The following is a 72,089-nucleotide window of genomic DNA, read 5'->3' as shown; positions in this document are numbered from 1 at the left end:
TCATAGCATAAGGTTATTTATTATTAATTAAGTGAAGTGATATTGTGGAAAGAAAGACCGTGACAACCCGGATTCCCGACCCCGGATCTGGGGGTGTTACAGTTGGTACCTTTGATTTTGAAGTGGATGATTCTCCATGCTTAAGAGCCATGAAAGCATAATTTCTAAATTCTTTTTTCTCATCATCTTCATCAGTGTCATCCCTATTATTTCCTTCATCAATATAAGCTTTTCCCCGTTATTTCTTCAAGAGAGCTTCATACTTTGCTTCCAATTCCATATAAGATTTATCCTTCTTCACTTTCTTTGGCTTCCTGCACTTAGTAGCAAAGTGACCCAACGCATCACAGTTGAAGCACCTTATCATTGATCTTTCAATGGATCCAGTCTTGTAGCCACCTTTGCTAGCTGAGTTATACTGAGCTTTTGGTTTCCAATTGTTGCTGTTAGAAGACTGTCCCCTGTTCTTGAGAAACCTTGGTATTTTGACCCTTATATTGGAAAATTTTCTAGCCAGGTATGCCATAGATTGGTCCATCTCTTCTAGCTTATCAAGGGTATAATACTCATCTTCCTCTAGATCCAAAATAACCTGTTTTTGAGGTCCTTTGTTCTTTTGCTCCACAACCTGAATGACTGGAGTTTTTGCATCTTCACTTACCTCATTGTCATTGACAACTAAGGCACTTGATCCATCAACTACATGTCCTTGGTTTTCCCTTAATGACTTTCTTTGTAACATTTCAAGTTCATATGTCTTCAAGATTCCATACAGCACCTTCAGTGTCATTCTGCTTGTTAGGTCACACACACTGTAGAAGGGGTTGAATACAGTGTTTAGCACAATCAAATCGATTATAAGAACTCAAGTAACAAAAAATAGATTTTATTCAACACAATAAATTATGTTACAATATGGAACTGTCCTCTCTCAGTGATGAACAAATTATCACGAGCGCAGCTAGAGTTACAAAGAATAATAACTTCGATAATCATAACACTTATAGTGTAGACTCTATGCCTATGTTTATATACTACACAGTTACAAGATAAATTCTAATTGATATGGAATATAATTCTGCTTCCTAAAATATATCAACCAGTTATCTTTTCTTCCAAGTATTCTATTCTTCATAGAATTCCTTCTTCATACATATTTATTTATTTCTTAGTCTCGATCTTCTTTCCTTTCAATCAGCCGCCTGCCTTATCTGAAAGTCATCTTAAGTCCTGATATTATCTCCTGATAAATATCTTCTAATCACTTAAGTTTTGATAACTTAAGTTCTGATATCTTAAGTTCTGTCTTCAGTATAAGTGATGATTTCTAGTCAAGTATTGATTTGTCATGTTTAAGTAAGATCTGAAAACTAAACACAAATCATATTACACATGACATTATCAAATATATCTAACCATCTCCCCCAACTTGTAAATTAGTATAATATACAAGTTCAACAGATATTTGATGATGTCAAAAACATTAAGTACAAATGCATGAGAATTTCACTAGATAACTACAATTTATAGTCCTTTCAGCTTTACCATCTTTAACTTCTGATAACAGCTTTAGTCTGTATACACTTCAGAATTTAAGCAGTTGTAGATCTTTGACTTGGCTTCAATTTCAATTTCTGATCTCTTTGATATCAGGAGTTGTCCTGAGATAGTTCTTCAACAAACATCTCTCAGCATATTCAAGTTCATTAACCATCCTCCTTTTAGTATTTATCAATTCAGCTGTATCTTCTCCAGTTTGAAAAATAGCTGCTCTGAGATCATTTATCTTAGCTTTTCTTATCTCCTGATCTAGTCTAATCAGATATGCCTTGTCAGACTCTAGATTGAATTCAACAGCTTTATAACCCAGAAAAGTAGTTATAACCTTAGCAGAGTTAGGCTTCATATCGACAATATCACCTTTGTGATCTCTATACTTGGGACAATATGTGTTGTCAGACTTTACATAATAAAGCTTTTTATGTCTTTGAATTTGAGACTTTAAATATCCTGCAACACTATCTGTTAATCTGTCTTTCACTTGAAGTAGAAATAGAACATGTTCCAGTTCTTCAAAATACTTCAGTGGTATAGCATTCTTCCTAATTTGGTATACCCTTCCATCTGTCATAAAATATAACAAGATATGCTCTTTCAAGAAGGTATGGTAAACCATTTGTACAGATTCAAGTCGATTCAATCTTTTAGGAGTTGCTCCAACACATGGTTCACTTAAGGAAGTTGGATCATCGGTAGTGTTATGTAGTCTTCTTTAATCAGAACTACCCAATCCAGATTTATCTCATGCTTCCTTCCATGTAACAACTCTTGCTTCAAAACCACTAGTTGCAGTCTTCAAAGGTTGAGCCTGTTTAGCTTTGGTGAATCCTGGTAGGAGTATCTTTGAATGTTTAACATGAGCAATGTCAGAGGTTTCCTTTTCCTTATCTTCTGATATCAAGCCAACTTGAACTAAGTCAGAGGTTGCTTGCTTCACTGTCATATCAGAACTTACTACATCTTGACTCTGAACAACATGAGCCATGTCAGAGGTTGTTTGAGAAATCTTCTTTGAAATCAGAGTAAGACTAGTATCTTCTTCATCATCAGTTATTTCTTCATCCATGACTGGCATAAAAACCTTTACAGGTTCATCAACTTTTTCTTTGCCCTTGGACCTTGGATCAATTTCCATTTGTAATTTGGCTTTGATTGCCTCATAATTTGTTCTTTCCTTTATCACAATACCCTTAGGTTTTGGAAATTTTCTTTCAACAACAGAAGCTTTAGATTTTGTCTTGACACCTTCTGCTTTGAGTCTAGCTTCTTCTTCCTTTAGACTCTCAAAGTCCATCCCTGGATTTTCTTTAAGAAATAACTCCCTTGAAATTTCTTCATCAAGTTCCAGATGTTCACCAGAACTTATCCTTTTACCAGTATCAGAACTTATTCTTCTCCCAGTATCAGAACTTGTTCCTTGACTTATAATTCTAGCTTTACTTGATGAAAACCCTTTGCCTTGACCTTGACCTCTACCCTTATCAGAGTTCCCTGGTCATCATTTCCATCATCCTTTCCTTTCAGTGTCTGAATAGATTTGCATTTAGACTTAATCACTTTCTCCCCCTTTTTGGCATCAGCAGGTAAAAGAAGAGAGACAATTAATTCCACTTGGGATTGGATCTCATTGAGTTGATTTTGGTGAGAAGCTTGATTCTTCAGAATTTCTTCAATTTGAGTTTGTTGCTTCTCCTGAGTTTTCTCAATGTAGGCAATTCTGTCAAAGGCTGGCTTGAAAAATCTATTCTTTTCAAGTTTCACATTCATATCTTGCTGGATTAGAGCTTCCTGAATTTTGTTCACCTTGTCATGAGTTATTGAGTCTTGACCTTGAAGGTGCCTTGTACTCAATGTAGTAACTCTCAGATGTGCCTTGAAATCATCATTTATCAGTCAGCTTTTGCAAGATGCTCAGCAAGAATCTTTTCAGAAGGAACAAAACTAACTGTGTTCCATTTCTTAGTCCACTCCTTTCCTCTAGGAGTTTCACTCCAAGGTACTGGTGCTTCCCCTATAACAAACTTCTTGACTAAATCAGCTTTATGAACAGTTTGTTGAGGTGCATGTCCTGATGGACCAGCTGCATCAGCATCTAAATTGGCAGCAGCTTCACCAGTAATTTCTTCATTAGCAGCATCAGAACTTGTAGATCCTGCAGTATCAACATCATCTGGTAAAACAGCAGTATGTGAGGCTATAAAGGCTTCAACATCATCCTCTAAATCCTGATCTGCAGCCAGGTTCTGATCAACATCCAAAATTGATGTTGTTGGTGTAGTGAGTTGAATTGGTGGAGCTTCCAAGTACAAAACCTCATGCACAATCAAGTTATAAATATCAATTTCAGCACTTGTACCTGGTTCTTCAGTATGTACTGGATCAACTATAGGTGACATAGGAGGTGTAGGTATTTTAGCTTGAGCAGTTTCATGTTTTGCATAAGGAAGTGATTCAATAACAATAGGTTCTGTTGAGATCAGAGATTCCTGATCCCCTTCCTTAACTGCTTTCACTACATCTGAATCTGACTCAACTATGTCCCTGTGAGCTCTCTGTTTCTTTAACTTCTTCAAAGGTGGAGACACTGTAGGAGCTTTATCATCAGAATTTAACTTTCTAAGCCTTTTGAGGGGCCTAGAACTCCCAGTTATAGTATCTTTCAGAGAAGAAACCTTCTCAGCTTCTACAACAACAGGTTCTGATATTGGAACCTGTTCCTCATTTGTTTCCTCAAATCAACAGAATTTAATCAAAATATTCATCACAAAATAAAATTAAAAGTCAATGAAGTAAAGATTAATAAATTTCAATTAAACATGTACAATCACATAATTTGAGAAACAAAGAACAATTCTTGCAATTAATGAAAATTTCATTGATATATCAGATGATTACATTCGATGAAATTTAGCAATTACATGCAAAAATTACAAGATAGTCCTATTCTATGATTCCTAACATCAACAGCCTTAGTCCTAGTCTAAGAAGACCTAACGGCTAACTCATTCTGCTGCTGACAAAGAGCACTGCAAGACGGATGATCCATTCTTGCTGACGGAGAGCTTCTCTCCTTTCCTCTTCCAACCTATCAAGATGGAGGTGATACTTCATTGATAAGAATAAGAGTTCTGTGTGAACCTCTTGTAGAAGTGAGTTCCAAAGTTCGTCAGGAATGGCAGTGACATGCCACTCCTGTTGCCATTCATCACAACTCAACTCGATGTGAAAGGTTTCATAGTTCAGGAACATGTTGAAACGGACCATTTTTGTTGGTATGAATAAAAAGAGAGTGAGTTTGTGAGAAAATGAAAGATATTTTGGCTGGAATGAATGGTTGGTTTAAATAGCCAATAGAATACCAAGGGACGCGAGAACTGGTTAAACTTTACAAGTAAAAATAATGATCCCTCGACTCCCTAGACTGAAGTGTAATAATAACAGTCAATAACAGATCTAAAGCCAGAGTTAATGGGCACAGGATATGATAATAATTATTGTGTGCATGCAGGTTTTCAAGACATACACGCTAACCACTAACCCACAATGATTATGATTATTTTATCTCACATTAACCAATATTCTGTAAAAATATTATCGTTCAAGTAATGACAAATAAATATTGTCATGTCAGCATCAAAACATGATTATTATCAGGATTTAAAAGTCATCAGAATATGGCTCCTTAACTCGAAAAGTGATGTGTATTCCTGTAATTCTTCACACAAATACTGATATGGTTTCATCAGAACTTAATCATCAGAACTTGTCCTCAGAATTTATGCAACCTGACACATAGACTGTTCATCTAAAATAACATTGATCACCACAGTAATTTTCATCATTCATATGGAGTGTAAGTGTGTGCATTAAGCTAAATATCAGACAAAGAGTAAAGTCTGATTCACTTCAGTGATCTTAGAAATAAGGCATAACTAAGAACTTTGCTCAAAATCTGTCATTATTCTGAAGCCTACTATTGAATGAGTTCATGCATGAGTCCACCACAACTGTTTTGTGCTAATTTTATGCATCTTTTGAAATTCTATTTTACAGTGGCTTCTCAGTGTAAGTGAGTCACGACTGCTTATCAGAATTTATGCTGCTATCAAAGTATTTCTCCAGTAATCATAGAGTGTGAAAAGTCACCAAGAAAATTTTATTTTGCTTTTCTAATGCATATTACTTAATACCAGCAATGCACTTGGGTCTTCCCTTCCACATTTTTACTCTAGATCTCAAAGGAGTACCTGATTTTTATTTCTTTTCTTTTCTTTTTCTTTTGATAAGTGAGGTTTATCAGCACTTAGTACATCCACCAGATTTACTAACATCAGAACTTAACAGATAAGAAGCATTATTCTAGTTTTTGACTTAGTAATAAGATACACAAAGTAAACTTAACTAAGCTCAATATTAGAATTTGCTTGTGTTAAAAGATTTCCACATAAACAATTACTTCAAATATGGGATCTTTAGTATATTAAAGACTACTAGTTCAGCATCTAGCACGGTTATCCTCATTGGATTGAATAGTCACAGAAACATTCATATCACTATCAGAGTTTAGAAATTCACATCAGACAACAATCAGCACTTAAGCAATTTTTCAATTTATGCACAGAATACACAAAGATAGTAATATCTGTAAACACTGATCATAAATTCTGATGTATCAGAACATAAACTAAGCAGATTTAGAGAAAGAACCTGAAACCATTCCAAGTTCATTTACCAATCTAGTAAAAGTAGCTTCACACAGTGGTTTTGTGAAGATATCTGCTAGTTGTTGATCTGTGGGAACAAAATGCAATTCCACTGTACCTTCATCCACATGTTCCCTTATGAAGTGGTACCTTATGCTGATGTGCTTTGTTATTGAGTGTTGAACTGGATTACCTAGACATAGCAATAACACTTTAATTATCACAGTAAATAGGGATTTTAGAAAATTCTAACCCATAATCCAGTAACTGATTCTTCATCCAAAGAATCTATGCACAACAGCTTCCTACAGCAATGTATTTTGCTTCTGTAGTTGATGTGGAAATTGACTTCTGTTTCTTGCTAAACCAAGAAACCAATCTGCCTCCAAGAAATTGGCAGCTTTCACTTATGCTTTTCCTGTCAATTTTGCATCCAACAAAATCTACATCTGAGTAACCTATTAGCTTAAAGTATGATTCTCTAGGATACCACAATCCCAGATCAGTTGTTCCCTTAAGGTACTTGAAAATTCTTTTCACAACTGTTAAGTGAGGTTCTTTTGGATCTGCTTAAAATCTTGCACAAAGACAGGTAGCATACATATATCAGGTCTACTTGTAGTTAGATAGTGTAGAGAGCCAATCATACCTCTGTAATCAGTAATATCTACTGATTTACCAGTATCTTTATCCAATTTTGTTGCAGTGGCCATAGGAGTGGATGCACTTGAATAATCTTGCATTCCAAATTTCTTCAACAAATTTCTGGTGTACTTAGATTGACAAATAAAAGTTCCTTATTCATTCTGCTTGACTTGAAGGCCCAGAAAATAGTTAAGTTCTCCCATCATACTCATTTGATATCTTGACTGCATCAGCTTGGCAAACTTCTTACAAAGTCTGTCATTTGTAGAACCAAAAATGATATCATCAACATATATTTACACCAAAAGTAAGTCCTTTCCATGGTTGAGGTAGAACAATGTTTTGTCAATAGTTCCTCCGTTAAATCCACTTTCCAGAAGAAACTGAGCTAATGTCTCATACCATGCTCTTGGAGCTTGCTTAAGGCCATAAAGTGCTTTATCAAGCCTGTAGACATGATTGGGAAATTTGGGAACTACAAAGCCTGGAGGTTGTTCAACATATACCTCTTCTTCCAATTCTCCATTGAGAAAAGCACTTTTCACATCCATTTGAAACACTTTAAACTTCTTGTGAGCAACATAAGCCAAAAATATCCTTATGGCTTCCAATCTAGCAACTGGTGTAAATGTTTCATCATAATCAATTCCCTCATGTTGAGAGTATCCTTTTGCAACCAGCCTTGCTTTGTTCCTTGTAATTATGCCATCACTGTCAGTTTTGTTTCTGAACACCCATTTTGTACCAACAATAGACCTGTTCCTTGGTCTTGGCACTAGGGTCCATACTTTATTTCTTTCAAATTCATTCAACTCTTCTTGCTTTGCTTGCACCCAATCAGCATCTTGAAGAGCTTCTTCCACTTTCTTTGGTTCAGTCTGAGAAAGAAAAGAATGATAAAGACATTCATTTGAAGTAGTTGTTCTAGTTCTGACACATGCATCAGGATTTCTAATAATTAAGTCAGGTGTATGTGCTTTAGTCCACTTCCTTACAGATGGAAGGTTCTCTCTAGAACTGGATGCTCCCCCATGATCCATGCTGTCTCCATCAACATTTTCTGATGCTCCCCCTGAAATTATGCTCTCTGAGTTGGATCCTTCATTATTTAAGTTTCCAGAAATATCAGAACATGAGTTTCCAGAATTATCAGAACTTGGCCCATCAGAACTTAAAGAGCCTGTTGTAGGTTCTGATGCTTCTTGAGATGTGGTTGGATCTTCAGTATGCTCCCCCTGCACAAGTGCATTTTCCTTAGGCGTAGTCACCACAGTTTCAATAACATCAGAGTTTGCAGTATCAGGATTTAGATTGTCAGGATTTACAGAATCAGAATTAAAAACTTCATTTTCGAATCTCATCTGATCATGATCATTGAAATCTTCAAGTCCAGTAATCTTCTAATCATCAAAAGAGACATTGATAGATTCCATGACAACCCTTGTTCTTAAATTATAGACTCTGAAGGCTTTTTTAGAAAGTGGATATCCAACAAAAATTCCTTCATCAGCTTTTAGATCAAATTTGGATAGTTGTTCGGGATGAGTCTTAAGAACAAAAAACTTGCATCCAAATACATGAAAATACTCTAGATTTGGCTTCCTTTTCTTCACCATCTCATATGGTGTCTTTCCATGCTTGTTAATGAGTGTTGCATTCTGAGTAAAACAAGTAGTCTACACAGCTTCAGCCCAAAAGTAGGTTGGCAACTTTGCTTCATCAGGCATAGTTCGTGTAGCTTCAATAAGAGTTCTATTCTTTCTTTCAACAACTCCATTTTTCTATGGAGTTCCAGGAGTAGAATATTCCTGCTTGATTCCTTGGTCTTTGCAGAACTCTTCCACGATCAAATTCTTGAACTCAGTGCCATTATCACTTCTTATGATCTTTACATAATCTTTGACCAATTTATCCAGTTGCTTGACATGATCAATCAAGATAGATGCAGTTTCACTTTTTGTGTGCAAAAAATACACCCATGTGTATCTGGTGAACTCATCCACTATGACCATAGCATATTTCTTCTTTGCAATAGACATGACATTCACTGGACCAAATAGATCAACATGTAGTAGGTGATAAGGATCAAAAAATTGATGATTTAGTCTTGCTCTTGAATGAAGATTTTCTTTGTTTTGCCTTCTGACATGAATCACAAAGGCCATCAGGAGAAAATACTGATTTTGGCAGTCCTCTCACAAGATCTTTCTTGACTAGTTCATTTATATTGTTAAAATTTAAATGAGAGAGTTTCTTGTGCCAATCCCAGCTTTCTTTAATTGATGCTCTAATTAACAGACAGATTGCAGAACCATCAGTACTTGTTGAAAGCTTGGCTTCATAAATGTTACCATGCCTGTATCCTTTCAAAACAACTTTGCCTGTAGATTTGCTTACAACTTTACAGTGTTCTTCAAAGAAATCCACATGATAACCTCTGTCACATATTTGACTCACACTCAGCAGATTGTGTTTGAATCCTGAGACCAGAGCTACTTTTTCAATGATGACATTCCCAAGATTGATATTTCCATATCCCAGAGTTTTTCCAATGTTTCCATCTCCATAAGAAACACCTGGGCCAGCTTTCTCCACAAAGTCTGACAGCAGGGCTTTATTTCCAGTCATATGTCCTGAACATCCACTGTCCAGAACTAGGATGTTCTTCCTGTTTCCCTGCAATCACAAAGACCGCTAATGATTAGTTTTAAGGACCCAGACTTGCTTGGATCCTTTGGCCTTTTTAAGTTCGTTAACATTTGCAGCGGATTTAGCATCAAAGTTTATGTTAATAGTTTTCTTATCAGAATTTAAAATATCAGACTTTGCATCAGAACTTATACTAGAAGGAATAATGCTAACTTTCTTTACAGAAGGTTTTATTTGATAATAATCATAGTACAAACTATGATATTCCATACAAGTATAAATGGAATGCCATAAACTACCACAATGAAAACAAGGATTTTATGGCTTATATCTAACAGACTGACTCTTAACTCCTGATTTTGAAGGTAAGGAGTTTATGTTCTTATTCTTCCTGCAAAAAGAAGCCAGATGGTTAGAACTTCCACAGTTATGACATGTTTTTCTAGGAGCATTAGGAACAGGCTTATAATTGTTACTTTTGTTCACACCTTCCTTTCCATTCCTATTTTTCCTAGGTGGCTTTACCTTGTTTACATTCTTACATCTTTCATCTTATACTTAAGTTGCTTCTTAGTCATTAAGCCTATGTTAACTTCAGTTGGCTTATCCTGTTTAGGTTTGTCAGAAGTTACTTTCTCCTTAACTTCTGATTTCTCAATATTAGACTTTGCAGTTACAAACTTAACAGGATTTACCTTTAGTTTTTGTTTAACAACTATAGGTTCAGTTTCTACAGTTCCCTTACTGTTCTTATCATCTCCATAACCTAAGCCCTCTTTCCAGTTTCCACTACTAAGAATATCCTTAGTTGCTTTACCAGAGTTAGTCCAAGTCCTGATAATCTCTATTTCCTTTTCTAACTCAGTTTTTAGAGATTCATTCATTTTTAACACTTCATCCCTAACATAAAAGGCATCATCTCTATCTTTCTGAGTTTGATGGAACATGACTAACTCTTTTTCTAAATAATCATTCCTCTTTTTATAATCAAGATTTTCAGAAGTTAATCTTTCACATGTTAAAGTTTGATCTTTATAACTAATGGACATGGTTTTAAGATATCTTCTCAACTCAGTAATATCATCAGTATGAAAGGCATAAGTAGTTTGAGGTACCTTTAAGTCAGCAGTATCAGAACTGCTATCAGTATTTACCATTAAGGCATAGTTTTCCTCATCCTCAGAATCTGAAGCATCTGACCAGCTTTTCTTCTTTGTGACAAGAGCCTTGCCTTTGTCACTTTTCACTTTTCTACAATCTGGAGATATGTGGCCTTTCTCACCACAGTTGTAGCATTTAACATTTGAGTAATCTCCTCTGTCAGACTTTCCTCCTTTGCCTTCAGATTTTCTGAAACCTTTCTTTTCAGAACTTACACCTTTCCTGGAAAACTTCTTTCCTCTTCTGAATTTCCTGTATGCAATCTTTGTGATTCCTTTCACCATAAGAGCACACAGCTTCATCATCTCTTTATCAGGGTCTATCTCAGATATACTTTCAGTTTCTGAGTCATCATCACTATCAGAACTTGATGACTCAGTATTAGACTTTGTGATGAGAGCCTTGCACTTGCCTTTCTTTGAGGCAGCTTCTTTGGGAATTTCCTCCTCAGCCACAAAAGCAATTGTCCTTGACTTTCTTCTATTCCTCTTACTTCTTTGTTCCATCTCAAGTTCATGAGTCTTGAGCATCCCAAAAATTTCATCAAAAGTTGTTTCGTCAAGAGCATAGTTGTCTCTTATTATTGTGGCCTTCAAATCTTATCTTTCAGGAAGTGCTAACAGGAATTTAAGATTTGAATCTTCAATATCATACTTCTTGTCAACTAGTGACAAATCATTCAAGAGTTTGACAAATCTGTCATATAAATCAGTTAATGACTCATCAGGCTTAGAGTCAAAGTGCGCATACTCTTGAGTGAGTATCGTCTTCCTATTCTTCTTGATTGAATCAGTTCCCTGACACCTTGTTTCCAAAGCATCCCATATCCCTTTTGCAGTCTTGCATTGAATTACCCTGTTTAACATGACATTATCAATGGCACTATGCAGCAAGTGTCTTACCTTTGCATCCTTTGCAATCGATGAGATATCTTCAGCAGTGTAATCACTTTTCTCCTTTGGTACAGACTATGTTGGCTGACCTGCAACTTCTACAGAGAGTTTGGTTGGCATATGTGGTCCTTCATAAATCCAGTCGAGATATTCTGGATATGTAGCTTCCAGAAACATAGCCATCTTCACTTTCCATATGGAATACTCAGAAGGTTTCAACATGGGAACTCTTATAGTCTCATATCGACTATGGGTTATGGTTTTTGAAGGTTCTTCAGTTTTGGTGGGCTTGGTTGGAGTTTCTTTTTCAGACATGATTATTTTTGGATCTTAAACTGTTTGTGTGTTAACAGATAGCTCTGATACCACTTGTTAGGTCACACACATTGTAGAAGGGGGTTGAATACAGTGTTTAGCATAATCAAATCGATTATAAGAACTCAAGTAACGGAAAACAGATTTTATTCAACACAATAAATTTTGTTACAATATGGAACTGTCCTCTCTTAGTGATGAACAAATTATCACGAGAGTTGCTAGAGTTACAAAGAATAATAACTTCGATAATCGTAACACTTATAGTGTAAACTCTAAGCCTGTGTTTATATACTACACAGTTACAAGATAAATTCTAATTGATATGGAATATAATTCTGCTTCCTAAAATATATCAACCAGTTATCTTTTCTTTCAAGTATTCTATTCTTCATAGAATTCCTTCTTCATGCATATTTATTTATGTCTTAGTCTCGATTTTCTTTCCTTTCAATCAGCTCCCTGCCTTATCTGAAAGTCATCTTAAGTCCCGATATTATCTCCTGATAAATATCTTCTGATCACTTAAGTTCTGATAACTTAAGTTCTGATATCTTTGTTGGATTTTAATCGCAGCGGGGCATGGTAAAACACTTTTTACACACATAAAATCCAAATAAAAGCATACATATCATGAATAAAAATTTGAGGGATCGAATCTAACCTTTAAAATAATTCAGAGACAACGATCAGAGATCCTTAGCAGTTGCTCCTCAAGTGTGAAGCACTCCACCGGTATCCACCAAGAAAACGATGTTAAGGAGGAGGAAGGAGGTGGAGAGAATTGGGTTTTCCAAACTTTTTGGGTTTTGGGGTTCTTAGGTTCGAATAAAAATAGGGTCTATAATAGTGTATTTATAGGCAAAATTTTCAGCTGAAATTTTTCCATAAATATTATTATTATTATCCCATTTATTATTCTCATTAATAATTAAAACACTTTTTAATTATTAATCCTTTTTCTAAACACTTTAGAAATAATTCTCAATCTTGATTTAATTTCCAAAAATTAAATCCTTAATTAATAATATTAAGAACTTTTCTTAATTAATTTATAATCAATTAAATCTCATTTAATCATTTATTAAATTTTCCAATTAATTATTTATTTCACAAATAAATAATTATTAGCCATTATTAATTAATTCCTCCACCATAAAATCATTCTCTTTTTATGGTGTGACCCTGTAGGTTCAATATTAAGCCGGTAGTAGAAATAAATAATAATAAAACTATTTTATCATTATTTATATAAATTCTCTAATTTATTAAATATGATTAATTAATTAATCACATTTATTCTACATCGTGAGGGATACTTCTCAGCATATCGCGACTATCCGGATAATATGAATTCACTGCTTAGAATACCAAAAACCTATTCAGTGAATAGTTACCGTACAATAAACTCCTTCTACCCTACAATGTCCCGATTAAATACAAGGCATGGATCTCGTGTCAAGCCTATCTAATTTAATCACTTGCTTACCATTTACTATGCGTAGTTCTATGCAAATTAGAAACTCCTTTCTAATTTCATTCATTCTGGCCAGAGATTCCTGAACTAGCATAAGTGGATCAGCCTTGAACATTCGCTTCCTTCACTGGAAGGGGTAGATCCTATATTGATCATACACTATCTTCGTGTACAAATTCCTATACCCAGTAGAGCCCTAATAATTGTCCCTGGAGACTAAGAACTAAACCAAAGCATAGTTCAGTGTACACAAGATGACTATGATGACCTCAAGTCTAAGGATACTTGTACAACTATCACTATGTGAACAACTGCTGACACGTGAGTGAACTCCATCAGTTGTTCAGCTGTGCGAGTCATGTTCAGTGAACTTATTCCATAATAAGCACCTACATACTAGCTATAGTGTCACCACACAAATGTCTATGAGAACAGACATCCTTCATAATGAAGCAAGCATAGTATGTACCGATCTCTGCGGATTATTAATTACCAGTTAGTAATCTTACGACCAGGAACTATTTAAGTTTAGAGTTATCATCTTTTAGGTCTCACTATTATGATCTCATCATAATCCATAAAAAGCTTTACTCTAAACTATGGTATATCTTATTTAAACACTTAAATAGATAGAGCCCGTAATAAAAACAAAACAAGTCTTTTATTAATATCAATGAAATCAAAACAGATTACACAGGAAGTTGTTCCTAAATCCTAATTCATGATTGGACTTAGGACATATTCCTTTCAATCTTAAGTTCTATCTTCAGTATAAGTGCTGATTTCCAGTTAAGTATTGATTTGTCATGTTTAAGTAAGATCTGAAAACTAAACACAAATCATATTACACATGACATTATCAAATATATCTAACACTGCTCATGTCTCTTCCTTCTCTTATGGCTGATATATTCAGTTCACGGTGGTCAGTAAGAGCTAGCAAGAACTTTAGATTAACCTCCTTAGCTTCATAATATTTATCATGAAGTTGCAAGTCATTTATCAGTTTGTTGAATCTCTCAAAAATTTTAGTGATTCCTTCCTGAGGCTTGGCCATAAAACCCTCATATTGAAACACCACCATCCTCATTTGATTAGACCTTACTTCCTACCCTCACACAGAATCTCTATCTTCTCCCAGATCTGTTTCGCTGTGCCACAGTTGACAATATTATTATACATAATATTGTTAAGTGACTATATCAGAATTAGTTGCCAGCCATTATCCAGAAAGACTTTCTCCTTTTCAGTTTCAGTGTATTTTGAGGGGTCTTTAGGGGCCTAATGAGCTGGGATAACCATATGTCCATCAGTAGATTCTTCAACCCTTACTATGGGAGTAAAAGGGTCATTCTTAAGAATTTGGATATATAATGGGTTGGCCATCCTTATAAACAGCACCATCTTCTTTTTTCATAGTGTGTAGTTGGCTTTGTCAAAGGCTGGCATCTTGATGCTACTTAACTTTTGTGCACTCATACTTCCAAGATCTTATATGTTTACTTTAAGATTTTTCTTTGATACCACTTGTTAGCTATTGAGTACAACACATGGGGGAATGTGTTTTCTGGATTTTTAGCCCTTTTAAACAGTTTGGATATTAGGTGAACAAAGCAATTTATAATTTGTAAAGATATTGTGTTCAATTAAAATGAAACCACAAGCACAATATTTCAAAACTCAATTTGTATTAATTAAGTTTGTCTTGCTATAAATTTTGTGTTCTTAAAAATATAAGAACTAAGCTTCTTCCCTAGGAGAATACAAAAAAAATATACATATGTTTGTTACTTCTAAACTAAGGACCAGTGCATGCTATATACACTAGCAACACGAGTTTACAAAACTTGCACTAAAATGTACTAAACTCTTTTCTAAAGCAACCTTTTTCTATATCCATTTCTAGCTTAGCAAATCTGTGCAGAATCTTGCAGGTTTGTGACCATCCTTTGTCTAGTTAATCTTCGCCCTTGATCTTGTATTGACCCAACTACTTTGTAGACTTTTCAATCTAGTTGATAGATCATTTGTTGACTGATAATCTTGAATCTTGAATTATTTGCATTCTGTATTTGAGAGGCATATCGAGATCTCCAGTTTGTTCTATAGAGAAGTGACATCTCGATAAGTATAATGACTTATCGAGATCTCTTGATCTTTGCATGATAAATGACTTGTCGTGATGTCTGAGATCTCTACTTGTAGAATTGACTTGTCGAGGTCTTTAATATCTATATATACATTTTAACTTGTCGATATCTTAGAGATCTCTAATGAGAACTTGACTTCTCGATATCTCCAATTCTTCACATTTCATTTGACTTGTCGATATCTTTGAGTTCTCTACATGCAGAATTGACTTGTCGATATCTTCACATCTTGATTTGACTTGTTGATATCTCCTCTGAGGCTTCTCTATAAGCCATTTTGGACTTCCCAATAAGTCATTCTGGACTTCTCGAATGACTTCTCGATATTTCTTGATATGTGACTTGTCGATATCTTGACTTAGAACATTTTTCATAAAACAGTTTTATTCAACTCCAAGTTTCTTCACTTTTCTCTGAGGCATGATCATGACTTGATCTTCTTCCAGAGTTTATTCCTTAACTTGAATTTGTTTATAGAAAAATACTCCAATCTAATCTTCTAACCTTTTTAAAGACTCAAGTAATATAATACAAAATACAAAATTGATTATCAATGAACTAAATCTCAGGGTTGTCAGTGTGACTTAGTCTTGTTATCATGCAGGCATGTCTTGCACAACAATCTCCCCCAAATTTGTGAGAAGATTGCATATCACAAATTCATGCTTGATAACAAGACTAACCCTAATTTAAAAATAATTACATGAAAATTGACAGATTAACAAATACAACTTTTATACATTTAATGATTACAAATTCAATAGTTACAGCCATCAAGTGAATTTCTCATAGCCTGATTGTTTTCTAATTAGGTCCTTTAGATTTACTAGCACTTGAGTTATTCTATTATTTCAGTCCCTCTTAGAGCTTCTACAAGCTTGAGCTAATCATCCAATGAGTAACAATTTAGGTAACCAACTCTGAATCTTGAGAACTTGCCAACATGTATGTTTAGAAAATGTTTATCCTTTGATATTCTGCTCAATTTCCCTTTCCTTGAGCTCATTTGATCTCTGCTCAAACATCTCTATCTCTTTAGCATATTTTACATCCCTTTCCTCCTTTTCAGCCTTCAATCTTGCATGTCTTTCATCCTTTTCCCTCAACCTTTCAGACATCATAGCCTTCCACATCTTAGTGCTTGTGTCCTTATCCTTCATTAAGCTGATTACCCTCTTCCATTCTGTGGTTTAAAAAGTTTCCATTACTGTCCTGCTAAGAAAAATGAAGGAGCTATCCATGTAGTAGATTCTGACTTTTGTTAATGACACAACACAAACTTTGAAAATTTCTTCAGATAGTTGTTGGAAAAAGTCATCATCTGTGATGCACATCTTTAGAGGCAGAAAATCAGTTTGATTGAAATAGTTCCATATGACCCCAACACCACCTTGCATTTTCTTTGGTTCTCTTCCAACAGTCTTGAAGTGAGTTATGGTTGGAGGCTTGAATGAAGGTAGGTTTGTGATTTTCTTTAGTATGACATGGCTTGATCTGATTGGTATCTTGAGTAGGGTGTTTGCAGTTTGTTTATACAAGTATTTTGGCTTTTGAGGTAGGTTTAATTGAGAGTCTGTTTGGCTAGGCTTGGTGGTTTGAGTTTGTGAGATTTGGATTTGTTGGACATGTTTTTTGGTTCCTTCTTAGCTAGTTTTGTTATCATGCTGACATGTCTTGCACAATACCCCTAAAATCATTTAGGGCTTAATTATATCATTTAGTGAAAGTTATTAGCCCAAAATGAATAATTAGTGGGAAAAATATTATATCCAAATAAATGTAAAAATTATGCCAAAATTCCCCAAAAATTATGAACTTTCCAACAATGCAAAATTATAAAATATTTGAAAGACCTATAATTTTATAAAAAGCAAAATATCATTTTTGTGGGCTTTGGAGTATCGGTTGGGCCCAGTAAGATTATTTTTCATGAAACGAAACCTTTTCTAAATTAACTAGATATCTCGAAAATCAATATGATAAACTTCATATTATGCACGATAATGCCAAACACTTTACCCGTAATATTGGCTATTAAAATTTAACCCCGGTAACATAATATTACATATAAACACATTTATTGCGAAATAAAATAGCCGAAAATACTGTTAGGTAATGAATTACACACAGAGGGGGTGAATGTGTTTTAAGTGTTTTTAAGCTTTTCTTGAACTATTTTGGTTGTGAACAAAGTAAATCAAATCTTCTAATGAAATGTGTTAATGCACAAATTAAACATGCAATAATAAAGAACACGGATCTTTCAAAACTCACTTAATTTTATATTAAAATTAAGAATATTTTGATACAAAATTTCTAGGCTCTTTGTTGATAAAGAGCTTAGCTTCTTTCTTGAGAGAATACAAGAGTTCCTGATCTAAATTGTTACAACTTACAAAGGACCAGTGTTAAATTTATAAGATAGTTAACTTCTGGTTTACACGGTGTATAATAAGAAATGCTTTTTGTTAGTCCCTTAACAATTCAACAAGAATTACAGAAGGGGGGTTGAATGAAATTCTTGAAACTTTTTCTTAAATAAAATTGTTCTAACTTAAATATATATATCAGTGTGAATTGATTTGCAGAGTGTGGAATAATAACTTCAAATGAATCAAAATACAAGTAATTAAAAATGCAAGTCTTTAAAAACTTTCTGGTGGATTTGAATGTATCCACCAGAGATATATAATATATATCGAGAGAACTCTGTGTAGCAAAAGGCTCACAGCTGCTTACAAGTGTTGAACAACTAAGAATGCAGAGAAATGCTAAGAATTCAGCTTACAAAAATTTCTCTCCTTGGTTGCTTAGTTATTTATTCTATTTGTTGCTTCTTGGTTTATACATCACCAAGATTACAAAGCAATAAGACAAGATAATAAAACAAAAACTATCAAGTCTAATATTGTGCTACTTCATTACTCTATTCCAGCATCTTTGAATATCTTCATAATAGCATGGAAATGGCAATGCTTCTTTGTTCTCTAAAACCCAGTTGAATAGGCTTCCACATTCCATTTACATACACTCGACGCATGTGATTGTGTTGTCACTGTCAACAGATGTTTGAATTCTTTATCCGTCGGGTTCATGATCATCCGTCAGGTTGTCTAGTTGATCATCCGTCGAATGGCATTGTTGTTCATCCGTCGGGTAGCAATCTGGCACTTGACTTCATTTCATTTATGCAGGATTACACATCATCTATGTACAATTAATCAACCTATTCTGCATATCTAGTTAAAGTCAACATGACTTGAGTACTACTTACAGAATCTAAATAATGTGTATGTAGAAATGTGCTACAGACGTATTGTTACATAAGCTACTCACTCGATGGATAATAAATCATCATCTGTCGGGACTATATAGAGTCATCCGTCAGGACTATAATCCTTATCCGTCGAGTGCTACATTTTTCACTAAGTAAAATTTACCAAGGTGTTTTGTTAATGAAATCATCAAGTTCACAACATATACACAATAATCTCCCCCAATTTATGTCTACTGGAATTGTAGCCATAAATTAAGAGAAACTTGATGATAACAAAACACCCTAAGAATACAACTTTGAAAGTAGATAGATAAAACTGTAAAGTGTTTCAATTAACAGAATGTACAAATGTTTAGCTCACATCCATTTTCAAGGTGCTCATCTAGCCTGAGCAGATTTATCTAGTTCCTTGACGGTCTCCAAGCTTTCTATTGTTTTCTTCTATCTAATTTTGGAGCTGTCTGTGGAATTCCAGTTCATCAGATTTTGAGAGATTTAGCTTTTCTTGCATCTCCAAGAGAGTCTCATTGCTAGAGATGCTCAATTGGTCTTCTAATCTGAAGAATCTTCTCACTCCTTTATCATCCATGAACTCTATCAGCCAGTAGGGCCTTAGATGCACTCTTCTCCCTGTGTAAGGGATAATAAGGGTCTTTGGGAGTGCATCTTTAGCTCTAAAACTCCTCAGTTCTTCAATCTTCTTTAGAACCAATCTTCTTGCAGTTACATTGAACCCAAAGTTCTTCTTGAAAGATGAATAAACCTTAATCAGTACAACTTGGCTTTCTTGAAGGATCCTGTGAAGTGGCCATTGAATCTCCTTTCCTCCCTTGTACTTGAAAACTAACCTTTCAGGTAGGTTTTTGTATGCATCAATCCCTCTCACTTCTTCTAGTTCATCTATATAGAGATTTAGATCAGAGAATTCCTTGATGTCACGTAAGTACATGTAATCTCCCTTATTGACTTTAGATTGAGCTTTGACTAGAGATTTGGATTTGAGAGGTGACAACTTCACTTATTTGACTGCTCTTGACTTTGTTCTTTTTGGCTTGCTAAGGATTGGCAAATTGAAGTCAGGAATTGGTAGGCTCTCCCAGTCTATTGGTTCATCCTTAGGCACAATAGGTTCACCATGAATGTTCCTGTAAGGATCCACCACCTTAATGTCTTAAAATACCACAGTGGGTTTTGATGCTTGAGTTGTAGTTGAAGTAAATTCCTTGGAAAACTGATCCTCCAATTCCTTATCAACAAAATCCAGTTTTCTTTTGGTTCTTTTGGCCAATTCCTTGTGTCTTTGAGATTTCTTCTGTTCTGATTCAACTTGCTTCTTTGGATCTTGAGATTCAGTGATTCCAGATGGCTGAGAAGGAATCTATTGTGTTGGTTTCACAGCTTGTAGCTTGGCCCAGATAGTAGCTTGCTCTTTCTTTTGCTTAGCGTTTTTGGCATCTAGAATAGCTTGCTTCTTTTCCTGCTTCAATCTTGGCTTTTCTTCTTTCTTTGCTTGAGCAAATTGAGGATGTCCAGCCACCACACAAATTTCTTTCCCATTCCTGAAAACTTTAGCAATTCTTCTTTTTAAAACTGAATCAGCTGGATCCTTGTAGAAGGCAATTGACCTTCACAGAAGCTTCTTCTCATCAGGTTTAGGTCTCTCATACACTGTATCCAAAGGGTTCTTTAATGATGATTTTGGATAGTTTACCCTTGGCTTCAGAATAATTTCAGCCTTTGGAGATTTGATGCAGGATGGTTGTCCTCTTTTCAGATAGTTCATGCTCATTTCATTCACAGAGTTCTGTTTGACTTCAGAGTGATGAATGGCTGACTTTACTGGCTCCTTTACTAGCCCAAACTTCCTTTGTATGTCCTCATCAATTTTCTCCCAGTTGATTGGCTTCAACTGCTCCTTTTCAGCTTCTCTTAAATTGGCTGCTGCTGCATTGATCAGGTCTATACTATTTGTTACTGGTGGCTTGGTGAAAGTAATTATGGGCACAATTACTTTAGTGATTTGAATTTGAAGCTTCTCCCCCTCACTTGGTCCTTTCTCTCCCTTTTTATTATCATCAAGGTGAGTAGATGAGGAGGTTTGAGCAGCCACCAGTTCTTGAAGTAAATCTGTCTGTTGGGCTTGATGAAGATGAATGGTTGTTAGAGATACTTTCATAGCTGACATTCTCGTATCCAAAGCATCTATCTTTGTTACAAGATCAGAATTTTTCCTTAGTTGCCTCTTGATGTCAAGCATTGTAGCTTCTGGAAGCTTAGAATGCATTTTGTCTGAAATGGCCTTCTTCATCTCATCAATATCACCCTTGATGGTGTTAACATCTCTAGCATATTGCAAGCCTTGAATCTTTTGTAGTTGCAGAGAAGCAAGATGTTCTTGAAGGAGCTTCTTGGTGTTAGCATTTGTAGTGGTTTGAAGAGCAGTATTTGGCTGATTGATTAGTTGAATTAGGGTTGTTTTGAAGTAGTGCTCATCACAGTGCTTTGAAAATGCCCATGATGGCATTCCTGATCTTGAACTTGAACCTACTTCTCCCCCTATGTCCAATGCCTCTTCTTCACTATCTCCACCTTCATCACCAAAGAAATCTGTTGAACCACCAGTCTCATAATCCACATCACCAGCTGTAGAAGGCAAAGCTGTGATGGCATCCTTAGCTCTTAGCATTGACTGAGTGGTATGCACCAAATTGAGCATCCTTTATGCATTGTCATTGCCCTGTTTAGCTAGAAGTTGATAAGATGGAACAGGGTGAGTAAATGCCTCAGCATCAAGGGAGGTGGAATCTATAACAGCTTGAGGTTGCTGAGATAGTCTCTCCCTGTTTGCATCCTGGACATTCATTGACTCACTAGAAATGACATCCATCCTTATAGCTCATGTACCTGCATTTCTCTCGTGTTCTCTCTTTTGTTGCATCAGGGTGTCACCCTGGCTCCCCACCCTCACACCCTCACCTTCACCATCTAAGGTGGGACTCCTCTCACTTTCTTTTGCCAATACTGAAGAAATGGATTGCATAATCTCACTCTTTTCCTCTCCTTTTTCCTGGGAGCAACCCAGACTCTCACTCATAGCACTCTCTGCCCTCAATCCTAAGAGTGACTGTACAACCACTAATTCATCTGCACTAGAAATAAAGGAAGTTTGTAGCTGTGCAGAGACACTCGACGGATGAGTAATATCCATCGGGTTAATGGTTTTGCTATCCGACGAATAACTGCTGTTAAGCTTATCCGTCGAGATACAGTCAATACTCGACGGATGAGCAATATCCATCGAGAGAGTAGAAATGAATGAACTTGGAATATAAACTATTGTGGACTTTGTGCTGATTGATGATATTTTGGGCACTGATGATTCAACAGTTCCTGAAAGAATTGGCAAGTGAGCCAACAAATCATCTAAAAGATGATGCTCACTTGCATTAGATTTTGGCTTCCCCAACAAAGTTAAAGAAGGGGAATCAGAAATTGATGTGTTGATCATATCCACATCCAGAGAAATTGTAGGAGAATTTGGTGTTTGAGGTGCTTCTATCACTAGAGATTTTGGTTGTGACTCCACATTTATTGGAGCCACATCAAGCTGAATTTGTGAAGGTGCAGTGACTGTGTCTTTAGCACCAGTTTGCACAGTGTGTGTACCCTGTGAATCCCCAAGAATTTTGGATTTCTTCTTTCTGGCATAAGTTTGGGGTGAGCTTGTGTCCCTTACCCTCTTGGCCTGTGCTCTTGGTTGAGAGCTTTGTTCAATAGTTACATCCTTTTGGGAGGATGCAACTAGAAATGAGCTTTTATCCTTTTTAGGCACTGCAGTTTGTTGGGAAACTGCAGTGTGGCTAGGCTGGGAATCACTCAACTCTCCATCCTTATCCTTAGGGCTTCTTTTATGTTCACCCTTTCCCTCACCTACCTTGCCCACCTTCACACTCCCCTCTTTGGTTTTGGTGGATTTTGCAATTGGCATCTTTTGAGAGATACCAGAGGGGGCTTTCTTTGATTTAGATTTTGAAATTTTTGTTGGTTTGGTAGCTTGGGTAGGCAACTGTTGGGTCATTGACACAGTTGCCATAGCTACACTAGAACTCAAAGAAACTAGTGAGGTTGGAATAGTAGTAGGGATAGATGAACTTACCTCACTTACCTGAGGTGCTTCCATTACAGGGAAATAGAAAAGTGGCACCTCCTTGTGATGATTTGCCCTGTTCGAATCTGCAATAATCCTTCTCTCTTAAACCCAACTATCTAATTTGTTGTTTGGGTTCTCAAGCACAATTTCCTTAGAGAGGTGGTTAGCTAACATCATGAAAAATCTAGCATAATAAACACTTTTACCCCTCTTGTTTAACTCTCCTAATTTAAAACCCAACTCAAACAGAACAAGGTCACTAAAATTAAAGTACATATTTGTAACTAGCATGTAGAGCATGTTAAGCATGGAAATATTAACAGAATCAAAATTACTGATTTTACCAGAAAAGACCGTGGTCACTATATCACACATGAAACTCCATTCCTTCCTAAGACCCAATCTCATAATGTCACTCAACTTAGAAGTAGAAAGAGCATAGTTCATGGAATTAAGCATATTAACTATATCAGTGTCATTGTATGGTGATGTCACATTATTATCAGGAATCTTGAAACATGCTTTAATAATATCACTATTAATACAGAATTCATTACCTTTGATAGTGAGTGTGATGGTCTTATCAATTAAGTTGTATGTAGCAGTGGTCCACATCTCTTCAACAACTTCACAAAAGATGGTGGGTGATTCCAGCATGGCATAGTTAAGCTTGCAATTCTTCACAGAATCCATCATTTTGTGGTAGTCACCAGAATGCTGAATCCCATTGTTCACTAAGGCTGTGAAGTTATTCTTTTCATAAATGAACCAAGTTTGAGACATAATCTTCACAACAGGCGCCATTGTTAGAGAATAAGAGCTTGCAGAGAGAGAGTAAGTGCTTTGAAAGAGAAAGAAATTGGAGCGGATAATTTGAGAATGATAAAAGAAAAGCAATGGAAATGAAATAGGCTTTTATACTGTCTCAAAAATAACTACCAAAAATAATAAAGTAAAATAAAGTAGCCAATTAAAATTGCCTAAAATAGCCGTTTAAAAATAAACTGTAAAAATTCCATCAATTATCCGTCGTGTCATGCTTACAAACTTTAAGTATACTCGATGGATAATGTTCAGGAAATTAACGGCTAAGATTAAGACAATTCGACGGATGAGGATAAACTGTTATCCGTCGAGTTATAAAATATTCCAGAAATTAATTGAATTTTATTAGCAAATAGTATTCCGACGGATGATCAAACTCGATGGATAAAGATCATCCGTCGAGATGAAAATTTTGACTTAGCCAAAGTTTCATCCATGACAAAAAAAAATCAATTTAAATTTCCGGCTACATTACAACTTGCAAATTATCTCATAAGGATTTAAGAATTATTAAGCATACCTAACTCACTTACCAACCTTGAGAAGGTGGATTCATCCAGTGGCTTGGTAAAAATATCTGCAAGCTGTTTCTCACTTGGAACAAAATGTAGTTCCACAGTACCATTCATTACATGTTCCCTTATGAAGTGGTACTTGATGTCTATGTGCTTTGTCCTTGAATGTTATACGGGATTTTCCATGATGGAAATTGCACTTGTGTTATCACAGAAAATAGGAATCCTTTCAACTTGCAAAACATAGTCTAGCAATTGATTTTTCATCCACAAAATATGTGCACAGCAACTGCCAGCAGCAATATATTCAGCTTCAGCTGTAGAAGTAGAAACTGAATTTTGCTTTTTACTAAACCAGGACACAAGCTTGTTTCCTAGAAATTGACAGGTTCTTGTTGTACTTTTTCTATCAATTCTACAACCTGCATAGTCTGCATCAGAGTAACCAGTTAAATCAAAACCATAATCTCTAGGGTACCAAATGCCAAATTTTGGTGTTCCCTTGAGAAATCTGAAAATTCTCTTAATAGCTACTAAGTGAGATTCTCTAGGGTCAGCCTGAAATCTAGCACACAAACATGTAGCAAACATTACATTTGGCCTACTTGCTGTTAAGTACAGAAGTGAGCAACCATCCCCTATAACTTGAAATATCCACAGACTTTTCAGTAGTGTTTAATTCAAGCTTAGTTGCAGTAACCATGGGAGTTTTTGCAGATGTGCAATCCATTAGATCAAACTTCTTTAAAAGATCAAAAATATATTTAGTTTGACTCATGAATATTCCATCATTAACTTGTTTAACTTGCAATCCAAGAAAGTAAGTTAGTTCTCCCATCATACTCATTTCATACTTACTTTGCATCAATTTGGCAAACTTTTTGCAAAGTTTCTCATCTGTAGAGACAAAAATAATATCATCTACATAAATTTGAGCAAGTATGTTAGAGCTATTAACATTTCTAAAGAATAAAGTTTTATCTACAGAACCTCTTGTGAAGTGATTTTCCAAAAGGAACTTTGATAAAGTGTCATACCAGGCACTAGGTGCTTGCTTTAGTCCATAACATGTTCTGGAAAATTTGGATCTTCAAAACCAGGAGGTTGACTGACATATACTTCCTCCTCCAAATCTCTATTCAGAAAGGCACTTTTGACATCCATTTGATAGACCTTGAATTTGGCATGGGCTGTATAGGCTAAGAAGATTCTGATGGCTTCAAGTCTTGCAACAGGAGCAAATGTTTCATCAAAATCTATTCCTTCTTGTTGACAATAGCCCTTAGCAACCAATCTAGCTTTGTTCCTGACTACTATGCCATTTTCATCCATCTTGTTTATGAATACCCATTTGGTGTTTATTGGATTCTTTCCTTTAGGTTTGGGCACCAGCTTCCATACATTATTCCTCTCAAATTGGTTTAGCTCCTCCTGCATAGCTAAAATCCAATCAGGATCTAACAAAGCTTCTTCTACCTTCTTTGGTTCTTCCTTGGAAAGAAAGTTGTTGTATAGACATTCTTCTTGAGTTGCTCTCCTGGTTTGAACTCTAGAAGAAACATCACCAATGATAAGCTCAAAGGGGTGATCCTTTGTCCAATTCCTTTGTCGAGGTAGATTAGCTCTAGATGAAGAGGCCTCATTGTTGTCTTGATGTGTGATTGAGTTTTGATTATTAGAAACTCCCCCTGAGTTTGTGGATCTTTGATTTGAGAAAGGGGAACTTTCTGTAAGTGATCTATCCCGACTCCCTGCTCCTTTTGATAACCCGACGGATGGTGAATTTTGAGTACCGACGGATAAAGCAGGTTGTGAAGGGTTTTTAGCACATAAATGCAACGAAAACGTAAATTTAAATCTTAAAAAAAACCGAAACCCTCCGCAAGATCCATGCGAAAAATAATATTTAATTCGTAGTTCAGTATGTTAACCTTAAGAAGCTTTACGTTAATGGAAAGATGGAGGTCTTTAATAGCGATTGAACGGAGATCCCTAGCAGCTACTCCTCAATTGTGATGCACTCCACCGGTATCCACCAAGGGATCAAAATAATGGAGGGAGGAAGAGGTTGAGAGAATTAGTTGCCTCCCTCTCTTTTCTACTTTAGAATTAGGGTTTTTATTTTGGTTTAGGCAAATAGGGTTTATAATAGTATATTTATAGGCAAAATTTTCAGCTGAAAATTTTCCCATAAAATATTATTATTATTAACCCTTTAATTGATTATTCTTATTAACCAATTAACTAATAATTAAAACACCTTTTAATCATTAATCCCTTTTCTAAACACTTTAGAAAAATAATTCTCTCACTCGATTTAATTTCCAAAATTAAATTCTTAATTAATAATATTAAGAACTTTTCTTAATTAATTTTATAATTAATTAAATCTCATTTAATCAATTATTAAATTTGCTAATTAATTATTTATTTCACAAATAAATAATTACAAATAAATAATTACCGGCCATTATTAATTAATTCCTCCACCATTAAATCATTCTCTTTTATGGTGTGACCCTGTAGGTTCAATATTAAGCCGGTAGTAGAAATAAATAATAATAAAACTATTTTATCATTATTTATATAAATTCTCTAATTTATTAAATATGATTAATTAATAAATAATCATGTTTATTCTACATCGTGAGGGATACTTCTCAGCATATCGCGACTATCCGGATAATACGAATTCATTGCTTAGAATACCAAGAACCTATTCAGTGAATAGTTACTGTACAATTAATTCCTTCTACCCTGCAATGTCATGATTAAATACAAGGCATGGAACTCGTGTCAAGCCTATCTTATTTAATCATATGCTTTCCCATTCACTATGCTTAGTTCTAATTAATGTGAATTAGAAACTCCTTTCTAATTTCATTCACTCTGGCCAGAAATTCTTGAACTAGCATAAGTGGATCATCATTGAACATTCTCTTCCTTTCACTCGAAGGGGTAGATCCTTTATTTAATCATACATTATCTTCGTGTACAAATTCCTACACCCAGTAGAGCCCTTATTATTGTCCCTGGAGACTAAGAACTAAACCAAAGTATAGTTCAGTGTACACAAGATGACTATGATGACCTCAAGTCTAAGGATACTTGTACAACTATCACTTTGTGAACATCTGCTGACACGTGAGTGAATCCATCAGTTGTTCATCTGTGTGAGTCATGTTCAGTGAACTTATTCTATAACAAGCACCTACATAGTAGCTATAGTGTCACCACACAAATGTCTATAAGAACAGACATCCTTCATAATGAAGCAAGCATAGTATGTACCGATCTTTGCGGATTACTAATTACCGGTTAGTAATCCTACGACCAGGAAATATTTAAGTTCAGAGTTATCATCTTTTTAGGTCTCATTATTATGATCTCATCATAATCCATAAAAAGCTTTACTCTAAACTATGGTATATCTTATTTAAACACTTAAATAGATAAAGCCCACAATAAAACCAAAACAAGTCTTTTATTAATATCAATGAAATCAAAACAGATTACATAAAAGTTATTCCTAAATCATCACACATGATTGGACTTAGGACACATCTCTTTCAGGTTGCCTTCCGACGGATAAGGCAGATTGTCTCCCGACGGATGAAGCATTTTGCAACTCGACAGATGTTGAATTTTGTGCTTCATTGGTAGTAGATTTTTCTGCATTATCCTTTAATACTGTTTCTTGATCACCATCATCATCACTATCATCACTAACCATCTCCACATTGTCAAATTTGAGGCTCTCGTGGTAGTCTCCATCTTGCAGCCCTTCAATCTTTTTATCATCAAATACAACATGTATTGATTCCACAACAATGTTGGTCCTTAGATTGTAGACTCTATATGCTTTACCAATAATATATCCAACAAATTTCCTTCATCTGCTTTAGCATCAAACTTCCCATTCTAATCAGTTTGATTTCTCAAGATATAACACTTACAGCCAAAGACATGAAGAAAATTTAGAGTTGGCTTCTTGTTCTTGAACAATTGATAGGGAGTCATGCATTTTGCTTGATTGATCAAAGAAATATTCTGAGTGTAGCATGCAGTATTTACAGCTTCAGCCCAGAAATATGTTGGCAATTTAGATTCTTCAAGCATTGTCCTGGCAGCTTCAATAAGTGATATGTTCTTCCTTTCCACTACTCCATTCTGTTGTGGAGTTCTTGCTGCTGAAAATACATGCAAAATTCCATTTTCTTCACAAAATGCTCTCATGACAGAATTCTTGAACTCAGTTCCATTGTCACTCCTGATTCTTCTAACTTTGAAATCAGGATGATTATTGACTTGCCTTATGTGATTGATTATGATTTCACTAGCCTCATCTTTAGACTTTAGGAATTATGTCCAAGAGAACTTTGAGAAATCATCTACAATTACTAGGCAAAATATTTTCCTTGAGATGGACAACACATTGACTGGTCCAAAAAAATCCATGTGTAGCAGTTGCAAAGGTTCTTCAATTGTTGAATCAAGTTTCTTTCTAAATGATGCTTTAATCTGCTTTCCCTTTTGGCAGGCATCCCACAATTCATCCTTAGAAAACTCTACTAGAGGAATGCCTCTAACCAGTTCTTTCTTTACTAGCTCATTAATGGTCTTGAAGTTTAGATTGGATAACTTCTTGTGCCATAACCAACTTTCATCCTGACTTACTTTGCTGAGAAGACAAGTAACAGATTCTGCATTAGATGAGTTGAAGTCAGCTAGGTACACATTTCCTTTTCTCACACTAGTGAGAACCACTTTGTTGCTTCTTTTGTTAGTAACAACACATGCTTCCGAGTTGAAGGTTACTGAATTGCCTTTATCACAAAGCTGGCTGATACTCAACAAATTATGCTTGAGACCATCCACTAAGGCAACCTCCTCAATGATGACATTGTCTTTTGAAGTCAAGCCATATTCCACAGTATAGCCCTTGATGTCATCTCCAAAAGTAATACTTGGGCCATCTCTCTCCTTGAACTATGTGAGTAGGGTAGAATCACCAGTCATGTTTCTTGAACAACCACTATCCAAGTACCATAGATTCTTTCTATTTCCCTGCACACATCAAAATCAAATCAAGTTGATTTTGGTACCCAAGTTTCCTTGGGTCCTGCCTTGTTAGCTTTCTTTTTATGTTTCTTAGGCTTTATCTCAGTTGACTTGGGGATATCAGATTCATCCTTAGTAATTTGAGTTGGGCCTTTGAAACCATTCATCATAACAGAATTATCATGCATACTTTGATTAACAGGGAATAGCATGCTACTAGTAAACATGTTATTCCAGTAAGGCATGCTAAATGGCATTTGTGGCATACTAAATGCAGCATAATAAGGATTAGGTGCAAATGGCATATTAGCAAACTGTGCATTCATATTCTGTGTAGACATAACATTCATAGGCATAGGAGGTATGGCATTCATGTTGGGAAAGTGAGGTGGCATAGGTATGGAAGTATGCATGGCAGATTTGCAATTAACAGACAAATGATTTATACTTCCACACTTGACACATATTTTTCTTAGGGCATATTTATCAGGTATGTAGTTATTGTGTTTGTTAATTCCTACTTTACCATTTTTATTATTTTTCTTTTTAGCCTCTGTTTTAACCTCAATCTTTTCAAGTCTGTCACTCAATTGCTTGACAGTCATATGACCAACATTAGCCTTTTTCCCTTTCTTAACTTGACTCAATTCTCCTGTAACAAAATTCTTGGAAACTGATCCATACTTTCCATTTAACTTAACGAGTTTGGATTTACTGATAGGCTTGCTCACAGTCGACGGATGAGGATTTACATCACTTGACAGATAACCCTTTTTGTTATCCGACGGATGACCCTCATCATCCGTCGAGTCTAGATCTGTTAGCACTCCTCCACCAAATTGGAATCCAGAATCTCCTTGTTCTTTTTCCATGCTGCATCATAAAAGGACTCGATCCCTTGAACTTTGGTGATTTGAGCATGAACATCTCTAGATGTTTTCCATGCCTAAATCACCTCATGTTCACGTTCAAGCTGCTTCTTCAAAATTTCTCTTTCTTCTAAGACTCAGTTAATTCCTCCTTGGCAATCTTACACTCAATTCTTAATTTTTCAAAATCAATGAACTGAGACTCTAGCACATTATTCCTCTCACTTAAAAACAAATTGTTTTCTTTGATTTTAGCATTTTCTTTAGTAAGAGACTTAAGTGTAACACGCAAATGATATAACTCTGTAGACATGTCATTTATAGCATCATTACACTCAGCTTTAGATAAATATGCAAGGTTTGTAGTAATTACCTGATTGCTTGAAGAACTTGTCTCTATTTTATCAGACTTGGCCATTAGGGCTAGATTGACATATCTGACATCTTCATCTTCATCCAGACCATCTGCTACCCAGTCATTAACCTGTGTAATGAAAGCCCTTTCCTTTTGTTTGAGCAACTCAAAGTATTTCTGTTTATAATCCACATGCTCAAACTTCTTTTTGTTGGAATATGACTTTCTATACTCACTGGCAAATTGCCCTGCCAAGCCACATTTGAAACATTTGAATTTTGATTTATCCACCATGTTTCTATTTGGCTTGGCTGCTCCAAAGTTCTTCTTGAACTTGAGCTTGGTAAATCTTCTGGAAAGAAATGCTAGATATTCATCAATATCTTCCATGTCATCTTGGCTCAAAGAATCTTCATTTTCCGCTACCAGCCCCTTGCCCTTGTTTTCACAGACCTTTGAAGTTGATTCAACAGCTTCCATCTTCATCTCCTTCTCTTTTTCTAACTCAACAACTAGTGCAATGGATCCTCCTTTCTTCTTTCCTCTCTCCATCCTCCCATCTTGCTCTATTTCAAGCTCATAAGTCTTCAGGATGCCATACAGTCTCTCCAAAGTAAACTCCTTATAATCTTGAGAGTTTCTTAATGAGACTGTCATTGGTTTCCATTCCTTTGGAAGAGATCTAAGAAATTTCATATTGGAGTCTTTTGTCTGATAGACCCTTCCATGCAGCTTTAGAGCATTTAGTAGTTTTTGAAACCTACTAAAAATGTCAGTGAGAGACTCACTTTCTTCACTATGAAAATGCTCATATTGCTGAATCAGCAGCTGCATCTTATTTTCTCTAACTTGCTCAGTGCCATCACAGATAATTTCTATAGTGTCCCAAACATCCTTGGCAGTTTTGCAATTGATGATGTTGTCAAACATATCATCATCAACTCCATTGAACAGGATATTCATAGCCTTCTTATCTTTCGTAACTTGTTCAATATCAGGATCAGACCATTCATGCCTTGGCTTGGGGACATATGGCTCATTTCCAGTTGCAGCTCTCATTGGTACATGAGGACCTCTTTCTATGCAATCTACATAGGCCTCATCTTGAGAAAGTAAATGAAGATGCATCTTTACCTTCCAGTGGTGGTAATTATCTTTATCCAGAAAAGGAATCTTGACTCCAACATCCTTCTTGTTCATCTTGCTGTTTTGTTAATTTTTAAACTCTTTATTTATCAAGAGCTTGCTTTGATACCAATTGTTAGTCCCTTAACAATTCAACAAGAATTACAGAAGGGGGGTTGAATGGAATTCTTGAAACTTTTTCTTAAATAAAATTGTTATAATTTAAATATATATATCAGTGTGAATTGATTTGCAGAGTGCGGAATAATAACTTCAAATGAATCAAAACACAAGTAATTAAAAACGCAAGTCTTTAAAAACTTTCTGGTGGATTTGAATGTATCCACCAGAGATATATAATATATATCGAGAGAACTCTGTGTAGCAAAAAGCTCACTGCTGCTTACAAGTGTTGAACAACTAAGAATGCAGAGAAATGCTAAGAATTCAGCTTACAAAAATTTCTCTCCTTGGTTGCTTAGTTAGTTATTCTATTTGCTGCTTCTTGGTTTATATATCACCAAGATTACAAAGCAATAAGAAAAGATAATAAAACAAAAACTATCAAGTCTAATACTGTGCTACTTCATTACGCTATTCCAGCATCTTTGAATATCTTCATAATAGCATGGAAATGGCAATGCTTCTTTGTTCTCTAAAACCCAGTTGAATAGGCTTTCACATTCCATTTACATACACTCGACGCATGTGACTGTGTTGTCACTGTCAACAGATGTTTGAATTCTTTATCCGTTGGATTCATGATCATCCATCGGGTTCGTGATCATCCATCGGGTTGTCTAGTTGATCATCCGTCGAATGGCATTGTTGTTCATCTGTCGGGTAGCAATCTGGCACTTGACTTCATTTCATTTATGCAGGATTACAAGACATCATCTATGTATAATTAATCAACATATTCTGCATATCTAGTTAAAGTCAACAGGACTTGAGTACTACTTACAGAATCTAAACAATGTGTATGTAGAAATGTGCTACAGACTTATTGTTATATAAGCTACTCACTCGATGGATAATAAATCATCATCTGTCGGGACTATATTGAGTCATTCGTCGGGACTATAATCCTTATACGTCGAGTGCTACATTTTTCACTAAGTAAAATCTACCAAGGTGTTTTGTTAATGAAATCATCAAGTTCACAACATATACACAACACTTTTTACTTTAGTAAATTGTCACTTGTCATTTCCATTTTAGGAAAAGTGTATCTTCCATTTCTGGCTTAGCAAATCTTTGTACACTGTGTTAACTTTGATCGTCCTTTGTCAGTTAATCTTTACCATTGATCTTGCACACTCTTCAAGCTGCTTTTTGTAGACTTGTCAATCCAAATGGTTGGATTGTTTGTTGATTGTTAACCTGGAATATTGAACTGATCTGCAATTTTGTACTTTGAGATTTTACCTCGAGATCTTCAGTTTGGTCTATAGAGAACTTGATATCTCGATAAGTATAATAGCTTATCGAGATCTCTAATACTCCATAGTTAATTTGACTTGTAGAGGTCTCTGAGTTCTCTATAAGAGAATTTGGCTTATCGAGATATCTAGTCTTCATATCTTCACTTTGACTTATCGATATCTCTGAGTTCTCTAGTGACTTATTGACTTGTCGATAACTTAGAGTTCTCTAGTCAAATTTGATTTGTCGATATCTCAGAGTTCTCTAGTGAATTTTGACTTACCTATATCTCTGAATTCTCTAGTGGAATTTGACTTATCGATAACTCAGAGTTCTCTAATGAATGTTGACTTATCGATAACTCTGAGTTCTCTAGTGAAGAAATGACTTGTCAATATCTCCAATCTTCATGGCTTCAATTTGGCTTGTCGATATCTTTGAGTTCTCTAGTAGCTTTTCTGAGTTCTCTATAAGTCATTCTGGAGTTCTCGAATGACTTCTCTATAACACTAAATATGTGACTTGTAGAGATCTTGACTTAGAACATTTTTCCCAAAACAGATTTATTTAATTCCAAACTTCTTCATAATTCTTCTAAGGCATGATCTTCTTAATCTTCTTCCAGATATAATTCTTGGGCTTGACATTGTTTATAAAAAAAAATACTCCAGTCTGCTCCTTTGACATTTTTACAGATTTTAAGTGTTACAAGTACATAATACAAATTAAGATTACAATACAACTTACTTAGGTTTGTCAATTTGACTTAGTCTTGTTAAGGTACGGGCATGTCTTGCACAACAAATACCCGAAGTCGTAAAGAACATATAAAACACACAACAGGTAAAATTTATGACCAACCATAATTTACATTGTAATAAAATACATAATATTTCATTTAATACAACACAAAATAGTCATAAATTTCCTAGTCCTTAAAATTGTAGTGTATTAACTCGGGAGTATTCACGGAAACAATTTCTCTACTATTTTAGGGCAGGGGAATTGGCTTCTTGCTCTAAGATATATCATATTTTTTTTTAATTTGATTTGATATATATATATATATATTTGGCAAGTTGGTTTTATATATTAACTAGCCTAAAGCCCGTGAGAATGCACAAATTATATTTAATATTACATAATATTTTGGAATTTAATTTGAAGTTATGAAACTTATTTATTTGAAATTTTAATAATATGATTTGATAATATTGTTTAATATACACATCGGTGTATAAGTTAATGATACTACAATTTTAAAAATAATACAATGATTGAAATTTATATTTTTATTGATATTTATAGGTGTATTAAAGAAAAATTATTATATTTAATTTAAAGGTAAATTTTAACCGAGATCAATACTATACGAATTGTCGTTAGTCTTCCAACTAACTATATTCTTATTTATGTTAGTTTAATATGTTTAAACCCGCATAAATGATAAAATTTTGCGTGTCAATGACAAAAAATTATGGTAGCTTAAGCCTCGTTATATCGACCAAATCCATCTAATTATACTTACTATTTTGTTTAATTTTATTTTAGCCCAAGGTGATAATTATTTTATTTTAGACCGAATGGATAATATATATTATTTTATTTTAATTCGATGACATTATATCAACTCCATGAATTTTCTTTCAAATTTTTAGTTTGTTATAATTCGGTCCACTAATATAATATTTTTATTGGGATCAATAATATTTATTATTTTATTTTAGCTTGATTCTTCAAATTCAACTAAATATATGTAGTTTTTTTTAATTTTTTATTTAAAATTGGATCAATAGTTTAATTTTGTTTTGCCCGGCCAGGTGAATTTTATATATTATTTTGTTTTAACGGAAACCATTAGACATATTTTAATTTTATTGCGTGAGTCTGAGGGGTTTAGCCAGTGCGCACCCGAAGGGTAGCGGCTGCGGGTTCCCTACGATAAAAAAATATTACTTATAATTACGGTGACCAGACCAACTACCAGCTAAACTGAATATTTATCTATATATAAGAGTTTTTTATTTTAAATATTACTATAGTTACGGTGACTTGACCGACTAGCAACCAAACTTTCATTGTTCCATTTTTAATATAATAGTACTAGTATATAACCCGTGCGATGCACAATTATTTTTATCACTATATATTGTAAATTTTAATTTTGATATGTTGCTAAAAGGATTCGAACCTTATATCTCTTAAAGAATATAATTTTTTTTAATTTTAATATGTTGTTGGCAGTATTCGAACCCTATACCTCTTAAATAATACTATTTTTTAAGAATAAATCTAACGGTTCTTGTCGATTTGATTTGACGACTCTGGATTAGTAATCAATGACCAACAACCAAACCTTTAATATTTCGTCTTTAATCTATACTATTATATTAAGACAAAACAAGGAAAGTTTGGTTGGTAGTCGGTCTGGTCACCGTAATTATAGCAGTATTTAAAATAAAACACCTCTTATAAATAGATTAATATTTACAATAGAATTATATAAATACAAATAGAATTATAATATGTCTAATGAACTTTGTTTAAACAAAATAATATATAATATTCACCCGGGCCGGGCTAAACAAAATTGTACAATTGATTCAGTCTAAAACACAAATTAAAAATAGACTACATACAGTTAGTTGGATTATCATTATCGGACTAAAACAAAATAATAAAGACCAATAAAAATTTGAAAGGGAATTCATTTGTTCGATATAATGTCATCAGACTAAAATAAAATAATAAACGGCCAAAACAAAAAAAAATTGAAAGAAAAATCTTTTAGCTTATTTTATGTCATCAGGCTAAAAGAAAACTAAATATATTATCCATTCGGTTTAAGAGAAAATAATATTTACCTATTTACCCCGGGCTAAAATAAAATTAAACAAAAAAACTAAATATAATTAGCTAGATTGGGTTGATATAACGGGTCTAAAACTAAAACCAAGATTTACTATTTCATGCTAAAACAAAATAATAAATATTACCAATCAAGCTAATAAAATATTTACTGAAGCAGGCTAAAATAAAAATAAAATTTGAAATGTAATAAGTTGGATGATATAATGCCGATCATGCTAAAATAAAACATATTATTTATTTGGTTTAAAACAAAATAATATTCACCCATAACTAAAATGTAATTAAAAATAAATTAAATATAATTAGCTGGTTGATATAACGGGCATGGGGCTAAAACAAAATAACGTATAGTATTTTTCTAGGCCAAAATTAAACAAAGTAACATTAAAATAAATCTGAATATAATTAGTTGGATGTGGTCGGTATTAGATAATTCGTATATTATTGATGCGAGCTAAAATTTACTTTTTAATTCAAATATAAATATATTACATAAACACACCAATAAATATGAGTAAAATAATATCTTTAAATTAGTCTTTTTTTCCATAAAAAATAATCTTTTTTTAACTAAAATATCACTAAATTATACACGTGTATATTTAAAATTATTATCAAATTATATTATTAAAAATTTCTAATAAAATAAATTTTAGAGCTTAAAATTTTCACTTAAAATTAAATTTAAAAATTATATAATATTAAAAACAATTCGGGTATCACACGAGTTTTACGCTACTATAATAGTAGAGATAGATAGATAGATTTAGCAGCAATACAGTTTTTGGATTTTATTATTTCTAAGGGATTCGAACACCCAGCAGGGCCAACATGCATAGCTCAAAAGCACACCGCACCACTGTGCTAGACTATTTGGGCCTCCTTTAACTTATGTTAGTTTTAATATTAGAGTAAAATGCACTTTATGTACTTACATTTTGGGTGTCAGACCACTTGTAATACTAACTTTCACTATCTCTCACTTGAAATACCGCAGTAATAAAATTTTTACAGTTTGCGTGATTCCGTTAACTTCCACTAACTCCGTCTCTTTTTGCAGGGGTATGATTGTCATATCCTTATTACAACGGCTACATCAGTTATATATACACGCCTTTTACCCCAATTACATGTATATACCGAATTCTAAACCCTAATTAGAAAGTGAGCATCACAATGGCCTCCTCCAATGTTGTTGCTGGTGAAGACTTGCTCGATGTTATGTGTGATTGTTACCGAATGAGTGTCGTGAAGACTCGTTGGTTTGGAGTAAATGCAGGCAGGAGGTTCAGAGAATGTGGAGATGATAATTGTGGGTATCACAAGTGGATCGACCCACCACTTAGTGCTCGAGCAGTAGAGGTGATTGAAGAGCTACAACAAATAAATGTTGATGCGATCGACAAGCTCAGGCGGAGGATGGATCGAATGGTTGCAAGGCACCAAGCTCAGTTGGATAAGCTGAAGAGGAAGGAAGAATTTACAGTCATTGCAATGTTTGTCCTTTTCTCTCTCATGATGAACATGGTGCTGCAGTCATTGGGACAAGTCAGTGTGGACGAGGAAGATTACGACTCAATCGACGAGTAGAGGGGTAGACCTATGTTTAGTTTGCTTAAGTGTTTTAGTTTGATTTTCTATGCAATCAGTTTGTTTTGTACTATGATCATTGTTATTGTGAACAAATCTAAGTGAAAGAATGTAGTGGTGGTTGTGTTTCCTGAAAAATCTTGTGTATTGTTCATTTCATTTCACTAGCCATATACCAGTATGAGCAATAAGAAGTCACTACAGTAATGGTATACAAAATCAAATGCATAAGTAATCAAGTGCCTTGACATAACCATTGTCTTGTGTCATTACATGATGTAATGTCAACTGTCTTAACACATACCAATTACATCCAAAAGTAAGGCATAAATAGTCATCAGATTACATCTAAAAGTAAGGCATAAATAGTCCAAGAGCATAAAAAAACCACAGACACACTTTCATAGTAAAGAAGTCATGACAATTCTAAATCTTCCAAACTGGATTGTCCTTAAGTTTGGACTGCATTTCTCTTCTCCTGGCCTGAATATTTTCATAGGTAGTGGTTGTAACATTGTTCCTGGTGCTCACTGTCTTGGGCTGAATTCCAAGAGGAGTGTTTGTTGACTTTTGTTGACATTTCTTTGTCTTGAATACACCACCTTGGGTACCCTCACAGGATCCACCACCAACTTCTGGAATTGATTTGGACTGCATTGGATCTTGCACAGGAGGAACATTTGTTTGTGTTTTAGGTGCCTTCTTCTTTGGGGTGTACTTCTGCCTTACTCTCACTATCTTTCTTGGTGATGTCCTTCTTCCTTGCACCTCATGAACTGATATGTCAGTCTGAGTCACATTTCTAGCTTCATGAGGAATAGGATTCTACACAGGAGGAATATCAGTTTGTCCAGTTGTGGGTGCCTCTGGTGCCTTCTTCTTGGGGATGTACTCCTTCCTTGTCTTAACTGTCTTTTCATATCCATTTGCAATGTCTGAAGCCTAACACACATGGATAAACAGTCATTAGCACTACATGTGTGTGTTTACCAAATTATTCACAAAAAGGTTTGGTATTTACCTTTGCTGGACAAGTTCTTGTATTATGTCCATACTCAGTGCAATAGGTGCACTTAACAGTTGTATTTTACCTTTTCAACCTAGTTGCATCAACACCAACCACATCATTTTTCTTGCTCCTTTTCTTTTTAGGCCTACCTGTTTGAGGCTTGACCTCTGGTGGAAGAGGTTTAGGATATGGGGTCTCTGTCCATTCCTCTTCACCACAGATAGGCTCAACAATATATTTGTAGCATTCCAAGAAGAGGTCTTTAGTAAAACATTGATGAATAAATGGTTCATAACCTTTTTTACTACATGCTATGCATGCACAAGCATGGTAGCATGGGATACCTGATAATTCCCATTTCTTACAAGCACATTTATGTGCCTCCAAGTCAACCACCATCTCATAACCTCCAGTTGTCAAGGTGACCAAGTATCTTGCACCACCACTCCATAAAACATGGCATCCTTTGCTTTGATCAATTGCCCTACATACAAATAGTTATTTTACCTATATAAGTCACTTAAAAATACACACAGAGAACACTGTAATTAGGATAAAAGTACTTACTTATTCAGCCTCCTCATAGCATTAGGACATATGGGGTTCAGAGCATAGTTGTTTTGCATTTTGTCCCTCCTTTGTTGTATCCTCCTCATCACATCTTTGTGAATTGCTTTCAACATTGATATTATAAGAAGATCCCTATACTTTGTGATGCTACTGTTGAAGACTTCACAGTGGTTGTTGACAAAAATGTCACTCTTGCATATTGCTCTGAAAGCACTCCTACTCCATTGGCTTCTTGGTTTCTCAGCTAACCAGTCATAACATTTTTTTGACAGCTACCCATATCAACAACATATCAGATGTGTTATAGATAAGGCAGACAGTAAAGACAATATAGATTATGTATACCTTCTTTAGCTCCTCCATGTGTTTATTAAAAGAATAGTCAGTGGTGGCCCTAGTTGCCAACCACAACAATATTCTAACTCCAATTCCTTTGTGGTCTTTCCACATATTCCTATATAGATGCATCACACAAAATCTGTGCTCAACATTGGGGAAAACAGCTTCAAGTGCATTAATCAGACCCTGCAAAAATAGTATTAGAAGGTGCACAATTAATGAAACTATGGTACATGTATAGTTGAGACAAGATTAAAGCAATTACCTTTGGCCTATCTGATATGAATGCCCATCCTCCATCATTTTCTATATTCAAATCTTCTTTAACATTCATCAAAAACCAGTTCCAACTGTCAGAATTTTCAGCTTCTACTATGGCCCAAGCTAGGGGGTACATGCCATCATTGGCATCTGTACCTATGGTAGCTAGTAATTGGCCCCCATATGGCCCTTTCAAGTGACAACCATCCAAACCCAGGGGAGGCCTACATCTAGCCCTAAATCCCCTTTTTAATGGCCCAAGACAAATGTAAAATCTCTTAAATCTCTTCCTACCATCACTCACCTCATGTTCTTCAGTCATCAATTTGATAGTGCTATCAGGCATGACTTTCAGCAGCTCATTACCATACTCCCACAACTTCCCATACTGATCAATATGTTTCCCATTAATTTTCTCTAATGCCTTCTTCTTTGCCCTGCCTATTGCAAAAATGGAAACATGACAGTTCCAATCATTTACCACCTTCTGTAGGAATGAGGCTAAGGGCCATGTGGGATTCATTCTGATATCATCCTCATAATAGTTAGCTATCCATCTTGAATTTATCTGTTTCTGGTGAAAAGTCCGTGTGCATGCGTGTTTAGGATTATACACTGTTAGGAATATATGTGCATTAGTTTGATGATATGTTTAACAAAACACTTAAGTAGAAATTCAGTGTCTGTAGCCTCAACGGATAAGACCACTTTGGCTATCCGTTGATGGTGTAGCTTTACTTAGAAATAAGTCTAGTGTTGTAGCATATTTCAGTCTCTGTATTTAAGATGTAATTCTTAGAAGTTGAGAGAAACTATGAGTCATGTTGACTACTAGAAGATATGCAGATAGGAAGGCCAATTGTAAATATTTCATGCCTTGTAATTTTGTATAAATGAAGTGGTATCAACGGATGACTTAAAGACCTTCAACGGAATGAGAAGCTAAGCTTTAACGGATGTCTCTAAAGCTTCAACGGATAACATCCTTCAACGGATGAGTGAATCAACGGATGAAAGCTTCAACGGATATTCTGTTGATTAACCGTTGATAAGTGGTAGTTGTACCTACAAACAGAGGCACGTGGGTGAACAGAGATAACTGAAATGTGGCAGCCTAATTTCAGGAACATCAGAAAAAGCAGCCGTTCTACTCTAGTATAAAGAGTCATTAAGTCAACAAAGTACTGGAGTAAACTGGAGAAGAAACAAGTGGAGATTTTACTTTATTATTTTATATATCCTTGTCTTCACTTGTAAACTTGGTTATATATAAACCAAGTAGTAGCTAGTAATTAGATATGAATTTTTCCAGAGCTGTTTAGAAAAATCTTGAGAGAAAAATTATCTAGTTTGTACTAGGATGCAGCTGTGATCAAATTCTTAGATCACAGAATTTCTGAAATACCATCTCTGGTGGAACAACAAATCCACCAGAAAAGTTTTTAAAGGTTTATTGTGTTCTTTACATTTGTGTTTGAATATATATCTGTCTGTATCAGCTTAAAGCAATTCACACACTTGTTCATCTTGAACACACAGTCTTTATAAACTGCTCAAAACTTGAAAAAGTTTTGAGATTTACATTCAACCCCCCTTCTGTAAATCTCATTGTTAGTTCTCTAGAAATAACAATTGGTATCAGAGCAGGCTCTTGACAAACAAAGAGTTTAAAGATCTTGGAATCTAACAAAGATGAGTAAGAAGGATATTGGAGTAAAAATCCCAGTTCTTGACAGAGACAGTTATCACCACTGGAAGGTGAAAATGCACCTTCATCTACTCTCCCAAGATGAAGGTTATGTAAACTGTATTGAGAATGGTCCTCACATTCCCCACAAAGTAGCCACAGTTGCTACGGCCACAATTGCTGTTGGTCAATCCATTCCAAAACCTAGAGCAGAATGGACTATGGAAGACACAGAAGAAGTCCACAAGGATAAGAAGGCTATGAACATTTTGTTTAATGGTCTTGACAAGGATATGTTTGATAATGTGATAAATTGCTCAACTGCCAAAGAGGTTTGGGACACAGTTCAGCTGCTGTGTGAAGGTACAGAACAAGTAAAAGAGAACAAGATGCAGCTTCTCATTCAACAGTATGAGTATTTTCATTTTGAAGAAAATGAATCTTTAAATGACACATTTAACAGATTCCAAAAGCTGTTGAATGGATTGAAGCTGTATGGTAGAGTGTACCAGGTGAAGGATTCAAATCTTAAATTCTTAAGATCCTTGCCAAAGGAATGGAAACCCATGACTGTCTCCTTAAGAAACTCTCAGGATTATAAGGACTTCACTCTTGAAAGATTATATGGAATCTTGAAGACTTATGAACTAGAGTTGGAACAGGATGAGGTATTGGAGAAGGGGAGAAAGAAAGGAAGTTCAGTTGCATTGGTAGCTGAAAATGAGAGGGAATGCAGACAAGAAACTGTGAGATCTACATCAAACTCCAAAGATGGTACAAGATATCAGGAATCAAGCAAAGGAAAAGAGCAAGTTGCTGAGAATGAAGACAACTCCAGTCAAGATGACTCTGATAGTGTTGATGAGCATCTTGCATTTCTGTCCAGGAGATTTGCAAAGATGAAGTTTAAGAAAAACACTAGAGCCACTAAATCTCATAAGAACATGGTGGACAAATCAAAGTTCAAGTGTTTCAATTGTGGTATAAGTGGACACTTTGCAAGTGAGTGCAGAAAGCCAACTTCTGAAAAGAAGAAATTTGACCAAGTAGATTACAAGAAGAAATATTTTGATCTGCTCAAGCAAAAGGAAAGGGCTTTCATTACTCAAGAAAAAGATTGGGCAGCTGATGGAGAGGAAGAGAATGAAGATGTGGAGTATGTCAACTTAGCTCTCATGGCTGATTCTGAGGAAAATGAAGTTAGCTCATCAAGCAATCAGGTAACAACTCAGGTAATCACTACTGATGTAACACAACTTACTAAAGAAGAGTGCAATGATGCTTTTAATGACATGTCTACTGAATTGTATCATTTGCGTGTGTCTCTTAAATCTCTTGCTAAAGAAAATAGTAGGATTAAAGAGAACAATCTGTTTTTAAGTAATAGAAATGCTATGTTAGAAGATAAGTTGATTGACCTAGAGAAAACCAAGCTGCATTGTATATCTGTTGAGAATGAACTAGCTGAATCTATTAAGAAAGTAGAAATACTTTCTAATCAATTAAAGAGAGAGCAAGAGGTGATTAAAGCCTGGAAAACATCTAGGGATGTTAGTGCTCAAATTGCCAAGGTCCAAGGAATTGAATCATTCTGTGAAACTGCCTGGGATAAAAACAAAAAGAAACTGGAATTAATTGATGGGCTGTCAACGGATGTGGAATCAACGGATGATGAAGGTTATCCGTTGAAGGAAGAAAATGAGCATCCGTTGAAGGTTCCTCAATTAAAACAGGCAGATGTTTCTAATAGTGAAAATCTAAAGAAACTCAACAAAAAGTTTGGTTCAACTTCCAAGAACTTTGTTAAAGAAGAAGCAAGCACATCCAAAGATGTCAGTAAGGTAAATATAGGGCACATGACCTTAGAACAGTTAAATAATAGGCTCAAGATGGTTGAGGATAAAAAGGAAACTAAAAGAAAATCTAACAGAAATGGGAAGGTAGGTGTTAACAAACATAACAATTACACACCTGATAGGTATGCTCCTAGAAAAAGCTGTGTGCATTGTAGTAGTGTTAATCATCTATCTGCTAATTGCAAATCTATTAAGAAAACCCCCATAACTGTACCCTCTTCCATGCCTAACATGTCTGCATCATCTCTACATGCTATGCCTACTATGTCTCAACAGAATCCTTATGCACATTTTGCAAACATGCCATATTTTAACAATCCTTTTCTTGCTGCATTTAGTATGCCTCAAATGCCATACAATATGCCTATGTGGAATAACATGTATGCACAATCCATGCCTTATCATATTCCAAATGTGCTAAATGATTCTGTGACTAACCCTACACCTCAACCAACTACATCCAAGACCAAGGTTGACTCAAAGTTACCTAAGTCTAGAGATGCAGGAGGAATGAAGTCTAGGAGAAAGGCTAACAAGAATGGACCCAAGGAAACTTGGGTACCAAAATCAAATTGATTGATTTTATGGTGTGCAGGGAAATAGAAGAAATCTATGGTACTTGGACAGTGGCTGTTCAAGACACATGACAGGAGATTTCTCCCTGCTCACAGAGTTTAAGGAAAGAGCTGGCCCTAGCATAACCTTTGGAGATGACAGCAAAGGGTTTACTATGGGATATGGCTTGATTTCAACAAGGAATGTCATCATTGATGAAGTTGCATTAGTTGATGGTCTCAAACATAACTTACTGAGCATCAGTCAACTATGTGATAAAGGGAATACAATTTCCTTCAATTCTGAAGCCTGTGTTGTCACTAGTAAGAAAGACAACAAAGTGGTTCTAACTGGAGTTAGAAAAGGAAATGTGTACTTAGCTGACTTCAACTCTGCAAATGCAGAATCTATTACTTGTCTCTTCAGCAAAGCAAGTTCAGTTGAGAGTTGGCTATGGCACAAGAAGCTATCCCATTTGAATTTCAAGACAATGAATGATCTAGTCAAAAAGGACATAGTAAGAGGAATTCCTCTTGTTGAATTCTCAAGGGATGGTTTGTGTGATGCTTGCCAGAAAGGCAAACAAAGGAAAGCATCATTCAAAAAGAAGCTTGAAACAACAATTGATGAACCATTACAGCTGCTACATATGGATTTATTTGGACCAGTCAATGTATTGTCAATTGCAAGAAAAAGATATTGCTTAGTGATTGTAGATGATTTCTCAAAGTTTTCATGGGTCTATTTTCTTGGATCAAAGAATGAAGCAAGTGAAATCGTTATCAATCACATCAGGCAAGTCAATAATCATCCTGACCTGAAGGTTAGAAATATCAGGAGTGACAATGGAACTGAGTTCAAGAATTTATTAATGAGGCTGTTCTGTGAAGAAAATGGAATCATGCATGAGTTCTCAGCTCCAAGAACACCTCAGCAAAATGGGGTAGTTGAAAGAAAGAACAGATCTTTAATTGAGGCTGCCAGAACAATGCTTGAAGAATCAAAGTTACCAACATATTTCTGGGCTGAAGCTGTTAATTGTGCCTGTTTCACTCAAAATATCTCTTTGATCAATCAAGCTAAAGGCATGACTCCTTATCAGTTGTTCAAGAGAAGAAAACCAACTCTAAACTTTCTTCATGTCTTTGGATGTAAATGCTTTATACTAAGGAATCAATCTGACCATAAAGGGAAGTTTGATACAAAGGCTGATGAAGGGATATTTGTTGGTTATTCAGCTGGAAAATCTTATAGGGTCTACAATCTAAGAACCAACATTGTTATGGAATCTGTGCATGTTGTGTTTGATGATAAAAAGATTGATGGACTAACAGATGAGGGACAATATGAGAGACTCAAATTTGACAACATTGAGATATATTGTGATGATAGTGAAGAGGAGACTGATGGAGATAACACTTCAAAAGGGATTCAAAACATGCCCTTGGATAATGCACAAAATACTGCATCCGTTGATAGAGGCAATGCAGTATCTGTTGAAAGACATGGTGTATCATCCGTTGAAGTACTAAATGAAGCATCCGTTGATCATAGTTTATCAACGGATAATCGATTTACATCATCAGTTGATAGAACTCCAAGTTCCCTGCAAAGGACCAACAACTCAGGGGGAGTTTCAACTAGTCAACACTCTGTCTCACATCATGACAATACTGAGGCCACCTCATCTAGAGCACATCTTCCACTTCAAAGGAAATGGACCAAGAATCATCCCTTTGAACTGATCATTGGTGATGCATCATCTAAAGTGCAAACAAGAAGAGCTACTCAAGATGAATGTCTGTATAGTAGTTTTCTATCTCAGGAGGAACCTAAGAAAGTGGAAGAAGCCTTATTGGATCCAGATTGGATATTAGCTATGCAGGAAGAGCTAAACCAATTTGAGAGAAACCAAGTTTGGAAGCTGGTACCCAAACCAAAGAACAAGAGTCCTATTGACACAAAATGGGTATTCAGAAACAAGATGGATGAAAATGGCATTATCATAAGGAATAAAGCCAGATTGGTTGCTAAAGGCTATTCTCAGCAAGAGGGAATAGATTTTGATGAGACATATGCTCCTGTTGCAAGACTTGAAGCCATCAGAATTTTTCTAGCCTATGCAGCTCATGCCAATTTCAAAGTCTATCAAATGGATGTCAAGAGTGCATTTCTAAATGGGAAATTAGAGGAAGAAGTCTATGTAAGTCAACCTCCAGGATTTGAAGATCCAAATTTTCCAGACTATGTATATTATCTGTTGAAAGCACTCTATGGACTGAAGCAAGCACCTAGAGCCTGGTATGAAACCTTATCAAAATTTCTTTTGGAGAATCACTTCACTAGAGGTACTGTTGATAAAACTCTCTTCTTTAGGAATGTTAATGGCTCTAGTATACTTGTTCAAATTTATGTAGACGACATAATATTTGGTTCTAAAGATGATAAACTTTGTAAAAAGTTTGCTAAGCTAATGCAAAGTAATTATGAAATGAGCCTTATGGGAGAACTAGCCTATTTTCTTGGTTTACAAATTAAACAAGTTAGTAATGGAATTTTCATTAGTCAAACTAAATATATTCATGATCTTTTAAAGAAGTTTGACTTAATGGAATGTTCATCTGCAAAAACTCCCATGGCCACTGCCACCAAACTTGAATTAAATAAGACTGAAAGGTCTGTGGACATTACAAGTTATAGAGGCATGGTTGGTTCACTTTTATATTTAACTGCTAGCAGACCAGATATAATGTTTGCTACATGTCTGTGTGCTAGATTTCAAGCTGATCCTAGGGAGTCTCACTTAATAGCTATCAAAAGGATTTTCAGATATCTCAAGGGTACACCAAATTTAGGTATTTGGTATCCTAGAGAATCTGGCTTTGATCTAATTGGTTATTCAGATGCAGACTATACAGGTTGCAAAATAGACAGGAAAAGTACAACAGGCTCCTGCCAATTCCTGGGAAACAAGCTTGTATCATGGTTTAGCAAAAAGCAAAATTCAGTCTCCACTTCTACAGCTGAGGCTGAATACATTGCTGCTGGAAGTTGCTGCTCTCAAGTGTTATGGATGAGAAATCAACTCCTTGACTATGGACTTCATGTTGATAGAATTCCTATCTTTTGTGACAACACAAGTGCCATAGCCATAACAGAGAATCCTGTACAACACTCAAGAACCAAGCACATTGATATAAAGTACCACTTCATTAGGGAGCATGTCATGAATGGTACAGTGGAACTACATTTTGTTCCAAGTGAACAACAAATTGCAGACATATTTACCAAGCCACTTGATGAATCAACATTCACAAGATTAGTAAGTGAGCTAGGTATGCTTAATTACTCTTAAAATTCATGTCCTTATTGCAATTTGAATTGAAGCCTGAAATATATTAGTTGCTAGAACAAATTTGACTTTTAACAAAGTTTATACCATCAACGGATGTTTCCTATCCGTTGAAAGTCAAAATTGCTCTATCAACGGATATTCATTATCCGTTGAAAGACAAATACATTTCTGGAATTTTTATCCGTCAACGGATAAAACTGAAGTACCTTTCAACGGATGACAATTTGCCTTATCCGTTGAAATGTCACATCAGTCGATTCAGGTGTTTCACAGCCGCTGATTCTATTTTCTTAACCGTTGATACTCATACATACATCTGTATGTATTGGTTTTAAAGGTAGTTGTTAGAATACTTAAAGTTTATTCTTAAACGGCTGAAATTCACTAACATATACTTATTGATTAATCTTTTACTATATATTTTTTTTTAAAGCATATAAGCCCTTCTGATTTTTCATTTTTACTTTACGCTTTCTTAAAATTTCAAGCATTTACCATTTTCTCTCTGCAAAACCTTCAAGTTATTCTCTGCAATTTCTACTCACAACAATGGCACCAGTCGTGAAAATTATGTCTCAATCTGGGTTCATCTATGAGAAGAACAATTTCATAGCTTTGGTAGAAAAGAATGAAGCCCATTCAGACTATCACAAAATGATGGACTTCAACAAAAACTGTAAACTTAGCTATGCAATGCTGGAAGCCCCAACGATTTACTGTGAAGTAGTTGAGGAGATTTGGACAACTGCTGAGTTCAACTCCATAGATATGACTATCTCCTTCACTCTCAAAGGTAAAAATCACTGTATTAACTGTGATGATTTACAAGCATGTTTTAAATTACCTGAGAACAATGCCATGACACCACACACTGATAATGATGTATCCAGCATGTTAGATTCCATAGGTTATTCTCTTAACTCTGCTATTTTAGGGAGTATTAGAAGAAAAGGCCTTAGGAAAGAATGGAGTTTTCTTGGGGATGCCTTTATAAAGGTTTTCTCTGGGAAAATTAGTAATTTTGATGCCATAACTTCATCTCTTGTTAATATGCTCTATATGCTTGTTTCTGATAGATATTTCAACTTTAGCAACTATGTGATGCTAGAATTGGGTACTAGATTAGGTAACAAAGCTAATAGACCAAATAACATCTATTATGCTAGATTCTTTATGTTATTGGCTAACCATGTTGCTGAAGGTTTGGTCATAATCAATGAGAATAATAAACTCAAGTGCTGGGCACAAGAGAAAAGAGTTCTTGCAGATTTATTGAGAATGGATCTCAACAGCAGTGTGCCATTGGTATATTTACCAATCATGAATGCACCTCAGGTAGGTGAGGTAATTGCTTCTACAACTCCTACTTCTTCCAACCCCTCTATTTCTTTATCTTCTAGTGTGGCCATGAAATCTGTGACAATGCCCCAACAGATTTCTACCAAGGTCACCAAAACTAAACTTTCAAAATCAAAGACAAAGAAAACCACCTCTGTTGTTTCTCAAAAGACAACAGTTGTAACACCAACCATTAACCCTGAGGGGAGTGAACAGGGTGTGAGTGGTGAGGGGAGGGATGAACATCAAAGAAACCCCCAGGATAAGGAAGGAGAGTTAAGTGCTTCCCAAGCTAGCCAAGCCACAGTTTCTCAAAAAGCTGTGGTGGTTGAAAAGGTATCTAGCACATCCCTAGTTGCATCCTCCCAAAAGGATGTTACTATTGAAAATAGTTCCCAACCAGGAACACAGAACAAACGAGGGAGGGACACTGAAGCCAAACACTCACCAACAAAAGCTTTTATTAGAAGAAAGAAGGCTAGAACCCAATCTTCTACACAGGGTGCACACACTGCACAGATACATCCATCTGTATCTATGCCTTCTCAAACTCAGTTTGATGTGGCTCCAATAAATGTGGAGTCACAGCCCCATTCTCTCACAATAATCACACATCAATCACCAAACACTTCATCACCATCTCTGGATGTGGATATGTTATTCCCATCAATTCCTGATTCTCCCTCTTTACAACTCAGGGAGGAGCCCCACTCAAATACAGGTGATCATCATCTCTTAGATGATTTGTTGGATCACCCGCAAATTCTTTCAGATATAATTGAAGGATCTGTGTCACCACATCTCAAATCAATCTACACAGATTCAACAGTTATATCACTTTCAATTTCAACTTCTTTTCCTTCTTCAATGGATATCACTCATCCGTTGACAAGCGGTTGCTCTTCAACGGATAAGCTTAACAGCAGTTATCCGTTGATAACATCAGTTTCACCTTCAACGGATATTCCACATCCGTTGATAGTCTCTCCACACATAACTGAATCAATTCCAAGTGTAGAAGACATGAATACTGTGCAATCACTCTTAGGATTGAGGGAAGGGAATGAAAATTTGAGTGAGAGGCTGGGTTGCTCCCAGGCAAAAGGAGAGATTGAGAGCTCAAAAATGCATGCTATTTCTTCCAGCATGGCAAAAGTAAGTGAGAGGAGTACCACCTTAGTAGGTGAAGGTGAGGGAGTGAGTTGTGTGAGCCAGGGGGAGCCCCTGATGCAAGAAAATAGAGAAAAAGAGAGAAAGGCAGGTACAGTAGATATAAGGGTGGAACCAGCCATTGCTAGTGAGTCAATGATTGTGGATGATGCTGAAAAGGAAAGACAATTTCAGCAACATTACAAAGCTGTAATTGATAACATTTCCTTGGATGCGGACACTTTTACTCATCCTGTGTCAGCCTATCAAATGTTGGCTGCTCAGGGCAATGAGGAGGCAGAAAAGACACTACATCTAGTACACACAACAGAATCTCTTCAAAGGGATAAAGCTGCTATTAACAAGATGCCTTCTACAGCTGGTGAGCCATCTGAGGAATTTGGAGTAAATTCTGATGATGATGACTCTGTTTCTTTTGATGGAAGCATGAACTTAGGGGGAGATGAAGGCCCTAGTTCAATTCCAAATCTACCTGAATGGGCTTTGACAAAGGAGTATAGATCAGGGGAATTCAATGTCTCCTTAGTCAAACAAATCAACACTATTCAACAGGCCATTCAGAACACTTCACATGCAAGTATCAAGGCTATCCTTCAAGCTCACCTGGACTCACTGCATCTCATGAAGTTGCAGCAAGTAAAGCAGAATCTGAGTATGGATGATCTCAGGAAGGATATTGCTGACTTAAAATCCTACAGTTCTGAAAAATTGGATTCAGTCATGCCCTATGGTACATTGCAGGACTTGGTTTTGAGATTGAAAAAGGAATCAGTTACTGAGAAAAGGCTGGCCAAGTTGGAAGACAGAGTTCAAGTTATTGAAGATTCTGTGGCCACCATTCTTCACAACCAACAATCTCAAACCAGTCTCCTAATGCAGCTGGCAAAAGCACAAGGCTTGACCCCTCTCCTTGATGATAACAAAAAGGGGGAGAGTAAAAGGGAAGGGGAAGGAGAGCCATCTACAAAAATCAAAATATCTAAAGTGCTAGTTCCTGCCATCACTACTTCTCCAATCATTCAAATCAAAGGAAAGCCTGATGGAATTGATTTGATTCAGCTAGCAGCAGCTGAAATTCAAGTGAAAGAGCAAAGGAGGAGAATTGATGAAAGGTTGCAACCGTTGTTTGGCTCTACACAAGATAAATCAACATCTGTGAAATATAGCACAAAGATTGAACCAATCAACATGGAGCTCAAGCCAGTAGGGAGACATAAGGATGGAGAAGCTTCTTCCAAAGAACTACAAGCTATAATTCTCAAGCCCAATAAAAGATCCAATAAGGACTCTACAAAGAATCCTTTAAAAGAAGTGGACTTTCCTCCTCCAAAAGCTGATGAGAACAAGCTTTTAGGTAGGAGTATTGCTTATCTCAAAGAGACCATGGATGAGGCTGTAAGGAGAAATAGGGCTATTATCTCTAGAGAGGGAAAGAGCATATGTGTGATGCAAGGACATCCCAAATTCTCAATAGCCAAGAAGGAAGAAGACAAGCAACTAAAGGCTGACAAAAGAGCACAAGCAAAGCTTGAACAACAGCTAAAGTCAAGTCAAGTTGAAGAAGAGAAAGGAATTGAAGTCAGGGGTGAAGACAAGATTGCAAACCTAGATGAGGTTTTTGGGAGTATATTTGGTGAGAGTATGGAAGAAAGAGAGGAATGGCAGAAGGGAAACAGAAGAAAGGCCAAGGCACATAGAAGGAGTGAAGATAATACTGAAGTAACCAAATCTATATCTAAACCACTACCTTCCATACCTGAACCTCTTGTTGCTAATCCCACTATAAACATCCATGGTGAACCAATCATTCCAAAAGAGGAACCTATTGATTGGGACACCATCAAATTGCCTACCTTTCTAACCACTCTTCCACTACCAAAGAAACAGAAAAGAAAACCCAAATCTACACCTCCCATAACCTCTAAGAAATTCACTCAAAAACAAAAGCCTAAGCCTAAGCCATCCATTTCTAAAGATGATTATGTTCACATCTGTGACATAAAAGAAATTTCAGACATTGAACTCTATCTGGATGAGCTGGAGGATGTAAGAGGAATAGCTGCTTACAGACAGCTACCAGAGAGATTAGTGTTCAGATACAAAGGAGCTGGGGAAAGAACATGGCCTCTCCACAGGATTCTGAATGAAGGCTACTCTACCTTGACTAGAGTCTTTTCAGCTATACAAAAGGATTCTGGCTTTACCAGAACTGCCAAGACTGAAATTCTCAACAAGATTGCCAATATAAGGAAAACTTGGAGGGAGCCCAATGCTTTACCCAGGACTTTACTCATTCAAGAAAGGGGAATTACAATTCACAAATCACCTCATTGGTTGATGGAATTTAGAGATGATAAAGGAGTCAGAAGATTTTTCAGACTTGAAGACCAACTCAAGATTGCCAGTAATGAAACTCTCAAGGAAATGCAATCTAAGTTGGATATCAGTGTTGAAGATGAAGCTGAATTCTTCAGACAACTCCAACTCCAAATTGAGGAAAATGACAAAGGGCTAGGAAAGAAAACCAGGGAACAAAGAAGAAAAAGATGATTTACTCAGGCTAAAGGAGTATCCTTGGAAATACTGTAAATCTTCAATTTCCTCCTAGTACATATATTTTTGCAGCATTTTCAAATTTCTACTTAGTTTCAATTCATATATCTGTTAAGTGTTTTGTTATCATCAAGTTAACCCTGAATTTATGCCTACAATTCTTATAGACATAAATAGGGGGAGATTGTTAGGAATATATGTGCATTAGTTTGATGATATGTTTAACAAAACACTTAAGTAGAAATTCAGTGTCTGTAGCCTCAACGGATAAGACCACTTTGGCTATCCGTTGATGGTGTAGCTTTACTTAGAAATAAGTCTAGTGTTGTAGCATATTTCAGTCTCTGTATTTAAGATGTAATTCTTAGAAGTTGAGAGAAACTATGAGTCATGTTGACTACTAGAAGATATGCAGATAGGAAGGCCAATTGTAAATATTTCATGCCTTGTAATTTTGTATAAATGAAGTGGTATCAACGGATGACTTAAAGACCTTCAACGGATGAGAAGCTAAGCTTTAACGGATGTCTCTAAAGCTTCAACGGATAACATCCTTCAACGGATGAGTGAATCAACGGATGAAAGCTTCAACGGATATTCTGTTGATTAACCGTTGATAAGTGGTAGTTGTACCTACAAACAGAGGCACGTGGGTGAACAGAGATAACTGAAATGTGGCAGCCTAATTTCAGGAACATCAGAAAAAGCAGCCGTTCTACTCTAGTATAAAGAGTCATTAAGTCAACAAAGTACTGGAGTAAACTGGAGAAGAAACAAGTGGAGATTTTACTTTATTATTTTATATATCCTTGTCTTCACTTGTAAACTTGGTTATATATAAACCAAGTAGTAGCTAGTAATTAGATATGAATTTTTCCAGAGCTGTTTAGAAAAATCTTGAGAGAAAAATTATCTAGTTTGTACTAGGATGCAGCTGTGATCAAATTCTTAGATCACAGAATTTCTGAAATACCATCTCTGGTGGAACAACAAATCCACCAGAAAAGTTTTTAAAGGTTTATTGTGTTCTTTACATTTGTGTTTGAATATATATCTGTATGTATCAGCTTAAAGCAATTCACACACTTGTTCATCTTGAACACACAGTCTTTATAAACTGCTCAAAACTTGAAAAAGTTTTGAGATTTACATTCAACCCCCCTTCTGTAAATCTCATTGTTAGTTCTCTAGAAATAACATACACCTTGATCTGGTAGGTGTCTCTCCTCTGTGGCTTTGAGGCATATATCTTCCACTCACATTTCCCTTCACAAATAAACCTCACCCTACTTTCATAGTTCCTGCACTGCTTAATAGGTCTCCTCTCCAGTATAACTTGATTTTTAACTGCATCTCAAAACATTTTTGATGTTGCAAATAGCATACCAATCTGAAATTTGGGTTCCTTCATGTCTGTCTTAGGGTTGAATACTGGATAGGGAATCTCATCCTCATCAGTGCTATTAGAGGCCATCCTCTCTTCTTCACTGTCTATGAAATGACTAGAAGCATCAGATGCATACCCTTCTTCATCTTCACTAACACTATCTGCTTCCTTCTCCATCTGCACATTGGCCTTGCCGTCTTCATAAGTTTTTTTGACCTTGCCATCTTTCTCAGCTGTATTGACTGCTGTTTTGTCCTTACCTTCTTTCTTAGCTTTTTCCTTGCTCTTCTTCTGTCTTTCACTCTTATGGTAGCATACTTCCTCATCAATGCTGTCTAAATTTGAGGAATCAGAATGAAAACTGCAGTCACTTAGCTCATCTGGGATGTACTCCTCATCACTGTCCCCATCACTCTGTAAATCACCTTCATCATCAACCATTTCCTCAACATCACCCATCTGTTCTACATTTTCCTCAACATCATTCATAGGTTCAACATACTGAATGTTCATATCCTGTGAAAGTTGAAAGTCTTGGGTAGGTACACCATCAATATCAACAGCACTCAGAGGTATTATGGTCTCTGAATAAACATATATCATTCTATCAGCAGGCATTAGTTCACAAATCTCAACAATATCAATGTCACTTTGTAAAGGCCATAAACCCCTAGAAATATTTGTCTTTGGTAACTTATATGACAAGGTGTGTGCTCCTAATACACCACAATCCCTTAACATATTTCCTAACTCTATAAGGCTCATGGTGTCACTATCACACATGTCAACAAAATCAATTTCTTCACCTACATATCTCACAGGGTTCTCTTCAAACTTTCCACCATAATGTAGTTTAATACTAAATAGTCCTGGATACTCTGCAAAGAAAATGAAGAAATAATTGCATACAAATTCATACTCTATACACTTAAAATAGTGCAAACCCTAATAGTACAAAACAAAACCTAAAATACAAAAAAAATAATCATTTTCGACTATTTGTACACTCCTGATGAAACACAAGGGACCACCATAAACATATTTTTATCACTTTTTAGTATAAAAACGAAAAGGACTACATGAATACAGCTCGAAGAACATGCAACACTTTAAACAGACAAAAAGATTCAAAACTAAACTATAAATTCATATTCTAACAAAATAAAACCCTAATCGAACATTTATGTACAAGAATACAAAAAGCCCCTTTTCAATTAGAACCCTAATTCTCAATTAGAGCACTAACCTCCGTAATCAGGACCTTCATGAGGCTGATAAGCATCTCTGTCTTTCCTATCTCTGATGAACCACGCCATTGTAGCAGCAACAACGATCTTCTAGCGGGAAAAAGAGTTTTGCTTTCTTCTCTAAAAGGCGGGAGACATAGATGGAAACTTCGTTCTTTCAATAAAGTGGCAGAAGAATATGATTGTCGCGTTGTAATAAAGATATGACAATCATACCCCTGCAAAAAGAGACGAAGTTAGTGGAAGTTAACGGAATCACGCACACTGTAAAAAATTTATTACTGCGGTATTTCAAGTGAGAGATAGTGAAAGTTAGTATTGCAAGTGGTCTGACACCCAAAATGTAAGTAAATAAAGTGCACTTTACTCTTAATATTATTATGGCTAGGTTAAGTATTTTGTTGGTATTATTATTAGTAGTTCGTTGATGATTAAGACTTGAATGATGATTAAGATTTGAATTAAGAAGCCCATTTTTCGATTGAGCTTTTATGTGATGGTGGTTGGTTGAGCTTTATCCATTTTATAAAAAATTTTTGTTTTCAAAAAAAAGTTTTTAGATTTTATGAACGGGTTTTCTAATGTATGCCCAAGAGTATAAAATAAGCACTAACTCGCATGAGTTTTGTACATTTTGATTGGTCCTTTAATCAGGACCTCCCCATGCAATTACAACAACTACATCAATAAAAATGCACCAAACTCATAAAATTTAGTGCTTATTGTACACATTACAAAACCCGCTTTATGAATATAGTCTAGATATAATATTTTTCTTATCGAAATTAGCTTTAATTAAACAATAGTTCCGGCACAAACTTACTTGGCGCCTAAGTTAGAAACAAAAAGAGTCAAACAATACGATTCAACGTCAAATCCACCAAAATATTCAATTTCCCGCCAAAAGTATTAGGCATCCCTTTTTTTAATTAATTATATGCTATAAATTTCTGTAACTTTCGTCTGCTTTCTAATCTATCCCCCAAAACCCCATTTCAGACAGCCATCAAACAATCAGAGTATCGGACCCCCCCCTCTCTCTCTTACACATCTCTCTCCCTCTCTCTCTCTGAAACATCTCTCTGTGACACATCTCTCTCACTCTCACTCTCTCTAGATTTTCTCTCAAAAAATCAAGAATGCCAGATTTGGGGACATTGTTAAACCCTTGTTCTTCATCTTCAATTTCAGAAATCCCTTACCCTGATCAATGCGAATCAAGTACTTCTCCTGTACCCGATTCAGACAAAACATTACCTACAATTGATAATTGCAGCAACTGGGAGCAACGCCTCCGATTCCCTATTCAAAGTCCCAAAAAATTAAGTGTCTTGAAACGGTGTCGTCGCAACAAAAAGACTACTACTACTGGAGAAGAAGATAACGGCGTTCTTCCGTTACTAGGCCCACACAAATTGGTAATGTATCCTTTTCTCTGCCCTCTATTTGTTTACATTATGTCTATTTTCGACATTTCATTCTTGTTAATGAAGTAATTTTGTTTAATTGAATAGCAGAGAATTGGTAGTGTTTATCTTGGGGGTAATTTTGAAGGCCCTTTTGTGTTGCAAGTGTTTGTGTAATTTAGGGGTATTTTTTTTATTGAATAGCAGAGAATTGGTAATGATTGTATATTGTAATCAGTTTCGTGGTAGATTACAGAAGATTCGCTCAAGTACTTTTCTCAATTACTTTTTCTTTTCTAAAAAGAAAACCTAGTGATTTAGTGATAACCTAGTGCTAGAATGGTATTTCTCCTTTTCTTACGTAGAAAGTCAGGGTTTGGACTTAGGATCTTTCTTCAACAATCCTACGTGTTTTACCAAAGAAGAAAACCTCTTTGCGATTTAATGATTGTAATTCGTAATCCGTTTCGTGATAGATTACAGAAGATTCGCTCAAATAGGTTTCTCAATTATTATTTTTTCTAAAGAGAGAACCTAGTGATTCAGCAATAACCTAGTGCTAGAAAGGTACACCTAGAACGTCACGGGTTTGGACTTTCGTAAGGGGTAGGATCTCTGTTTAACAATTCCACATGTTTTACCAATAAAAGACCTCTTTACAATTTAATGATTGTAATTCATAATCAGTTTCGTGATAGATTACAAAAGATTCCCTCAAGTAGTTTTTCAATTACCTTTTTTTTTCTGAAAAGTGAACAAGGTTACAAGGACTGGCAAGTCTTACTTCCACATCTCAAGATGAGAATGATTGAAGCATATTTTAGTTGAAAGAACTAAGGAAACATGGAAGCTCTATTCAATTTGTAAACAAATTTTGAATTTAGATAACCTTGCTTATGAAGCCAAGTTCTTTTGTATTCTGTATCAGTTTTTGCAACTTTAAGGAATTAGACTGACCGTCTCCAAAATTTGACAAAGCTCGTAATGCTAAGTGTACAGGTGTTATTGCAATCCTATTGGAAATGGATGAAATTATATTTCCCACAGAATATTTGCATCAAAATTCTGGTTTTTATACAAGGAGTCTTGTTGAAGTTATCAAGCTCTTTTGGTTTCTGATTATTGCCATTGTTGAAGTAAACTGACCAATTACGAAATACCAAATTATTAAGCGGCTTAAGCGTCCATATATTTTTGTCTCGTGTATTCTGCTGAGGAGAATGGTAAAGGTTAAAAAGAAAAGAATTCTAAACACACATGCCCGTGATAAATTTACTGGTGTTAACAGAATTCTGAAAGAAGAAGCCAACAAGTTACTAGTTAGTCATGGAAGTAGATCCAACTTTACTCCTTTAATTTTTTATGTTTACCTTCTTAATGTTCTTATGTCCATTAGAGTTGCAGAAAGTACATTATTATGATAAAGTATTTCTGACAGGACTATTTTAAGGAATCATGCTAGTTTTCTGTTTTTACGTATACATATGAAGCATAAGTTACTTTCTTCTTGAAGCGGACAAATGGTGCAACTTACTATTTGACATCCATTTCAGGTTGAGTGTCGTGTTTGCCAGAAATCGGTCCATCCTGGGACAGGGATTTTATGCTCTGCACGTGGTTGTGAAGCTGTTTATCATCTAATTTGTTCAAAGCAAAGACTTGAAGTTTCATCATCACGAAAATTTAAGTGTCCTCAGCATGTAAGTCATGTAGCTTTCTTTTCATTGGTCTTAATAACATTCTATGTACCGACAATATGTGTCGTTGTGGACTAACAACTCAACATGGGTAGAGGAGTATGTCATCAATGGACTAAGTGTATGGTGAAAATATTATATATATTTATTTCGCTTAGGTAAATGTCAATTACTGAAATTTAAATGCATAAGCACCAATGCCTTATTGCCTGCACGGGGGTTTGGAACCTTGACCTCTTACATGGTGTTCCCAAATCTAGCAAATAAAAGATTAATAAAAGAGTAAATATCTCGTCTCCTAATCTTTCCAAAAATGGGAAGAAAATTTTGGAGACAAATTTATAGAGAGATTCTTCCTAGTTCTTTAGGTTTCTTTTCCTTTTCTTCCAAAAAAATTATTTGGGAACGAGCTTTGAAAATAAATTCTGTACACTTCTTTTCTAATCTTCCCAATAAATAATTCTGGAACACGGTGTTACTACTAAGAAGAGGGGATATTTGTTAGGATAAACCTTGTAGAAATGTGGCGGATAGATGTAAACAAATCAGGTGACACAAATTTTGAAAATACGAATAGAAGTTTGTTATGAGTTGGTTTGAAGTTTCTAAGTTCATGTAGATGCTTCTTGTAATGTGGTTGTACACTTGTGCTTGAGACAGTTGCCCAAATTTGTCATAAAACTCATACTTATATCTTGAAATTATATTCTTCATCCATGTTCCAAAACTACACTACAACGTCAGTATGCTTAAATAAAATAGTTAACCTTAATCCAAATTTCCATGTATATCATTACATAGGCCATAAGAGCATCTCCAATAGACACACCCTTTAGGGGTGCCAAACATTGCCAACAAATTAAAAATAATAAAATTTTATTTTCACTTCATTGATATCATGTTTGGCACCCTCCTGAACCAATAGGAAGCACTTCATTCAAGGTGCATAAATGGTCCCCTGCATAAATTAAATGCTTATATTTATGTGACAAATAAATAAAAGAAAAATTAAACGGTACAAAATTGGTGTGTCATATATACTTTCAATACAAGGATTAGTGGAAAGGAGAAAGTATAATCATCATTACACTGGAGGAGTTTGAGTAAATTCAGAGGTCTAGACTTGGATTCAAGAAACTCTTTGGAGCATTTCATCTTTGTAAAGAGTAAACCAAATCAAACATAGCCAGGTAATCTTGCTTAGAGCAGTGGTCCCCTGCATAAATTAAATACTTATATTTATGTGACAAATAAATAAAAGAAAAATTAAACGGTACAAAATTGGTGTGTCATATATACTTTCAATACAAGGATTAGTGGAAAGGAGGAAGTATAATCATCATTACACTGGAGGAGTTTGAGTAAATTCAGAGGTATAGACTTGGATTCAAGAAACTCTTTGGAGCATTTCATCTTTGTAAAGAGTAAACCAAATCAAACATAGCCAGGTAATCTTGCTTAGAGCAGTTTATGGGGAGTGTAAGATGTACGTAGACCGTGCCCCTACTCTCCAAAGAGCATGGAGGCTGTTTCTGTGAAGACTCCCGGCTTAGTGCACGATGACAAAAATGGTGTGTGATAAATATAAACATGAACAAAATGATGAATACTAATACAACAATGAAAGTAAGATAAGTGCACAAGACAGACCTGAGTCAATGGACATACCTACAAGAACGCCTCTTTGAATTTTAGATGCTTTATGTTCCCAAACTGACAAAGCCCATGATTTTACTCAAAGTGGAAGGATCTAATCCAAGATAACCGTCGATGATCGCATGTACAATGCTGGTTGGAGGAGAAAAATTGGTGTACTTTCTTGGCGCCTAATGTCTCCTTGTTTACGTTCTCTGCCGAGAGCAAAACCTAAAAACCACAAGAACGTGGACACCAATGTAATTATTATTTATTGTTTGTCTCGTATGTCAAAATATTCAATTGGCATGCGAAACATGATCCAAAACAAGCAAATCTTACTGCTTCAAAACCAGAATGGGCCTTCTATATATCACAATTACACGTCTCAAATTTGCAAGATATGAACAGTCACAACCCATAGGATAAGTGGGTTTTGTATTGTATAATAATAATATAATAGCGGTAATGAGTGTATATATAAATCTGAAAGGGAATGTTGAAAGTTAGAGTAGATTAAAATGAAGTAACATATAAAATTCTAATCTTTCGCAAGAATGTGTATGTATGTATATTGTATGCACGCAACTGTAGAGAATCGTAGAGAGAGTGTGGAGACATTCGTACATAGTACGAATTAATAAATAATGAAGCGGGTGGTTCATGAAATTAATGGGTTTGTTATTTGTAGATGTGCACGTTGTAGTCTGTAATTGTTAGGAAGTAAAGATGATGAAGGCGATGGCAATTTTTCTCTTGTGTGTAACATGTACATCGGAATGAATATATTGATTTTGATTGGGTAAAGAGTAATGGAATGAAATTCATGAAAAACTTTAGCTCTTATTAGGTAGTGCTCAAAAGAATTTCTTCTTTATATGTTGCTGCTCTTGGGGGGCTAAGTTTAATTTTTACAGTGATGTTGTTAGTTGCATTTCCATGTAGCTTCTCTTAAGTATTAGTATATGCTGTTTTGTACTTGCTGTTCACTGTATATAATAGTATAAATTACACTTTTTCTTCTATAGGCTTGCTTTCTCTGCAAACAAAAATTCCAGCTGTTGCGATGTGTAAAGTGTGAGTTAGCGTGGCATGCAAAATGTTCACCATTCCCGGAGCATGTTATGCATTTACTGGACCAACCTGGGCAAGCCATATGTTGGAAACACCCTACTGATTGGCATCAGGAGAACAAGGTCAATGTCTTACTTATCAGGAATTTCACTAAATGTCAATGGATCTTTGGAATCTCATCATTATTTGCTTATTTCTTTAAAATGATATGGCAAGTCATCTGTTACTATCTAAGTATGTTCTGAGCAGTGAGCACTCACAAGGAGTATGCATCTGAATCGTTTTCTTGTATCATTAAGCTTGAAAGTTGAAAGTTCAAATGAATGATTCATGCCATGTGTTTTTTTCTTATTACTTTGTTGTTTGGGTGATTCATGCCATGTGTTTTTTCTTATTACTTCGTTGTTTCGTAGGTCTGAAAGATAATTCCTACATTCTTTGTACCCTTTTCTTAACATTTCCACTTGTAAAGTTTTAGATTCTTTGATCTAGGAGAGATACCAGAGTAAAATTTTATGTTAGGTGTACAGGACTTTTAGAATGGCTTGTTTGTTGTAAATTGTTAAGGCCTTAAGCATGGAACTACCCTTTTAGAAGTTAAACCTTTACTACTGATCAAGATTTTCCGATAAAGAATCTTATGTTACTAAGGGCATATGTCACATGCTTTAACTATATGGCTGAGGTTTCTTTTTTTATTTTCACATGCGTTCACCTTCCGTTTTCTCTTCTCCCTTCTCTCTTCTATTAGGCATATTGTAAGTGATATAGTTAGGGTGATATGCAAGATAGGATATGTGGCTCTTTGTGTAGTTAAAAGATCCTTGGATACTTTATCAGACTAAACATCTTGGAATTGAATGTGACACTATATTGATATTAATACTTAATAGTATAATATTGTCATACCCTGTCTGCTACATTATGGGATGAAATTAGTACATGCAGTTTACAGAAAGAAATCAATTTCATTGGACAGGGTATTCTATAAGAGGAGCTTAATTTTGCTTTAGTAATTCATTCTTTCTTTTCCAAAAGTTTGACTAAGTTGTTTTTGTTCGAGCGCAGCTTGCAATGCCAATGAACAGTGTTGAGGTAATTTCCCACTTTTGAAATTACAGGAAATGCATTTTCTTCAAGAGTTGTATATGTAAAATGAATATGCATTACAGAGAAACTGAGAGCATTCAATTATTTAATGTTGTCTATTAAATTTTAATAAAATCAGGGCTGACCTTTATTCCTGTTTTTAGGAAGTATTCTGTCGCTTACCTCTACCATATGTTCCAGAGGAGTTTGTTATTGATAAAACTTGGAAAGACACTATTCTGACAGAAATGGAGCCACCTCCTTATGTTCACATCAAACGCAGTATCCTTTCTTGCCTTTAATACTTTTTTCCTGAAAAAATTGTGTTTGTTATGTGTATTTATCAGAGCAGTGGTCCTCAACTGAATTAGGTATCTACCTTGTCAAGAAAAAGAAATGTGATGCGGGTGATGCTGATATTGGATGTACAACTTGTGTTTCTTCTGATTGCTCCGAGAATTGTGTCTGCAGGTACTTTATATTACACATGTATCTTACAAGGTTTTATGCAATTCTGTTTTGAACTAGAAGTTGTGAGATGTGTCTTGTTTATGACTAGTGTTTAAACATGCTCTGATAGGGTTCAATGTATAAGCTGCTCAAAATCCTGTCGTTGCTCGGACATGTGCACTAACAGACCATTTCGTAAGGAAAAGATGATTGAAGTTGTAAAGGTAGAGTTTATTTGGTTCGATGCACCGACTTTTATCTTTTATTAGCTGTTTAAACTTGAATATTTCCATCTTCAATTACATTTTTTTTTCAGACGGAAAATTGTGGTTGGGGTGTAGAGGCTGCTGAATCTATCAATAAAGGTGATTTCATCATCGAGTATGTTGGAGAAGGTAATGTCCTTCAGTTATTATCACTTCAGTTTTGTCTGTACATTCCAGTTTACATAAAACTTGAGACTGTCAATCTGGCATGTGTTCTTTCTATATCATTTTTGTATGATTAATGTTTCATACTTTATTCTTTTTTCAGTTATTAGTGATGCTACGTGTGAACAACGGTTTTGGGACATGAAGCACATGGGCACTCAGAAATTTTACCTTTGTGAAGTTCAGAAAGACTTGACAATCGATGCGACTTTCAAGGGGAACTCGTCCAGATTTTTGAACCACAGTTGTGATCCCAACTGTAACCTGGAGAAATGGTCAGTATGCTAATCAGACAAGTGTATCTTTATTGATGTTGTGTCTTGAGTGTGTTGTTGAATCAGTTAAAAACTTAAAGTGTGGCTTCTTCATAATCCACGGAGAATAAAAAACAAGTTTATATAGTATACCAGCTACCTCAGCCCACAATGCATGAATAAGACATGTGTGGTAAAGAAATGATTTTGGTTAGATTTTTAAGATGAGATTTAACCAGTCAACACAAGTTGCCTTGTAAACTTAAGATTGCGGATATTTATTATCGTGGATGCAGAGAGGGGTATGTATACTCTCTTGTTCACCACAGTATAGTTTTACAATTGAATAGTGCTGTACTAATCAAGTCATCCTATAGAATAAGTTGATTGTTGTGACATTGCAAGGCGTGGCTACTTAACAAGTAAATTTCGCATGGAGTCCCCCGCTCCCCCTCCCCCCTCCAGCGTACATGCATGTGGTTATTTATGTTGTACGCCTTAGTCATATATGCATTTTTATAACTTGCTGGTATCTTTCCTTCTGTACTCGTGTATGCAAGATAACATTACGTCACTGAACAAGATGCCATGTTGCTAGGCCGGGGCCATTTAGTTACTGTCAGAATGTTTAGATTTATTGGATCTTTCTGCTACTTTCTTTTGGTGAAGGGCGCTTGTCTAAACACAATCTCTCTGGTTGTTTTTGCAGGCAACTGGATGGGGAAACTCGCATTGGTGTTTTTGCTGCTCGGTCTATTGAAGCTGGGGAGCCGTTAACATATGATTATAGGTATGACCTTCAAGTGCTTCATTTTTGCATAGTTTATGTATACCTTCAGGTGCTTCAATTTTACACAGTTACCTACTATCTCTGAATGGTTATGGATATTCACATTATACTTTGTCAGCAACCTTTATCATTCTGTGATACTATCACTCTGTAGCTGCTACCTGATTTTTATGGTATCTGTATTGCAGATTTATTCAATTCGGAGCTGAGGTCAAGTGTCAATGTGGCGCACCAAATTGTAGAGGCAATCTTGGGGCAAAAAGAAAGACATCCAAGGTGGAAGAGTTAAGCGACTGGGGTTTAAAGGGAAAAAGAACGTCAACAGCTTGCTTAGGAATCATTAAACTTTGATTATAATCTTCTGTCCGATTCTTCGGACTGGTCATTCTGTTAGCCAGATCTTGTGTACATTCCTTTTTTTTTTTTACCAATCATATACGGCACATACTAAAAATTACAGATACAATTTAGCATTCAATAGGGAAAAATTATCTGTTCATTGTCAATAGATAATAAAGCCTAAGTATAGTAGTTGTAACAATTGACTTTGAATTGAATAGAACATATTAACATTCTAAAAGATTTGTTTACCCCAGCTTTGAGAAGTTTCTTTAGGGAGGCCTTATACTTGTAGCTTATTAGTTGAGAATTTTTTCAAAAAAAAAAGAACTCAAGGATTAAAGTGAATTAAGGTGACTGTTGGGAAAAAAGCCAAGCTATTGGGATTAACTTGTTTATTAATTTATTTCTTTCAAGCAAAAGCTATATCACTCGATTACTTATTCCTACGTACACTAAACCTCGATCAAAGTAAAATCTGATAAAATAATAATCTCATTTAAGTAATAAATTTTATGGATCCCAACTTTTACCAATATTATAAAATAAAATTCTCGTTTAAAATATAAGATAATAAAAAATTAGAAATTTATTAAGGGGTCAAAGTAATATGCAAAATAATAATTTTATAATTATATATATATACACAAGGGTACTTCAATAAAAACTACTAAATAGAAACCAAATGGAAACTTAACTTTTACGATAATAGGAATGGTAGTAGGGCCCGAGGGTGGGTCTCAAGAGTGGGTCTTGACAGAGTTAGGTTGGGGTCAAGATGGGGTGTAGTGGGTCAGGGTGGGGCCTATTAGAGTCTATTGGGTCTATTTTGCATGTATGGGGCCTATATCGGATTATGGTCCGAGCCTTGGTGAAGCCTAGTAGGTTCGTGGAGGATTTTGGGGCCAGGAGTAGTCCCAGAGAGGTTATGTGATCTAGGAACAGAGTGATGTGATATATGGGGGGATGATGTCATATAGGGGTTGTTTCTCTTGGTTTCCTTCAAAGTTTCTATTTTAGTGGTTTTTATTTGATCATTTGCTTATATATATATAGAAATTAGAAACTAATTTAAGGCATTAAATCAATCTAATTAATGCCCCCCTAAAAACACCACACCCAACTAATCTGCTCAAATACAAACCAATATTAAAATACAAACTACAAACCAATAACATCCACATATTTAACCCTCTTCTCTCTCCTCATGTGCACCATGTATTCATGTATATATTTTCTCCTTTATTTTTATTTTTTCCATTAATCGGTTAACTTTTTTTAAAATATAACTTTACCGTATTTTTCTCCATCTCCCACTCATCAATTAGCATAGCATATTTGCTATATTTAGACGATAAATCAGTATTTAACCTTACCTGAATCACTTAGCCGAAATCTATACTATTCCAGAAATCAGTAGATTTTAGTGATTCTCGTAGGAATAATTAGTGATTTATTGCCGGAACATATCACATATGTTATTCATACTGATTGTTGGAGAGTGTAGAAAAATATAGTGAAGTTAGATTTTAAAAAGATTTCACTAATTGACGAGAAAAATTCAATTAAAAATGAAGGGAATTAGGTGGAGTTGTGTGTGGGATAGTATATTTAAAGGGGCTCGGTTTGTGGTAACGGTTTGCCACAGACGTGTTGTATAACAAACGGTTTTACAGCCATTGGATCAACCATCCTACGACTGAAATTAAAAAAATATCCCACACGGACCGCTGACATTATTCGCGGTACAGGCTAATTACAATTTTACCTCCGTATGCGGACCGCAGACAATGACCGCGGTTGATGTATGTTCTTTTGACTTGGTAAAAATAATTTAATATTGAGAGGGTTATAGTTATTAACGCAATGTTTAATTAGTGCATGCTTATATGTTCGGATTATTATATTGTGACGGTATGTATAGACATATATTGTGACTATACATAATTTTTTGAATTGGTACTTAATTGTATTCTTAAAAGTAAAATGGCATAGATATATGTTAGTTTATTTTATAAAAGTTAAATCATAGTGATTTCGAGGGAAACATATGACTAATGGAATTTTAGTGGATTTAGTATAGTACTACCCTTCTATCAAAAAAAAGTATAGTACTACCCGACTCTTTTAATGATTTTCACGTGTTAGGAGAAAGTAATTATCCTAGCCGATCTTGTGATATTTGAATCATGTAACAACTTTCGGTTCTAGTTACATATTATTTGTGATTAATACAATTATATAGTAGTTGAGCTACGATATTGTTATATTACTTGTGTGCGATGGTGTACACTTGCACATTAAAATTTTAGACAACTATCGTTAGGACTATGATTATAAAAGATATTTGGATAAGATTAACCTAGCATACAACTAACCTAAAACCCTGTGCGATGCACGGTTGTTTTAGATAATTATAATTTTTCTTTTTTCTTATTTTATTAATTATGTTTTTGCTAAAAGTATAAATATGTCGGGATAAGTATAACCGAATATATATTTCATTGTATTGTAATAGTTATTTAAAATAAATAGGTTTGAAAATAAATAAGTTCACAAAATGATACATTAAATAGAATTTGAAAAATATATACTTGGCCCAATAAAATAATAAAATATTTAAATTGGTATAAGAAGTTGATTTAAACATCAACTTCTTTTGACTTGTAAACATCAGTTTCTCTTTGCAGTAAACACTACACACCACGAAAACTGTTCGAGGCGGCACATAACTGGGAAAACAGGGCAACAATTACCATTATAAACTAATTTCATTGGCTCCTTCCTTCCAAATTAAGGGCAAGTAATTGATTTAAACTCTTTTTCCTTATCAATTTGAACCCTTGTTACTTTGTTGGATGTGAATTTTTGTAAGCAAATTTTGATTATTTTCATGAATCTATGGTAGTTTTGTTTGATTAATTCCGTCTTAGTTTGATAATATGTGTGTATACATTTGTTTGCTTTATTTTAAATTAGCGTATTGATTCTTAGTTCGATAATATGTGTAAATTGAAAATTTGGGTTTAAAATGTTGTTGATTTAGGATTCTGAATTTGGGGCTTATTATATGTTTAAGAATGATATTTTCGTGTTGTAATTACACATACGAATAAGGTAATATTGAAGTTGCTAAATTATGTTTTTTGGTAATTAAAATTAAATTCGAAATAATAGTATTTAATTGCAAATAATTTTTTTTATAACATAATGATTATTATTTTGTTGGAAGTAATGGTTATTATTTCATTCTTGTGTAATGTTGAATAAGTGGTGATTGAATTTTATTTATAATTCTTTCAGGTATGGATAATTTTGATAATTTCGGGAATATGTTGTTGGGTCCGAATGTGCATAACATTATTTGGGATAACTGTTATCATGTTAGTGAGTATGTTTGAGAAGAGAGGAGTTGGAGAGCTATTCTGGAAATAAGTCATTGTGGGATTGGAAGTTAAGAAGACCGCATCGGGATTCGTTACACATGCTCGGGTTTGGGATATTTGTGAACCCTCATGCTGTGTTGGCTACTGATACTAAGTTGATATCCGCTTTGGTAGAGCGTTAGAGACTGGAGACCAACACTTTTTTTACGAGGAAGGGAAGATGACTGTTACGTTAGAGGATGAGCCTATTCTACTCATCAAGGTATTACAAAGAAGCGCAGGAAGGGAGGTCCTTACCACAACTTACCATTTTATAGGGGTGAGTTTGATGGTATTGTTGGTGATGAGGTGGTTTGGAGGCCATATGCTAGAGTCGACGAGGTTATGGACTGTGAGATGATATAGGCACATGTAGCTGGGTGTGGTCGAGTTCCCCTCGTATGTTATGATGTGGTGGAGTGGCAGCATCCAAATAGGGTTAATAGACAGTTTGGTGCTAGTCCCCAGATTCCACGAGCGCCAATGAACATGGTTGGTTACAGGGGGCCTAAGGAGACCACGTTTGCAGGAGAGGATTGGCATGTTCATAGGTTCATTGATATTAGCAAATGGGCCAGATTCTGTTCAGATTTAGATGAACTTGTTGATGACACGGTTGACATTGCTTTTGAGGTTGATTACATGGCGTGGTATGCTGATGTATCTTGTAACACCCCCAAATCCGGGGTCGGGGATCCGGGTCGTCACGGGTTTCATTTCCCTTAATAACACCCAATCTTAATAAACAATCAACTACTCTGTACTGTGACCCCACAATAAACACACACACCACAAGTTATAGTCTCAGAGATGAATATCCAAAAATAACACGAGTCATTTTATTCCAAAATTCTATGCCATTACACCTTAAAAGGGTTTCTTGAATAGATTTACATTTCTTTGCCATTATTACATTTAATAAAGATACATAAGTCTGGTACATCAAAAGTTGAAATCCTAGCCTATTGGTAGTTCCTACCTCAGCTACAGCGACATCAACACCTATAGGAAACTGCGGAACGTTTCCTATCCGCTCGCGAATTGGGAGCTTGGTCCTGTTCATCTTTTCTATCTGTTGTTGTGTGATGAAAGAAGAAAGCAAGGGTGAGCAACAAGCCCACCAAAATAATATGTATAATGATTAACAATATATGAGCATTCTCATAGTACTCATGAAAGTCTTGGTCAAAAAGAAATGAACCAAGCTGATATCTTAACGCGACCAAGTCGCAAAATATTCAGTATATGTACATATATACTTTTCATAATCTTTGAAATCCTCTGACATGTATAATATACACAGAGTTCCAGTTTATAACTGTATAAAAATATCGTTGCAAGGTGATCTCATATATCCAACCTTGTCTCAACGTTTTTCTGAAAATCTTTGTCATGCATAAAATAATCATTAACTAGATATAAGTTTAAAAGATGAAGTTACAAGATACTCCAATATACTTATATCTTTTCCGAATACTACTTGAACTACCACCGTTCAAGTTATAATTAGTTTCAAAAGTTCATCACACTGATGAGACTACAAGATAAGACTTGAATAGATTCAATCTTTGAAATATCATTATAAATAATGAAGTTACGAGATACTTCATTAAGTCCTGATATATATATACACACCTATATATATATACATTTCATACACTCCTTGAAAACCTCTGTTATGAAATTATAAACAGAGTTGCAATATCCAATGAATTTGGAAAGGAGAAAACCTTGGCATAAACCTGATATCTTGCTGATCACGCAAAGATACCAATAAGTAACATTTTCTACTAGTAGATGGATGAATCCCCCACCGGTCATCACCCTGGCCACATAAGGACCTTGTGCTGGACCGCCACCCGACCTCTTACGCGTTGATGGACTGCCACCCAATCACTTACACATTGATAGACCGTACCCCGGCCTGTCGCTTATGCCGACTCAATTAGATGGACTTATTTTCCGAACGTTGGGCAAATAATCAAATTGTTTTCTCAAAACAGCAACCACGTTGCGAATGTAAAATACACCACAGAGCCGGATCCCCCAGATTTTGAGCGAGTATTTAAATCCCCTACGAAAGGAAGATCTTAAATTTGAAAATGAGTTTTGGGATCCGCCCTAACTTTTAAAAATCATTTTGAAGACTCGAAAACATTTTTAAGAATGTTTGGAGTAATGCTGATTTAATAAAATAAATCAGTCCCAATATATTAGAAAATATCTGATTATTATTATTTAAATATTATTCCCATAAAGAATAATCTTTATAAAAATAATTGAAGTAGAAGTTTTAAAACTCATACTTGAAATGAATATTAATAACCAAAGATATACTTATACGAAAGTATGATCTTTATTTGAATAATCGAAAATAAGTTTGATTATCGAAACATTATTCTTTAATAAAATAAAGAATATTATTTAGTAAATAAGCGGAGTCATAAGTCCTCGAATGAATATTCCAAATAATATTCATTAAATAAAATAAGCGGAGTCATAAGTCCTCGAATGAATATTCCAAATAATATTCATTAAATAAAATAAGCGGAGTCATAAGTCCTCGAATGAATATTCAAAATAATATTCATTAAATAAAATAAGCGGAGTCATAAGTCCTCGAATGAATATTCCAAATAATATTCATTAAATAAAATAAGCGGAGTCATAAGTCCTCGAATGAATATTCCAAATAATATTCATTAATAAAGTTATCGAATAAAACTTATTCGATTAATAGTTTTGAAAACTATATCTATATATATATAAATATAAATATATATATATATAAATATAAATATATATATATATATATTATACTCGGGAACATCGACTCCCGGTTTAGAAAAATGTTCACCATTGGGTCCCCTATACTAAGGGTAAACGCCACTACTGCTTATCTCTAACATAGGTATTATACAACTAATAAACATTTGAACCAACAGATATATAAATCAAGAATACGAAAGAGGCATGCATATATACCATATCACATGCTACAATATATCGCAAGAATTTGCTAATAACAAATATGCATTTATCACAAGATCATGCATATACACATATACATCACAACAACAGTTATACGGGTAGAAAACTTGCCTGAGCGACTGGGGGTTATAAATGGCTTGGGGCGAGTCTGGTAACCTATAAACAACATATAAGTTGGTATTAAACCAAAGTCACTTTTAAATTTATACTTTAACCAAATTAGACTCTAACGCTCGCTTTGCGCTTACTGATTCTCTTAAGTCGCTCGAGTACCCTCGGTTCCACCATTTTTAATAAATTAACCATTAAGGTTTTTAAGGCGATTCTTTCGCGAGTACCTTACCAACTGCCTAATCCACTTTATATAAATGTTTCATACCCCAATTAGTCATTTAACGTCCTTAACCAAGGTTTCAAAGTAAGGCGAGGGGTAATGGTTCGGTCGCGAAACGCCGTTACTTAAAACGGTCGTTTCTCCTAAACCGTACATCGGATTCAAACGAACCACATATCAAAACAAAGCTCGTAACATGAACTATCTAATCATGGCAATGGTCAAAACCTAACAGGGAGTTCTTGGGTCCTGATGTTAAGAGCAAAAACAGTCTAAAGTAAATCGGACATTACGACAACTATGTTTACGCGATTTCCCAAATTTTTACCATTCCAAATCATATCAATCCAACTACCAATCAACAACAACTCAAGATACACATCAATGCTACTGATTTCAGTCATAATAATCTCAAGGATCTCAATCCAATCATATATTATAACATCTCCAAATTCAACTAAACTACTTAACAATTAAGCTCGAATCATGCTTATCATTCAAATTACTACTCATCCATCCAAACCATCTCCAAACTTCAACATTCAAACTTATTACTAAAGGGTGTGAAGATTTATACCTTTCTTGGAGGGTGGAAAGTTACTAGGAAGCCTTATGGAGCCTCCTACAAGCTTGATCTTTCCAAAGAAATCAAGAACACAATGTTAGGCTTTAAAGTTTCTAAAAGTCCGATTGAAAGAACTGTAAAAATGAGGGTCTTACCATGCTTATTTGGACGAGACTTGTGAACAAGAGTTGTAGGCCATCTCAATACCTTTCCAACGAGCTATAGAACACAACATTTGAGTGAGCATTGAAGGATATATGGCAGTTTGAAGTTGCTGTGTTTATTTTGGCCGAGAGCTTGATGAAGAAAAGGGAAGAGCTTTTGTGTTTTTTGTGATTTGTTTTGATTTGCCTTGGTTGGTTGACTTTTGTTTTGTTTTAATCATTTTTAACCATGAAAAATTGTGTGGTTATAAATCAACCACACTTCTTTCCCTTATGTCATGCTTTGGTCATCATGTGATGTCACCCTCCACACTTGTCCTCTTCTTGTTGGTTTGATGACATCATCATCCCTAACCTCCTTGATTAACTCTTAATTGCTTGCCTAATGACCGCTGATCTGTTATACAGTTCGCTTAACTTTCGTTTTCGTTTATCGTTTGAGGGATCATACTCGGGATCTTATTACTTAGGTTTCTTTAACCTTTCTCAATATATTATATTC

The 72,089-nt window shown here is 35.3% G+C and overlaps 2 protein-coding genes and 1 long non-coding RNA gene across 4 annotated transcripts; 2 read left to right on the top strand and 1 right to left on the bottom strand.

Moving 5' to 3' along the window:
- Window positions 1-37,202: 37,202 nt before the first annotated feature.
- On the top strand, window positions 37,203-37,616 carry LOC141714355 (uncharacterized). Its single transcript, XM_074517878.1, has one exon. It carries the CDS (start codon window positions 37,203-37,205, stop codon window positions 37,614-37,616), a length of 414 nt encoding a protein of 137 aa, XP_074373979.1.
- Window positions 37,617-55,931: 18,315 nt separating this feature from the next.
- On the top strand, window positions 55,932-64,356 carry LOC141710778 (histone-lysine N-methyltransferase ASHR3-like). 2 transcript variants are annotated; one of them, XM_074513304.1, is made up of 11 exons: window positions 55,932-56,361; window positions 57,903-58,049; window positions 60,710-60,877; window positions 61,824-61,850; window positions 62,009-62,126; window positions 62,216-62,315; window positions 62,425-62,518; window positions 62,611-62,689; window positions 62,829-63,000; window positions 63,689-63,769; window positions 63,958-64,356. In XM_074513304.1, the coding sequence occupies exons 1-11, from the start codon at window positions 56,083-56,085 to the stop codon at window positions 64,118-64,120; spliced, it is 1,428 nt and encodes a 475-aa protein (XP_074369405.1). In that variant the 5' UTR covers window positions 55,932-56,082; the 3' UTR covers window positions 64,121-64,356. The 2 variants fall into 2 exon arrangements, with proteins under 2 accessions (XP_074369405.1, XP_074369406.1); XM_074513305.1 differs by lacking the exon at window positions 61,824-61,850.
- LOC141710777 (uncharacterized) lies at window positions 59,061-60,431 on the bottom strand. The gene is made up of 2 exons (XR_012571057.1): window positions 60,024-60,431; window positions 59,061-59,912 (listed from the first exon to the last, which is right to left on the bottom strand). It is a non-coding gene; the product is annotated as an uncharacterized LOC141710777 (long non-coding RNA).
- Window positions 64,357-72,089: the final 7,733 nt, after the last annotated feature.

Source organism: Apium graveolens, chromosome 3 (genome assembly GCF_009905375.1).
Source record: "Apium graveolens cultivar Ventura chromosome 3, ASM990537v1, whole genome shotgun sequence".
NCBI classification, from domain to species: domain Eukaryota; kingdom Viridiplantae; phylum Streptophyta; class Magnoliopsida; order Apiales; family Apiaceae; genus Apium; species Apium graveolens.
The sequence above is the reverse complement of the archived record's forward strand: the minus strand, read 5'-3'. Positions and strand labels throughout refer to the sequence as shown.

Coding starts and splice junctions, on each gene's coding strand:
- LOC141714355 (XM_074517878.1), top strand. CDS start 37,203: ATGGCCTCCTCCAATGTTGTTGCTGGTGAAGACTTGCTCGATGTTATG.
- LOC141710778 (XM_074513304.1), top strand. CDS start 56,083: ATGCCAGATTTGGGGACATTGTTAAACCCTTGTTCTTCATCTTCAATT. Junction 56,362..57,902: donor TACTAGGCCCACACAAATTG/GTAATGTATCCT, acceptor CATCCATTTCAG/GTTGAGTGTCGTGTTTGCCA. Junction 62,690..62,828: donor CATCGAGTATGTTGGAGAAG/GTAATGTCCTTC, acceptor TTCTTTTTTCAG/TTATTAGTGATGCTACGTGT.